The sequence below is a fragment of the Uloborus diversus genome, chromosome 2, assembly GCF_026930045.1.
Source record: "Uloborus diversus isolate 005 chromosome 2, Udiv.v.3.1, whole genome shotgun sequence".
Classification (NCBI taxonomy): Eukaryota; Metazoa; Arthropoda; class Arachnida; order Araneae; family Uloboridae; genus Uloborus; species Uloborus diversus.
The window spans coordinates 68,551,261-68,623,349 of record NC_072732.1 but is presented as its reverse complement, the minus strand read 5'-3'; the positions used below and the strand labels follow the sequence as shown (position 1 = coordinate 68,623,349).

The following is a 72,089-nucleotide window of genomic DNA, read 5'->3' as shown; positions in this document are numbered from 1 at the left end:
TTCAATCTACTTATATCTACTTATGTTTATTATTCTATATCATTCTAATCCAAGTGTGCCACACACAAATGCACAAACTTCATATTTTGTTATGCTTCAGATCAATGGCTGGAAAAACTCCTTTTTTTTTTTTTTTTTTTTTTTTTTTTTTGTAGCGAACTACAATTACTTTGTTACAAATGTAGTTAACTACAAACTACTTTTGAAAAAAAAAAAAAGTAAATAAAGAGTTTACACACTAGGGTGTTCCACAAAAAGTAAAAATCGGTTTTTCAAGTCGCATAGCTTCTTATAATTTTCCTCTTATGTCAAAACAATTGTGAAAAAGGTTTCATCTAATTTGAACTACGGCAACCCGTGCCGACTTGCGTCTGAAAGTATGAACCAGTACTTGTATGTTAGGCCAAAACGAAAAAAAAAAACTTTTTTTAGAAACTCGAAATTTCTGTTGATAAAACGTTATCCCTATACATCCCACACTCCACATATACCACAAAAGCATTTGTTTAAATTATATAAATAATCAAGGGTACCCATATGGGGGTGCAAGTGGGGGATAAAGCCCTCCCCCCCCCCCGCCGCCCCTTAGAATTTAAAACTTCTTTGCTTTTAATACTTTTTTCTTTGCAAAAATGCAAAAACGTTTCTTCTTCAGTCGTTAATGAACAAGTTTTAAAAATTTTAATAACTCTAATCTGCACTGAAATCAGTTTCCATGGAGAAAATATCCTGCTAAACCAAGGAGAAAATATCTGACCCTCCCCCCCCCCTTACAATTTTGCATATGGGCTTCCTTATAAATAATTAGATATCCCACACGGCATAAAATTTAAAATTTTCTTCAAAAAATTGAATTTTTTTGTTTATTTTTTAAAAAATTACATATAAATTTAAATAAAATACCAAGTTTGAAAAATATTAGCGAACACATTTTCAGATCAACATTTGCAAACGACTAATAAAAAAATAATGTATTTAAAATGAAAAATTTAACTTGACTTTGAAAAGATCCATATCTTTGAGTACTATGTGAGACTTAAATGTTGCAGGAGAGCAAAAATTTCGGTTTAACGCTAATTAAGGTAAACGCACCTGTAGTGGCCAGTGCTTAATAGTGCTTCAGCAGTGGCCAAGATTTAAATTTGAAACAATAGGACATCAGGTTTCCCAATGGATTCAAACGTGCACTAGGTACCTCCTTGGTAATATCTCCTGCACGTTTGATGCACTTTTGAATCCATTGGGAGATCTGGAATCTTATTTTTTCAAACTTAAACCTTGAAGTGGCTACTACTGAAGCATTGGCCACTACTAGTGTATTCACCTTACTTTCTTTACTGTTTTATCTTTCAATTTGATAGTTTCGTAAAATTTACCTTACATTTTTAAAAATATGTATCGAAAAAAAATCAATTTTCTGAAGAAAATTATAAATTTTATGCCAAGTGGGGGATACCTAAATATTTTTTAATTTGAATAAATGTTTTTGTGGTGCATGTGGGGTATAGGGGCAACGTTTTATCAACAAAAATTTTGAGTTTCCCAAAAAAGTTTTTTTTTTTTTTTTTTATTTTGTCTAGCATTACAAGTGATGGTTCACTTTCAGACGGAAGTCGGCACTCGTTACCGTTGCTCAAATTACATATATGAAACTTTTTTTACAATTGTTTTAACGTAAAAGGAAAATTATAAGAGGGTGTGCGACTTGAAAAATCAATTTTCGATTTCTTTGGGACACCCTAATGCACACATACACCGTAGGAGAATTGAAAGAAAAAAGGTTTAGATTGATAAATTAGCTCATCTGTAACTGAAATATTACTAAGAATTTTCTGTTTTCTTCTTTCTTTTCTTTTTTCCCAAAAATATCCGTTATCACTCTTTTATAACACTGTAATGATCTTATTTACTGTACGTCGGCTGGGGCAGTTCAATATCATCCTCTTCTATAACATTTAAACCAAAAAATAATTTCAGGGAGGGTTTTGAAAACTTTCAAGCGGAGCTTTGCGCTATTTGTGCTAATGTTCAAGTCGTCGGGTTATCTGATATGAAAGCGTTTTATGCAACTAATATACATATGCAAGACATTTGAGTTCTGGAACAATAATTTTTGGAAATGTTTTAAATATAAACGAACACTTAAATGTCAAACCGAACTTTTCGGGGGAGATTGAACCAAGAATCCCCCCGTCCTTGTATACGGCCCTGATTTACAGTACCTTCTTTATGTGGCGAATACTGTAAAAGCATGCGAGACTTTAATTTTCGTGATTTTCTAGTGCCCGTCGTAATAACAAAAATTTAAGCCTCACAAAATATTTTGTTTTTCAGCTTTCAGTCTTCATATAAAATTCACGAAATTTTCAACTCACGGAATCACCGATATCTTCCTTTTCACGAAATTAAGTGCTTTTACAGTGTTGGAATAATAATCTTTTTGAAATCTAAAAGGTTCATACACGGGACATTCTCGGCAGTCAGAAAAAACAAGGAGTTGATAAATTGACGGTTATCGCTTTTTCATACATTTTCTTTTTAGTCAAGCTCTAGTCGATACAAATGTTGACGAAACAAGAAAATTACGATGGCAAACAAACTAATGGCGTCAATCAGGTAGAACGTATGGCTTCAAAATGATGTGCCCGAAGTCAGCTCGTATTTTTATGAGTCTTATCTTTTAGTGCATTCGCTGATGTACTTGTGTGAAATTCGTTTGAACCTTGACTTTTTTTTTTCAGTTTATTTAAAAGTAGTTTCCAGAAATCGCTACAAACTACTTTTTTTTTTGTATCGAACTACTTACTGCACTACTTTTTTTTAAAAGTACTGCGCTGTACTACAAAATACTAAAAAATGTAGTTGCTACATAGCGTCGCTACTTGTAGCACGCTATTTCCAACCACTGCTTCAGATGTATGCAAATATTTATGTATAAATACGTATACGTATCATAACTCACTATAGAAGTCGGAGAACTACACAAATTTTATTATTAACCACAGCCGCCTTTCTTGCCTAACGTAGGAAACTACTGCTACAACTTTTCTTTAAAGGCCGTGATTTTAAATTACTTTCGAAAAGTAGTCCCTGCTTATCTACATTTGGGGGACGACATTTCTGCTCACGTTTATATGAATCTCATTCATTATTCTAAACTAGTTTTATATATATGTATATTTTTTCAATCTTCAACTTTTTATGCTTTTCTTGACAGCGAATATTCAATGCAGAAAATGATAGAAAACTGTTAAATATTTATGATTTTTTTTAAAGTATTTAAAGCTCTTTAATGTTCTCAAAAGAAGTAAATTAGATTAAGAGAAACAAAGCAAAATTTGTTTTCATCTCCATTGAAGTAACAAGCACATACCCTTTTAAATTTGATAATTAGACCTACCAAAAACATTCTGTAAAAAACTAGCCAAGTCTCGATGGAGCTGCTTGTTTATCTCTAAAAAGTAGTGAAATCTAGACAAAGTCATGACAAGTCTAAGGCTCCTTACTGCGATTTCTTTATTATTATAGTTAATGTTGTGTGACTTGGCCGTTAGACATTCTTTATACCTTAGTGGGTACAGGTCACTTTTGTTTACACGTATTCCAAGTGGCAATTTTCCATCGTCAATGGGTAGTGGTTCTGGCGAAAGATTGGTGCAATGGTGTCATGGAGCACCTGGTTTTGTACCCTTGTGTACCCTTTGACGGCCAAGTCACACATTATTAACTATAATAATAAAGAAATCGCAGTAAGGAACCTTAGACTTGTCATGACTTTGTATAGATTTCACTACTTTTTAGAGATAAACAAGCAGCTCCATCGAGACTTGGCTAGTTTTTTACAGAATGTTTTTGGTGGGATTTCACTTCTTTTTGTAGAAACATTTAATTTGTGTAATGTTCGAGTAGACTAAAGTTAGGCTAGATTAAGTTAGAAGATGGTGTCCCACTACGCTGGACTTTTGCAATGACAGTCGATTTTTTTATGTACCAATAGTAAAAGGGGGCATTACCATATCTCTAAAACACTTGAGGGTTCTTCATTAGATACTTCAGCTTTCGATTTTTGACATCAAATGAAGCGGCCCGCCAAGTTGAACATTTTTTGTTAAGGTTGTATGTCGATCTCTAATAGTTTGGTTGGGCTCTTGTGTTTTCTAATCAGGGTCACTCCAGATCTTCAATTAGCCTAGTTTTTATAGTTTTCCCTTTATGTTGTCATCAAACACTAATTCTGTACCAAATTTCACCTCTCTGAGTTTATGGGAAGTACTAGTTCTATTTTGATGATCATGAGTGAGTGAGTGAGTGTCCTAAATGCGAAACTTTGCTTTCGCTTAACTTCGGAACTAAATGACCTACAGACTTGAAATTTCGGATTTTAAGTATGTGATTATAGCTTACTGGATGACGAAAATTTCTGCGTTCTAGTCTCATCAGAAGGTTCTCAAATAGGGGCCTGAAAATGCGGCGAAATGGTTCCAGTAAAGTATGGTACGGCAGTGTTTGCTTCGCGCTCGACTTGGCGGGGGCACTGCCGTGCCCCCAAATAACAGTTTTTATTCATTTATGATATGAAAGAAGTTAAAAACATAACTAAGAGTGAAAATAACTCGGTAATATTTTAGTAGCAACTGTAGTAAATCGGTGAGATGAAATAAAGAGCACTTTCAACACTACCAATAAATAGCAGATAGTACTTAACAATGAAAAAGTTTTAGACTATCTTATTTAAAATTGTCCTATTAAAAAAACCTTATTACTAATCGGAGTATAACGTCAAACATTTTGACAAAATTAGTTAGATGTCGTTTTTAGCCTCATTTCGCATAAAGTTAAAGAAAGAAGAAACAAGACGAAAGAAGGCTTAGCGCATCTTTAAATTACCTGCTAGTAAATAATAAATAAAATAATTTTTAAACTTTCGAAAAATTAAAAAATGGAAAGTAGGGTTTTGAAATGCTGAAAATGTCTGTCTGTCTGTTACCCCTCCCCCCTCCCAAATGACTTTTGAGTGAATCATTCTATTCCAGAAAACTTCTTTTTGTTTGAGTAGTCTCAGCGAAGATACCTTATCCCCTTATTTCCCTTTTTGAATTAAACAAAGTTTTTTTCAGTTTTGAACAGTTCAAAAATACTGAACAATAGCGCCTACAGTGGTTCCCAAAAGTGTTGTATACCTTGAAATTTTGTATTAAAATCAAAATAACGCAAAACTGAATTCGAATATGAAGTCCATTTTTTTTCACAGCATTCCTATGCCATTCCAAATAAAAGCCAGTAGTTTTTTTTTTTTTTTTTTTTTTTTTTCAAAATATTGCCAGATTTTATTTTTGAAAGTTTTCAAAAAACGAAGAGACGAAAAATACGCCACAAAAGTCATCGTACACTGAAATATTTTCGAATACATTCATGATTAAAGTTATCATATGTCGTTTTTTTTTTTTTTTCATTGTGATGACACTGTAAAGTCATTTGGCTTTAGTTTTTTGTTTATTTATTCCCTAATATTCTGCTTATTGTTTTTAAATGGCAGGTATGCGTAAAAAGCAACAAACACGGTTCGAAATTTGATTTTTTTCCCCTCACAGTAGCCGTAAATTGGTTTGAAATGTCTCTAAATTAGTTAACTTATATCATTCTATAGTGAAGTACTGGATAAAATGCTATAAAGACAAGAATTTGATCGAAAACAAGGTAAGAAAAGGTCAACTGGCAAAGTTATCAAAGCGTGATCGGAGATTTACAGTTAAAAAAATTATGAAAAATACACATTTGGGTGCTGAAAAAATTTCTGCAGAATTGAATGAAACATTTTACGTTTAATTTTCACCTAAAATTGTTCGCCAAGTTTTCTGATTAGATGGATTAAATGGGACCTCTTCCCGCAGAAATTTTCTTTTTCGTGCGAAAAACAGAAAGCTTAAGCTTTCCGTCGTAAAACCAATGACAAATAAGCTCAAAACATTTTGGAACAACGTCTTACATATAGATGAAAATAAATTCAACATTTTGGGTTAAATTTTTGCATAATCGTAAATAGAAGAAAGTTTGAGGAATTTAATCTGAAGAACTTAGTTGGATTAGTTAATCAGGACGGTGAAGATGTTCTTGTGTGAGGGTGTATATCAGCATCAGGACTTAATTTGGAATTTTTTGTAGAAATAAGGAATCATGCTGTTCATTTAAATATTTAAAAAAAGAATTTTTAACTATTAGCCCATAATTTGGTAATCGGAAACAACTTTGTTTTTTATCAAGATAACTATAAAAAGCAAACGTTTGTGTTTGGTGCCTGAAAAAATGGCTTTAAGCTTATAAATATCTCCTCAATCGCTAGATTCAAACTTAATGGAACATATTTGGAGATATCTGGTGGCTAGATTGCGGAAATACACCATTGAAACTAAAAGTGAACTAGAAACAGTAAGACTCGAAGTGCGGCTGAACACTTACTCAGAAATTGCACAAAAAAAGAAAGAAAAAACAATGAAATGTATTCCTAGACGTTTAAAAGCTGCTGTTGATACTGCATGATATTCTACTAAACAATAACTTAGTAAAAAGTGAGATTATTTACTAAATTTTTGACATTTTTCCAAAGTGTACGAAGACTTTTGTGATATCAAGTTTCTGGCACTTTTTGATTATTGATTTCTTAAAAATCAAGTTTTATTAAGTTATTAAAAATTTTCATGTAGTTTTGTTGAAAATAGATTATAGATCTTATAATTAAATACCCATTCCAAAATATTAGTATTAACTAATGCATAGTGGCGTATTTCATTGAAAATCTAAGTGTACGAACACTTTTGGGAGCTACTGTACTTGGAAATTTAAGGCAGATAAAAATCCCCAACTTAGAAGCACAGATTCAATTCAAGCAAACTTTGTTTTGAAAAATCTTTTGAGGACGATCATGTATAAAAAAATTTTTTTTTTAATTTGAACAACTGAAGGGCTTGGGGCAAGAATGTGATATACTACATAATGTGAATTTTTCAGCAGACCTATTTCGAACTTTTAAAAGATATTTTTGGAATTTTTCGAAGGTATTACACATTCTATATTCTGCAATACTAAAACCAGATAGGTTTTTCTCTAAATGACATAATCCATTTTCATGTTTATTTCAATTTTAGTTATGAAAAACAAAAATTTTGATCGAAAAGTCACTCCTTGTGGCTTGTTACATTTCTGCCCCGAGCCCTTCAATTTTTCGTTTCAGTTTTCATCAGTTCATAAAAACTGAACAATAGCGCCTACTTGGAAATTTAAGGCAAATATAGATCCTGAACTTATAAAAGCGGATTCGCTTCAAACTCGCTTCATGCTCTTGATGAAGAACATGTAAAGAAAAGTTGTTTTTTTTCTTTTATTTAGCAGTTTTAAGGGTATTTTTTTAACAATTCAAAGTTCGTTAACATTAACGAAAACATCTATCACAGAACCTTCTAATAATGAATTCAACGCCTTACGTAACAGACGACCTCGACCTCTAGGCAGACGAACAACACTGTGATTGTCACAAGAACAACAATTTCGGTTTGTAGACAATTTTCTTGCGCTCTCAGCAGTAAATATACTTTTGTACGTTTTTATGCAATTTTCACAATTAATGAAGGAACTAAAGAGGGGCTCACGAAACCATATTTAGCACGATTTGAAAAAAAAATTGACTTACGCCACTATCATTCTAATCCGTCCAGTTATTGATTCACTGCAATGTTTTATGACGCGAAAACACACAAAGCACGCCAAAATACACACGTACGCACACTCGTGATTTCGAAAAACATAAAGGGGAATTCAAAATGTCAAAAATTCATTTTTTTTTACCTATCTATTGACTAATAACGAGCTACATAGACTATTAAAAGAATATTACTAAAAGATAAATTTTATATTGTTATATTGTGAAAAACTCTTAAATGTAAATTTTGAGGGGAAAAAAGAAAAAAGAAGTATCAGTGAAACAGCAAAGAGAAGGGGAAAAAATCACTTACTATTTCCGAAATATACCCTGAGGAAAAATTTACCAACTATCGTGATGCAACTACTAATTTAATGGGATAAGCATATTCTTTCTCATTTTAAAAGTTCGAAACAACTCTGGTGGGAATTTTCGCTTCCTTTAAAAGTTAGAAATCACGGAATTTAATTCCCTTTGGATTTTATTTAAGTTATTACTCGGGTTTAGATTTCAAAAATATGGGCAATGTGGGTCTTTTAGTCACATTCAGAGCAATTTCGTAGATCTTCGATACATGTAGAATTTTACGACCGTAGGGATAAGATTTATTGATATTTTTCGAAGGTATCTCGTAAAATCCTACAATCCGTTCAGGATTTTCAATTTTAGTTATTTATGTACTTTCTTCTGGACTGGAAAATGTGCTGTCGTGATGAATATGTAGCATGACGTAACGGGAATTTACATTGAACATGGATATTGTTGATGCATCAGAAAATAGTTTTAAATGGGTATTTTTTCTTGTTCCGTAATGGCAAGGACGTTTTACTTCCGAAGAAAACGTTGTCAATTCAATGATATCCGAAAACAATCTACACACTTAAAAGTTCCAGTGCTTGTCACTTTCCAGCTCTAGTAGTTTTCTTTCTTTTCTTTTCTTTTTTTTTTCTCTTTTTTTTACTTTTCTTTTTGTTTTTATTTTTATTCATTTGTTTTTTGTTTTTTTAATTTTATTTATTTTATCTTTATTTTTATTTATTTATTTTTTTGTTTTGTTTTGTTACTTGTTTCACGGCGAAAGTTTTTTTTTAAAAAAAGATCCAGGTGATTGTCAGACTTATAGTTCGTACCAAGCTAATCCTCTTTTATCATAATACGTATTTTAAAACCTCCGTATGGAGATTGTTAAGGGGATATGTTCCCAATCACCATAAAGTACCCCCGTGTGGTCAAGGCCGCCGAGAGCCCAAGGCGGGCCCAGTGTCAGTTTGGTCACCGGACCGCCGCAACCATAAATCTTATAAAACTTGATACTTAGGCCCGGATCTGATTACCCGCTGACACCGTAATGAGAGGGGGGCACAGTACTAAGGGGTCCACGGTCTAAGAAATAAAATAAAAAAATATTTTAAAATATAAATAAGAATACCTCTACTCAAACTTTAAAAGTTATTTTTTTAATAAGAATTCGAAGAATCATAGAAATTAACACAAATTACTTACGATTAAGAACATCAGCGAATCTAAATTAAGACAAACTAGTAGTCTGAAATCTGAAAAGTAGTATATCGTACTTGAAGGTTTTCCAAAAAAATATTTTATATTTTCTCCCTGTTTTACAGACTTCTCTCATTGCTATTTCCTCTGCTGAGTCGGGGAAAAAGTCAACTAGCATATATAACTATCCAAAACAGCTCATTAAAACGATGGGAGTTTTTTTTCGTTTTTCTATCGCAATTTTTCGCGTTTTTCGCTCTTAGTTTTCCATGAAACATTTTCAGAAGTAAAAACAAATATTTCCATTTCTAAAATTAAGATATGTTATGCTTCTGAACATTTTAAAGTAAATCATACAATAAACATTTTACCCTCAGTTAAAAAATAAATAGCAAAGAACTTGAATTATTTTTTACTTTTTTTGCAAGCGTAAATATTATATTCACGTCAACTGCCTCCCCCCCCCCTCACCCTCGAGCAGCCCCAATAACTCTTAGATGGTTAAAATCTTAATCATTTTGAAATATTAACTAAAGTATGTCGTGACAAGAGCTGTGCAGGTGCTAAATCTAACCATCAATTTTTGCAGTGTAAATTCGAGTATCATTTTGTGGTCAAAATACCACAGTTTGCGTTGAGCATCTCTACCCTATCTCTTTGCGTTTCAATCCCATCCGATTCCGTTTTTTTTTTTGAAGGCGAATGTTTTCTGTTTACGTTTAGATGAAACTGAAGACGTTTGCTTTTATAGACTTGTATTTAGACAAATAATACAATTTTAAAGCGTATGAACATTTTTTCGTCTCCAAATTGAGGATTCTGTGAAAATTTCGTTTACAAATGAACCAAAAGACCAAAATCAAGTTCTAAAAAAGTTGCAGTGAGGTACACACCTACGTGGTCCTCAAATTTTGTGTTGGAATTTATGCCTCTAACTAGCCGTCAGGGCGTCTAGATTATTCCTATTCGTTGGCCGCCTCTACCTTGTCACCTAAGGCGGCTCGTGCAATCCGTCTTCGGCGGCGTACCTCGGGGGCTTCGACCCTTCTTAACGCCTGCTGCGGTACATTAATTAATGAACATGAAATTAACTTTCAAAACGTTTCAAAACGAACTAGAAATAGAACCATTCTATTGCTGGTCCGGCCGTGAGCTTCTTAACTCGAACCAGTCGAAGATCGAAACACTTCAGTTTTAAGCAGAAAAGAGTGAGAAATTTTAAGCCACAGGAAAACGAGGCCCTAATTTTGCGGAGAGGCAGCCTTGGAAAAGAAGATCTGAGGAGGGAAACTAGCACGATGCCAATAACCTACGGTAGAAACCTCCTTCAAAATTGACGTTTCAATTAATATCTCCGCTGATTAAAGTCATAGAAAAAAGAAAACTCCCTAAACATGGTGTGCGAAAAATTACAAATCTATCGATACCAAGTTCGATTCTCAATTCTCTGGCGTTCGGTAAAGTTAGAGTGACATACATAAATAGGCAGTTACAGAAAAACTCTCACGTTTTAATAAAAAAGATGATAGAAAAAGAAAATGAGCCAAAATAGCTAAAAATGTAAAACATGGCAAAAAATCGGGAAAAAAACAATAAAAAAAATCCCCAAATGTGTTTTTGTTCCGGCATTAAATCCTAATTATTGAAATTGTGCAATTCTAAAGGAGTAGTGAAATGTCAGCAATAGCGTACCGAGGGGGTCTGTCGCCCCTGGCGAACTTAAGAAATTGCCCCCCCCCCCCTCCCCCAGCATCGTGTCATCCCGATGGGAAGTCACCAGAGGTCACTGTGACATCAAAAAAAAAAAAAAATTGGGAGAACATTTGACTAATTGATTCGTCATTGTTTTCAATGATGCCCAATTTTCCTTCGCAGTGGATGTTATATATGTATATGTGTGCATGCTCGAATTTTATCATTCGGTAAAATTGGGATTTTATGCGGCAAATTGAGAATTTTCCCCTTCCCAAAATGTTTAGTTCTCTCCACACCTTTTCACATAAATTCAATAAAACCAATAATACAATAATATTTGCAATTCGTAAATAAATATAAATAATTTACGTTCTTGAACCAAATGAGAATAAACATATTTCAGTTCTGTTTATTGCAATGTTTTTTTTTTTTTTTTTGTTACCAGCTTCAACTTTTAATACAATTTGTTTCAAACCACTATGAGATTGTACAATAAACATAAATTACACATTTACTAAAAGAAAGAAAGAAACCTTAAAAAAATTTAAATAAAAATCAGAGCATTTAAAAAAATTATTTATTTTAATTAGGAAAGCAAAGCTAGTACAAAAAACATTGCTTATCTGAAATAGACAAAGAAACACGACCGTTAACGTACAGGCAAAATAAAAGTATTATACATTCGCTAATTAAGCCATCCCAATATTTTGTTCGAATAAGACTTTTTATGCTTACGTTATTTATTATAATGAGAACAAATACTTAGCCTAAGAAAAACTATACACCTCAAGCTATACACGACACATTGTCACCCCCTCCATGAAAAAAATGGAATCATACGATTTAGAACGCCCTCCACCATCGTTTCCTGGTATACAAATTATTAGTACAAGTCTTAAACTAACTCAATGAATCTGAATAAAATTTTACCCCACGGTTAATAACGTCCCCCTCCCCACACACACATACTTTTTTTTTTTTTGAGAATTAAGGAATGGTTTATTTTACCTTCTAACTCTTATCTTGCGAAACCTTCTTTTATTTTAATTTATAAAAGCATTTTCTACTTATATGATCATTTTTTTAAATAAAAAAAACTTCTTTTAAAAAAAACAGTCTAAATGCCGCCCCCCCCCCCCCTCAACTGCTGCACCCCTGGAGAGAGCCACTCCTGTCAACCCCTTGGTACGCTACTGAATTTCAGCAACATTCTGTGTCTTATGAGGCCAACCAATAGAGTTTAAGGCGTGGTTTGAACATTCAATAATTGGCCAAAAAGCCAATAGAACCAACCAACATGACTCATTTATGTGATAAGAATATTCAATTTTATAGGTCAAAAAAAGCAACTCTGCCAAAATAAGTTTTAAACTGTTACTTTATAGCTGAAGAAACTTGCTTTTATCTTCCTCTGTTTGCGTTAAAAAAAGTTTGTTTTGATTATACAGTACCCTCGTTATATCGCGCTTGACAGAGACGATAAAAGAAGCGTAATATGCAGTCAATTCGCGATAACTCGAATCTAAAGTGATCGACGGAAAACTTCGACTTACTAGAAGTTTAACTAATCGCAAGTTTTGGTTTTCGACATTTTAATGTTAAAAACCATCGAATATTTAAATATGTTCATATAACAAATAAAATTACAGAACTTAAAAGTTTTTAAGTACAATATGCACATTTTAATCTCTTTTTTTAATATTGAAAGAAAAAAAATCAAAAGCATGGTTTTGATTTCGATACTGCTGGAACCAATTGAATAGAGCTGATTCTTCTTCAGGAAAGGTACACATCTTCATTCGTTTCAAATTCGGATTCAGAGATTCTAACGCTTTAGATGTTTCTCTTTTTCTTTTAATATCATTGACAGAGTACTTGCTTAGATATATCTTTAATAGTAAAGGAAACTCACTCTGTCTCTCAGAAACTTATCAGCAAATGATCGAACTAAAGAATGAAGGGGAAGGCATCTTAACTTAAGTGAGCCTTTGAATAAAGGTACAGTCAGTTGACTTGATAACTTGACAGATTAAAAGCAAATTCGTAAACCAGCAACATGTCAAAGTGTAAACAGTACAGTACAATAAAAGAAAACAAGCTAACTAATATTCGAGCTATCGGACTTTGAGTTATGGCGAATTGACTGTCTCAGAAAACGCGACATAACCCAGTCCGTTAAAAGTACGGATTGAACTATAACATTCAAGGATTCAAGAAACTGAAATGTGCATCTACAATAAATATAACTTACTTTTATATTAGGAACGACCTTTTGAATACAAGCAACAAAGGAAAATTTTCTGAACGTTTGCCTTTTTTAATAGTATAAAAGTATAAAAAACAATTTGAAATATTCCAATGGTTTTGAGGTGAAATAAGAATTTAAACCATTTTAAGTAAAGATGTAGCGAAGTCAGAAGAATGAAATACATCCCTGTTTTATTAATGAGCTAAAAAGGGAAGTAAAGAATTTTCCTGAAAAATGCAATGTTTATACTGTTACAAATTCTGTAAATAGTAATTATTGTAGTAACGTAACCTGTAAATAGTTTCCCGTAATGAATATACAGCCCCTATACATTCGGCTGAAGTATACGATCCTCTATTTTTCATTGATAAAATTTGCGAAGGAAGAGAAATAAAATTACGGTCTACGATTTTCGAGAAGCATTTCGAATCTTGTGGAATATTTGAGAGCTCTCTTTTCGGTGTGTATATAAGCCGTTGGGTTGGATAAAAAGTTAGTTTCGATTGAGAATTTGTACTGAGAGTGTATTGGCTCTAATTATTGCTAGGCATTTCGCTGTGTTGTTTTTCGTATTTGGAAGTAAATACTTGTGTAACCGTTGAGTTTACGGTGTAGCGTGATATTTGCTTAATTGCTGATGATTAATTTAGCAGTTGTTGACGATCTTTCCTGTACATAGTGTAAATAAATTTCCTGTGCTTTTAATCAAGAACTGTGTCGTCCTTTCAAGAAAGTTGGAAGTCTCGCAGGATCCGTTACAATTGGCGCCCAACGTGGGGCCTCTTTAAGACTTACTTGGAGTAAGTGTGACTTTGGACATTTTTTCATAAAGATTTTTTGAATTTTTACTTTATTTTTATGGTGATTACTCGCGCAATGGATGATCAATTAAAACAACTTCTGGAAGCAATTAATGCTGTGAAAAGTGACTTGACAGACAGTTTGGCGGCTAATCAAGACCAATTAAAAAGGGATTTGACTGCAAGTTTTACGGCAACTCAAGACCAATTAAAAAGTGAATTGACTGCAAATCAAGTACAATTGAAAAATGAATTGGCGGATAATCAAGAACAATTGAAAAGTGATTTAACGGTGCTGAAAAATGACCTAGCTTCTAACCAAGAGGAAATGAAAAACGATCTTAATTCGGTAAAGACTGTGATGGAAAATAAATTTAATGAGATAAAGCATCGAGTTGATGCTATTGAAGGAAAGTTTGAGGCAGTTGAAGGCCGATTCATCACAGTAGAAAATAAAATCGAAGAGAAATTTGAAGAAAAATTGAATACCGTTGAAGGCCGATGCAATGCTGTAGAAAATAAATTGGAAAAAGAAGATAGAAAATTTCATCAACTTAACGAAGACATCTTTAAAGACCTGGAAAGGAGTTGACGACCGCGAAAAGCAGCTCTGTACAGTTTGGCGCTCCCACATCGGTTGCTCGACCGTCCATTAAACTTGCCACATTTGATGGGAAAACTTCGTGGCAGGTTTACAAAACTCAATTCATGATAGTGGCGGAAGCGAACGGATGGGACTCTGCTACCAAGATCTGCCATCTTGCAGCATCCCTGAGAGGTGACGCAGCGGACATTCTTCAGACCCACCCTTTCGGACGGCCAGCGGCTGGATTTCGTTGCCCTCACATCTGCGTTGGAGCTTCGCTTCGGTGAGAAGTGCCATAAAGATTTCTGCCGACTCCAGTTGAAGTCCCGTTTCCAGAAAACCGGGGAAACCCTGCAAGAGCTTGCGGCGGACATCGAGAGACTGTCTCATCTTGCTTTTTGCTACTGTCCTGCGGATGTTCGAGACAACCTGGCACTCAACTACTACATCGACGGGGTTCGAGATCCGGAAATCCAGAAAGCTCTGCGGATGGCGGATGTCAAAGACCTGAATTCTGCTGTTGTGTATGCGATGAAGTTGGAGGCTGCCCAGCGAGCAACCCGTGTGGATCACCATCCCATTCGGACTCTGGAAGCTGATGAGTCTGATTCCAGGTCGTCCCATCTCGCTGAACTTGAGACAACTCGGTGACTTGGCAAGACATCTGAACAGCATAACAGCCCAAAAGAAACAAGAGCAGAAGTGCTGGAAATGCGGTAGTGAAGGGCACCTGCGAAGGAGTTGTCCGGCTCGCCAAGCTACGCGAGGGAAAGAAATCACCTCCACCAGAGCTCTGCAGATTTCCTCTACTAGTAGTGGCAGTGATGGACTTTTCATTTACGCCCATGTAAATGGGAATCCTTGCAAACTGATTGTCGACACTGGAGCCAATGTGACAATCGTTAGGACAGATGTGGCTCGTGAATTTGGATTAAAACTGTTGTGGACATCGCCACGCGTAAGTCTCCAGTCTGTGACAGGTGACAAAATTGAGATTGAGGGTAAAGTGGACTTCGAAATAGTGTTTGGGAATGCCACCTACCATCATACGGCATTCGTTGCTGATATCACGGACCCCTTCATTCTCGGATTGGACTTTTTAAAGAAATACAACTTCACCCTTGACTTCAAGACTAATGAACTGCACTTGATGAGAGAAGACATAGCAATCTTCAACGCTTAAAATGATGTAAAACCACTCATCAAATAATAGCCCAAACAGATTTATCGATTCCCTCGAGGTCAGAATCATTAATACCTGGCTCCATTGAAGAAAGCAATAGTTTTCGATTTGGACTCATTGAATACCCTAACCTCAGCAATAACCTAAAATTAGTGCTGGTAGCATCTACGCTCGTGGACCTTTCTAAGGATGTAATTCCTGCGAGAGTCGCCAACGTGAGTGAAAGGCCAAGGAATATCCGGAAAGGTGAAGTGCTAGCAACTTGTACTCCAGTAAACTGCATCATTAGAAGAATCAATTCCCCCGAGACTGTGTCTTCTGAGTCCTTGACATCGAACTTAATTGGGAGTGCGCCATTATCGAAAGATCAAAGAACTGCTGCGGAACAATTGGTGGACGACTTCAAGCATCTGTTTTCATTTACATCGGAGGATGTTGGCCGTACGAATTTAACGCAGCATAGGATTTACACTGGAGAACACCCCCTTATTAAACAGCATCCAAGACGACTACCGTTCGCCAAGAAGGAAGAGGTTGAGACCCTCCTGAAAGAGATGAAGGAGAATGATGTAATCGAACCTTCATCCAGCCCTTGGGCCTCTCCCATCGTCTTGGTCCGAAAGAAAGATGGCTCCACCAGATTTTGTGTCGATTACCGGCGGCTGAATGAAATCGCCAAGAAAGACAGTTACCCTCTTCCACGGATAGACGACACCTTGGACACTCTTTCCGGACACAAGTGGTTTTCGACCCTGGACTTGAAGAGCGGCTACTGGCAGGTTGAGGTACACCCGGATAACCGAGAGCAGACAGCGTTTACAACTGGACAAGGCTTATGGCAGTTTAAAGTGACGCCCCTCGTCCTCTGCAATGCACCAGCTACGTTCGAGCGTCTTATGGAGACAGTATTAAGAGGACTTTCCTACGAATCCTGTCTGGTCTACTTAGACGATATCATCATCGTGGGACGCAGTTTCGATGAACATCTGGCTAATCTTAGGAAAGTGCTGCAAAAGCTTAAGGAAGCCAATCTGAAGTTAAGCCCGTCCAAATGTAATTTGTTCCGCCGGAAAGTGAGCTACCTTGGTCACATCATCTCTTCTGAGGGTGTACAAACCGATCCAGAAAAGGTATCTGCGGTCAAGAGTTGGAGTCGTCCCGAAAACATCCCTCAGCTGCGAAGTTTCCTGGGGCTCTGCACGTACTACAGGAAGTTTGTAAAGGGTTTTTCCAACATTGCACGTCCTTTGCATAAGCTGACGGAGAGCAAGCAAAAGTTTGAATGGTCCAAAAAATGCGAAAATGCATTTCTACGACTGAAGGACCTTTTAACATCAACTTCTATTCTCTCATATCCTCAGCCTGGAAAATCCTTCATCGTCGACACTGATGCGAGCCACGAGGGCATCGGAGCTGTTTTATCCCAAGAAATTGACGGCAATGAACATGTCGTCGCTTACTGGAGCAAATGCTTATCAAAGTCGGAGCGAAATTACTGCGTCACCAAAAAGGAGTTACTGGCCATAGTGAAAGCTGTAGAACACTTCCATCATTACCTCTACGGCCGAAAATTTCTGCTTCGGACAGATCATGCCTCGTTAACTTGGCTTTTGAATTTCAAAAATCCGGAAGGCCAGATAGCCAGATGGATACAGTGACCCCAGGAATATGACATGGAGATCAAGCACCGAAAAGGGTTGTCTCACGGTAATGCAGACGCTTTATCAAGGAGACCCTGTCCTGAGAACAGCAATTATTGTTCCCGAATCGAGAAACAGTATGGAACGACTAGCTCTACTGTCTATCAGGTGACAGTGACTCCAACATCATCAGAACCTGATCCATGGAGTGACGACCAAGTTCGAAAAGATCAACTTGAAGACCCCGACATAAAACCAATTTTGGAGTTCATGGAGAGTGACAGTCGGCGAACTAGCTGGCAGGACGTTTCCATCTTCAGTCCTGCAACAAAAAGATACTGGGCTTTATGAAACTCCCTCCATTTACGGAACGGCGTGCTACACCGAAAATGAGAATCTGACGACGGCAAAACATCTAGGTTGCAGTTACTACTTCCCCGATCAAGGATTTCAGATGTTCTGAAAGAAATACATAGTAGTGCGACTGGAGGACATTTTGGTGTCTTGAAAACCCTCAATAAAGTTCGGGAACGCTTCTTCTGGAGCAAGGCGAAGGATGACGTGGAGAAGTGGTGCCATTCTTGTAACGCCTGTGCTGCTCGTAAAGGACCAAAGAAAAGAAGCAGAGGGAAGCTACATCTGTACAACGTTGGAGCTCCTTTCGAACGAATTGGGATCGACATCCTGGGTCCTCTACCAAGAACTGCTGATGGGAACAAATACATTCATGTTTCCATCGACTACTTCACCAAATGGCCGGAAGCATATCCCATCCCAGATCAAGAAGCTACCACCGTAGCAGAGACTCTAGTCCAACATTGGATCTCAAGATATGGAACACCTTTGCAGATTCAGTCCGATCAAGGGAGGAATTTCATCTCTGCTGTGTTTAAGGGCCCATGTCAAAATTTCGGAATTGAGAAAACTAGTACAACGCCACTACACCCACAATCGGACGGCATGGTGAAGCGATTTAACCGCACAATCCTGAATAATCTCTCGCTTATGGTCTCCAGAAATCAACAGGATTGGGACAAGAAGTTACCTTTGTTCCTGCTGGCCTACCGCAGTGCTGTCCACGAGACTACCGGATATGCCCCATCTGAGATGCTCTTCGGACGAGAACTTCGGTTACCTTGTGATCTCGTCTTCGGTCGTCCTCCGGATGCGCCTTCATCGCCTGAGGAGTACATCCAGGATCTCCAATCCCGGTTGGAAGACGTTCATAACTTTGCACGAGAGCGAATCAACATCGCGGCGGAGAAGATGAAGACCCGATACGACACAAGGTCTACTGGACATGAATTCAACGAAGGCGACAAGGTTTGGTTATGGAATCCCATCCGACGGAAATATCTTTCACCCAAATTGCAGTCGCATTGGGATGGACCCTATAAAGTCCTTAACCGACTGAATGACGTCGTAGTGAGGATCCAAAAATCACCTAATGCACAACCTAGGGTTGTACATTATGATCGGTTAGCCCCATACTATGGCCATAGTTCATGAGTATTACGTAAACAACCATGGTTGATAACATAAAAGTTGTAGATAATTTTTTTTGCTTTTAATGTTTAGTAATATTTTTTGTTATTATTGTGTTTCCTATGCATTATTGGTTATTATTTAATGTGTGTATTTGTGAACTTGTGATAGATGTTTGGCACCCTTTCTGGGGATTATACTGCCCGGGACGTGCAGTCCTTAGGAAAGGGGCAATGTTACAAATTCTGTAAATAGTAATTATTGTAGTAACGTAACCTGTAAATAGTTTCCCGTAATGAATATACAGCCCCTATACATTCGGCTGAAGTATACGACCCCTATTTTTCATTGATAAAATTTGCGAAGGAAGATAAATAAAATAACGGTCTACGATTTTCGAGAAGCATTTCGAATCTTGTGGAATATTTGAGAGCTCTCTTTTCGGTGTGTATATAAGCCGTTACGCTGGATAAAAAATTAGTTTCGATTGAGATTTTGTACTGAGAGTGTATTGGCTCCGTTTATTGCGATGCATTTCGCTGTGTTGTTTTTCGTATTTGGAAGTAAATACGTGTGTAACCGTTGAGTTTACGGTGTTGTGTGATATTTGCTTAATTGCTGATGATAAATTTAGCAGTTGTTGACGATCTTTCCTGTACATAGTGTAAATAAATTTCCTGTGCTTTTAATCAAGAACTGTGTCGTCCTTTCAAGAAAGTTGGAAGTCTCGTCGGATCCGTTACAATACTACTCAAGTGATCTCAAACTTAAAACGAAATTCGATTGACAGAGTAAAAGCGCGATAAATCCGAATGTGCGATATAATGAGGCGCAATGTAACCAGGGTTGGCCGGATTGGACCCAAATGGGTTGGACTCAAAGGTTTTTTTTTTTAAAAACCCATTTAAAAAACTAGCCCACTTTTGGGTTTTTTAAAATTTTCTGAGAATTTTTTTTATAAATTAATTAATTTATATACTTTCACATTTAAAACTTCTTTTTTATTTGTTCTTCACCACAGACAATGGACATTAAAAATGAATTTTGAACTTTAATAGTATTTCTTAACTCATAACGGTATTAAAAAATACCTCAAACATTTTAAATAAATATATTTAACTTTTTTCTTTAACTGGTCAATAAATAACTCAAATTATCTTGACTAAGTCCTGTCACGCCTGATTTTCTCAATATTTGTTGATTGTACAGAGGAAACTACTCTAGCTAAAATGCTTTCATTTTAATTACTTTCTGCAAACCAACACGTCACAACTCTCGAATAAACAAGGTATATTTTTAAGAAATTAACAGGTTTGAAAAACGGTCGGACAGAAAACAGAATAGGATGTACAGTATTTTCATTATCTTACGAAAAGGTTTAGTATTTCTTACTCTGTACACAGAAATAGAAAAACAGGCAACATATAATTCAAAGCAACGTCTTGATTAAGCTGCAATTCAGTAAAAAGGGATTTAAACTTTTTGAAGTTCTACAGTAGTTTTACTTAACAAAATGAAATACAATAAAGTAAAATGCAAAAATAAATAAATAAATAAATAAAATAAAAAATGTAGTAATTAAAAACGAACAATAGATTTTATCACTTGAGAAGCAACTTTGCCTTAACTGTTGGTAATCACGGAAACTAAACTCTGAAACTTCACCATTCTTGGGTTTCGTCGTCTTTTATACTTTTCTGCAGAAAACGCTGAATTTTCCAGCTTTTTTTACCCCAAGACAATTTTTTTGCTTTTTCCATATACTTACACTACAATAGGCTACAAGTACCCCTCATTTTCCCTAAAAAAAGACAATAAAAACCACATTTCTTTTAAAAAACCCAGCTTTAGTTGGGTTTTTTTTTTTTTTTTTTGGTTTTATTTTAAAAAACCCAAAAAACCCTGAGTCCATGGGCTTTTTTAAAAAACCTGGGTTTTTGCCAACCCTGGATGTAACGCAAGGTTACTGTATTCCTGTATTTCATAGCCATTGATTCTCTCAACGGCTGTGATGTATCTTTCACGACAGCTCTTCTATCAAATACATAAGCAGATGAATGCATATTTTTGTAGTGCTGATTAATTATTGTGGTCATTTAGCATGGGCGGAGTTAGACTTTTCTCTCTAGGGGGGCTAAGCCCCAGGGCCTTCATTTGGGGAATCAGTGGGAGCTAATTATCCCCCCTCTCCCCGGATTTCATGAACATACTGAACATTCATTTGTATTTTGTTGCTTTCTCCCTATAATATGAATGATATTATGTACCATTACCCTCCCCCCCCCCCCCGCTCCTAGAAAAAAAAGTCCTGAAATGACAGGCCTGCTAAGCACCCAGCCAAGAAATAGGGCTTTAATTAAAAGGTGAAACGAATGTGTGTGGGGCAAGTTCGGTAAGTCGAATAAAACTTATAAACATTGAAACTGCTGCCGTTCCCTCAAGTTTTATATCAACGTTTTAAACTTACATCAAAGTAAACCATAAAGTAGGTCCAATGTCGGCAGTTGATGATATTAATTTAAAAATACTGTTGAATTTGCAAGAACGAATAGAAATAGTAACACTTTTTCTTGGCATTGTGCAGATGATGTTGGATTAATTACTGAGGATAAAGGAATAATGGTTCTTATCCTTAGCCAACTTTACATAGACTCAGTCATTTAGTGTTTCAAATTTCTTTTTCAACTTATCGTTTTGTCTAATACCCAAAAATTCATCTTATTCACCTGTATTACGTTCAATAATCACACCTTTATATGTAAAAGCAAAATATATACTCGTACTTATAGGCTTTCGTTAAATTTCACACATGAAATTGTTTTGTTTTTTGTTTTAAAATTTTTCGTGATACAGATTGTAAATATCTCATAAATAGACGCATTTACAAAAAATAATTCACACTAAAAATTTAATGTAAGACCCCCTTAATCCCTTTTTTTAGATATGCTTCATTTAAATTTAAATTTAAATAAAAGGAGGGTGACCCACTTACCCCTTACTATGAGATAAGTGGAACATCAGTCCGATTTTTTACAAAATATATTCGTTAAGAATAGTTAAAGCATTATTTTAGAAAATAGTGATGAACTTTTGTTTATTAATGATGTCCAAGATAAAATAAGACAATAAGTTTCACATTTTTTTTGTTTCAAAACTTTTGTTTAAAATTTCAAAAACGAAATACATTTTCAAAAAGGGTTCCACTTACCCCAACCAACCCTACATAGTATATATTTCACTGGAAAGGAATCTTTCTGAAGTGAGTTTTATGTTTATAAATAATTATTCGTTTCTTCTTTCTTGTGTTGCATTCATGAGGTTGAATAATATTATAATTTGAAAAAAAAAAGAAAAAAAAACAATCTTACTTTCATGTTAAACTTGTACTTATGAAACAAAGTCAATGTTAACGTGGTATAGATTTTAATTTTGTTAATGTTGTTATCTCAGGTATATTTTTTATTCTCGGATAAAAGTAATTTACGAGTGAAATTCTCAGATTCAAAACACTGATCTTAAAAATGTAGTACTACTTTCCTTTCCACATAAATAACCCTTGATTATATGCTGAAGCTTTCCGATCGCAGGTCACGTAAACCACTGTGATCGCCAAAAAAATCCTTATTCAACAAATTTTGTCTGATGGGGGAATTTGGAAACCGAATTGCGAAAAAAACTTTTAAATACCCAAGTCATTTTTCATTAGATGCAGTTTTGTGTACATACCCGCATTTTATCATTGAGAAAAAATTTGGAGTTTCATTCAGCGTATTGAGAATTTCCGCACTCCCAAAAATTTTCATTCGGGATGGCCAGGATTACAAAATTAGTGTTAATGCCAGTATTAATTAGTTCAGTTAACGTTTATTTAATTGATAAATTTTATGTTTTAATATCAACTCAAAAGCCAACAATGTGTTGTTTAGTTACCCTTTTTTTTCCTGGATTTACTAGAAAAGTCTACTAGAAAGGAAAGTGGCGCCCCGATTTTGTACAGCTGGGACATGAGGTCAAGTTTTTTGAACAGGCTGGACATAAGGTCTGGATTTTTAAATTTAACCTTTCTCTCCAACTAATTTTGTTAAATGTTAAATTGATTTCAAATTGATTTAGGGACGACAGTCAATTTTCCCCAAACTGTGTGCCTACCCGGATAGCCATAATTTATCTACAGGGGCGCCGCACAGTGGTTCAAAACGACAAAAAAGCGGAAAAAATTCAATAACTTTGAATATTCTCAAAAAAATGCTTTGGAAAATTGTTAAAATTGTTGCATGGTAATATTTATCTTCATGCTTGTTATCGTATTCACTGCGAAACCCCGATTTTACGTCCCTCGAATCTGCGTTTTCTCCACATTTTACGTTTTTTATCATCAGGTCCCAGTTTTTCCGTGCACTAATAATATTAATTTAACCCGGATGAAAAGTTTTTTACGTATGAATTTCCCGCATTTTACGTTTTCCCTTGGCAGTTAAAAAAAAAAAGAAAAAATTTTTTAAAATTAAGAAAAGTGTTTCCCTCTGTGCATTTTTAAACATAATCCACTCTGTTGAAAGTTAATCCATGAAAACAGAAACGCTTCTGCTCCATCCGTAGCTGACCTTATGGACTTTTCGGCCGTCAATGAAGATGAACGAGAAGAAGAGGAAACATAACTCGTCTCTTCGTTCTGCATTTAAGAGCTTAATAATAGTGAAAGACTATTTTCTTTATCATAAAGACCACGAAAAAACTTTGCAAAGTGTTCCAATCCTGGAAGATGCTGTATTTACTTTGGATTCAATAACTCATTATTACTGACTATTTTCAACCTAAACGCCCGAATTCGTTACTTAATGTGTTAGAATGATCTAAACTGGTGTCTACAATAATGTTCTTTTCGTAAAATATCGCATTTTTACATTTTATAAGCGTCATCGTAGCAACCTTTATTACTATTTTTGTTTCCTTATCTGATTTTTTCTTTTTATACATTTCCCGTATTTTACTTTTTACCATATTTTATGTTTTTTGATTTGAATTGACGTTTTCCCATATTTTATGTATTTTATGTTTGATTCTAGCCTCTGAGAAACGTGAAATCGGGGATTCTCTGTAGTTCAAATTCATTTCTGTTTTTAGTGAAAAATATAAATTAAATCAGTCGTATGACATACGCAAGGTTTATTTATTGCAATTGATACCCTCGAACAATATTTTCTGGCAATGTTGACAAACTGAGAACAACTTTATACTAGAATGATTTCGAAAAGGAAATCAGAAATTTCAAACGTTTAATGATTTTCTAATTTCACTGTTTTATGAACAGAATGGTTATTTAACTTTTTATATAGAATTCTGTATGAGTTTTAAAAATTTCTTTCTCATATGTATCTGCTTTCAAGCCAAACGGGTCTGAAAATTGTTATTTTCAGGTTACTACTGCATTGCATGTAGAATGATGCTCCGCATTAAGCCATATCAACGTAAATCTGTTTTTAAAAAATCCTCTATATTTATTGATGAATGTTTCAGAAGCCCCAACTTTCGGAAACTGTAAACAAACGTTTTTAGGCTCTCCTGCAAAGTAGTGAAACTGTGACATACGTTAGTCTGGAGCATGTCAAATTTGATGACCAATTTCTTTGATAAAAAAGCAATTTACCCCCGTCATACCGTTACGAGTTATTTTCTAACTTACTATATTGGTATTCGTAAATAGCGAAGATCAAACAAAAACATCTGCTACGACTGCAGTCGCAGGTGGTCGCAGCTAAAATGTTGTTTATTTACAGGAAGGATTAAACTATTGATATATGTAAATTTTAGCTCAACGGAAGCCGCCGATAAAAGTATATTCCACAATACTTCTCATTATATTTTTAAGAAAATAATGTTTTTCTGTGTCAGGTAGATTTCAATTTTGATGAATTTTTAATTTTTAATTACGATGTAGTATGCATCCTATAAGTGTGAAAAACCAATCAGAAATGATTTTTATTAAATTTTACTCCTCCTTATTGAACGAATGAATTAAAACTGAAGTACACTGCAAAAAATAATTGCTGTTTTCATAGTAGTATACTGTTTTTTCTAACAGTTTAATACTGTTCTACTAAATAACAGAGAAAAACTGTAAAAATGTTTTAGATTGCGCAAAACGATGCGCAAAAGGTGTTTCCTTTCATACGGGAAGATAAACTAATGAATTCAAGGTATCGACAGCCATTTTTGTTTATATTTCGGCTGTGCTGAGGCAGGACTGCTCATTTGTAATCCAAGTTAAAGGTAAGTGCTAGTTATATTATTCATTCCCTTTTCCTCAAAATGTAGTTTTCTTTATCATCGAGAATGTATGTAAAATAAACAGCGTTTATTTAGAAATCGTAATTCGTATCCCAATATTCGTTGATGTTGACTTTGCAATTTCTTTTAGTTGTTAAGTTGTAGCGATTGCTTTATAGCAAAATTCTGAGTAGTTGTGATTCTGCATATTTTACTGCACGTATGATAGTTTTTAAACATTTTCTGAAACTCAGATTTGATTTAAAAAGACATCAACTCCCTCCTTGATCGTATTTAAAGTTATTAGAACATTTGACTTTGTTTACGATTATATTTTGTGTTATATAGGATGTGAGTACTTAAAATTTAAATTCTTATGTTTTCTAGTAAATTTTTATCGTATCGCAATTGACTTCTTTCTTCTGTTTTTTTTTTCTTTTTTATATTCTGTTTTAAATTCTTTAACAGTTTGCATTTAACCATTTTATTGATAAACTTTACATTATAGCGTCAGTAACTCTTATAACCTGTACATAATTCGATGAATAAAATGTAAATAAATAAAATAACAACGTGACCGAGAGATATGTAAACAGTATCAAGTTTACTGATTCTTTTTCTGAAGAATTTGCCACTCTGGAAATACAATACTCTGATGTCTGAACGACTCAAAATTCTCTGAAATCTGGAGCCAGCTTTCATACTTATCGATCAAAACTAAAATAATAATAATTAAAAAAAATGAAGCACTCAAAAAAAAAAAACTAATAAAAATTAAGCATCTTTAGATACAAACACGAAACCTTTGTGTTTTAGAAGTTTTACATTTGCGTCGGCAGAAAATTAAAATTTTACTTCAGGAAAAATGCACTAGTACCATTGAAACTTGTGAACATAAAAATAATTTAAAAACTATATCCAAAAACACTCGATGGGAGGTCACGGGAAGTCTCTATGACCTCCCCAAAATTGCCATATTGGAAAAATTTTATCTCAAGATTCGGCAAATTTGCGGACATAATTGTAATGTTGCAATTTTTGAATTCTCGAATGTCCAAATTTCGTTAGATATTGTACTTAATTGTGCATACTTAACGTGTGTATGCACCAGTATTTTATTAATCTGCAAATATGTAAGTTCCATTCGACAAATTGAGATTATACGCCTTCCCAACATATTTAATTATGTTCAGGTCGTGCCTGGCTATAATCTTAAAATTTTCAGCTTTTCATTTCTGATCTGGCAGTGTTGCGTTCTCGTCTAAATTACTGCTTTTTAATTTAAAGTAGAATATTTACATTATTATGCATTGTTTGTCATATTTTATTCGCCTTGAAGGACATGCTCATTTCAAAAAGTAGATGAATCGAGAACTACCAAAGAATTTGAGACTCTTGTAACATTGAACTCATCAGTTTCCTTACATTTTAACTTTTAGAACCCTTTGAGTCTTAAAGTTTGGCATCAACGTGTTTATGATGAAGGCAAAACTATATCATAAATACCGAAAAGTATGATTCTGTACTTCACTGTCTTTCACTGCATATAAAAAGTAAAAATATGTCAGATTGTTATTCGTGTAAAGTGAAAAAAATCGGAGAATTTTGTTTAAACCTGTAACGGAGATTCAAGCCAAAGCCGGGTAAAATCTTTTGCATTTAAATGCGTTGGGTTCCTTAGCAGTTAAGTTCTTTGGGGGAGGGGGGGTCATTTTCACAATAATAGACGATTTTTCAAGAAAGTCTTCGGTTTATTTCTTAAAGAAGAAAAGTGAGGTTTTCGAATTCTTTGTCAGGTTTTAAAAGAGAACAGAGATATTTGCGGAAAAGATCCGATAGCAGAAAAGAATTTCTGAACCCCCGGGTTTGAAATTTACCTTAGCGACCAAAGCATAAGAATCGAAAAAACGAACAAATCCTCCAGTTGACAAAGTAGCGTCATAGAACACCATAACTCAACATTAATGAATGGAATTAGGACACTTTTAAATGAATAGGGGTTTGCCTCAGCAGTTTTGAGCCGAAGCAGCTATGTGTTTCCACTACTTACGGACTAGAGCGGTTTTAAAAGTAAAAATCAAAACCTTTTTTGAGCTATTTTGGGGAAGAAAGCCATCTATTAAAAACTCACTTGTTTTTTTTTTATCTGTATTTCTTATAATGGACTTCCAAATCAGAAAATAAACAAATTGGATATGAGAGCTAAACAGGGAGTAATGATAGGATATGCGTTTCATACGAAAGGTTATAGAATTTGGGATTCCGAAAATCGCGAAGTGACAGAAACGCTGAATGTTAAATTAGATGAAAATAAATTCTAGGTGGGAGGGGGGGGGGACAGGAACGGGAAACAAAGGAATACAATTTTATTTCACTACTGAGTAAATCTAAAGTAGAAGAAGAATATCCTGAAAATCATAAAATAGCATGTTGAGAATTAAATTGGTTAAAGAAATACTAAGGCAAAATAGAGAATGCAGGGATATGTATTATTCTATTGACACGACGGTTCTAAAGTCCGAATCGCGAAGCCGAGGTTTATTGTTCTGAAAATAACATTGAATGTGACCAAAAATAGTTCGATTTCACTTGTGATGATAATTCACGAAAAGTATCAGATTCTGATGAAGATAAGGGGGGGGGGGTAGTTCAAGTAAGCTAGAAGCTAGCATTTCCGAAGATGTAATTCCTTCGAATTTGAAACAAAGTTTGAGAACGCCAGAAAGTGAAGATTGGCAAAACACAGCAGAACAGATAAGCAGAACGAAATAATGCGCTTCAAGGCCAGACTGGTTACTTTAGGTAACCACCAGGTATGGGGGGGGATACTTTTCGCAAATGTTCTCTCCAGCAATTTCCTTTTTTTTTTTTTATGCTTTCTTTTCAATTTTTGTGTATGAACTACATTGGGTCCATTTGCAAACTAATGTTTGCAATGCGTATCTATATGCGGGTATAAAAAAGGAGTTTTGTGAGACAAGCTGAAGGGTTTGTCGATCCATGAAATCTAAATTTTGTCTGTAAATTGAATAAATTATTGTCATTTTGATATTGATTAAGCCTCGAATCACGACGACCGGATTTCAATGGCGGAGGGAGGGAGAGGGGGTCTAGTGTTTTTGTATAGGTTCAAATAATATGGTGTACATTCAAGCAAAAATGCGTAGCACTGTCAACGATGGAAGCGGAGTATATTTCAATTAGTGAACAATTGAAGGAAGTTATATGGATCAAAAGAATTTTAAATGAATTGGCCACGAAAAGAGTTCAGAATTTTAGATTGTCACAGTACAGAGTACTATTAATCATTCTAGTTGCGATCGATTTTTTTAGGTTTGCAATAGAAAATTCCAGAACTAAGCAGAATGATGTGTGGGTACCATTTCCTAAGGAATTCGATTGATAAAAATGAATTTGGAATAAAATCTGTTGAAACTAAAATATAATTTAGCTGATTGTTTCACAAAACTTTTTTTTTAGGGAAAATTTACGTAAAGCTTGAATAGCTTTGACTTCAGAATTGCAATGACATATTTTTTACATTTTCTTTTTTTAATGTTTCAATTATTCCATTATGTCTAAGTTATAATTTGCGCACACAAACGGATAGCCTGTAATATATTTTTTATTCATGTATTAAAGTATTTCTTTTTTTCCCGTGTGCTGCCGTGCCAAGAAGGGGGGAATTTGATAGCGAATATTTTGTTCCTTTCCCTCCAGCGCACGGAGAAAATAAAATTGTAGTTGATTTCATTTTGAATTTGTGCCCGGTAATATGGTTGCGGTTTGGTATTTCAAAAAAAAAAATTTAAACTACAAATTTCATTCTAGCCGCCTGAATTTTTCATTTCAATTTATTCACTAATGCAATATTATTTTTTTGAGTTTAGTGGTATGCAAATGTGAAGAACTTCCTTAACTTGTGACCAGAACTGAATGGAATAATGGTTTGTCATTTTATCAAGATGGCAGTTCGCGGTTGTGTTCCGGTCCGCTTGGAATTTCAAGGAAGACTCTAGTCTGAACGATGCTGCGATGATTCACTTAGTGACATGAATGCCGGCAATGGAAGTTTGTAAGTACCTTTTTAATTTATATTTTTGTGTTTTCGGATGCAATTTGTAATCACAAATGCTTTCGAGTTTTAGAGCGTTCTTAGCCACTGAAGTCTATCCTACGGTCTGCGTGCCATATTGGGTCCCTTGAAGTTTTATTTTGTGAACCTTTGTCAGGTTCTATGTTACAATCAAGAACTATGGATTGGAACAAGATAAACTGAATTTTATTTTGTTTTGATTGGAATGTGATCGGGCATACTATTCATTTAAGTCTGAGTTTTTTAAATTTGTAGTTCAATATTAGTTTTTACGGGTAGTTGAATATTATCACTTCAAGAATCACCGGAATACAGAAATTTCTGTTGCTAGAGCGAAATTAGACGTACATTTCTTTATTTTTTTTTAAATTTTCCAGTAAATTTTGGAACACTGATTCTTTGTTTTTGCATGTTATTAAAATCGAAGGAACCAAAACAGAATGTTAAGTACTTTATTATTTATTGTACGTATTTTTGTAAAAATTACAGAAACAAAATTAAAAGCCAACTTCATGATGAGAGCAACAATAAAGATTAAAGTTTAAAGTACGATATATTACAGCGTATTTCTTCGCATATTCAGACTTGTGTGACACTTATCAAACAAAATTATTGATTATTTTTGCTGCAATGTGAATAAAAATCAGTTATTTTGCAAATAGAGTATGTTTAAATCTACAGTTAAAAAGTGGTGTGGTCTTCTGGCGAAGCATTTTCAAGAAGGGTAGCATTGTTTACAACAAGGACGGCTGGCCAAATGTGGACTTACAATTTCTTAATGATTGGAACTGGCACTACCAGATTTACTCAATTTTTTTTATATGTTCGACGATTTATTCTTTTGTTAAAAACTTTCAACTTTTCTGACCGATTTTCATTTTTTACTGAATTGACTTGAACTAAGCCATCTTGATTTTGGGAATATAGAATTGTTTCTTCCAGATTTCAGGAAAATTCTGAAAAACTTTAAGATAAATTGTGTAAATCCTCTCAAAAGAAGTGCCACTTAAAAAAAAAAAAAAGTCGCTGATGGTTTAAATGGGAACATCAATAGCTGTTCAAATTGGGGGAGGGGGGAGAGGGCGTCCCCATTTTGAAAGACACAGAATATAAATGAAACATCTTATATTTGCTTAAACATTAAGACATAAGATAGAATGTTCTTACGGTATTATTTTATTTCAACTCAAATGACTCTTTTATGTGATTCCTTAGTACTTAAGAAAAAAGCACAAAAAAAATAAATTTTAACAATATAATAACACATTTGTGGAATAAAATATATGAAAAAAAATATTTTGAAAAATTATAAGTATGTAAAATATTTCATATTAAGTACATACAGAGTTTTAAGTAATTAAACGTAAAATTACTTTACGTCACACTTTGTTTTATATTCAGATTTCTAACGATGGGAAGCTGTTAAAGAAAAAGATGAAGCTGGTATCAGTTGAACATAGTTTGAGCTGTTTAACAAGTGTTGGAAAGGAATAGGGGTTACCAAAAAAAAAAAAAAGGAAAGAAAAACCATCTATATGCGACCTTCAGTGCTACTATAGCAACTCGGAGGGGGGGGGGGGTACTAAAAGAGGCCAGATAGAGTATTCATTGTTTTAAATAGAATGCCCCAATTTTTCCCAATTGGTTGTTGTAAACATCGACCTTGCTCCATTTCCTAAAAAATATTTCGCTACCTCATCCTTATTATTGTTTTGAAGTAAACATATTGTAATCCGATAATCTGAAGCCTATTATAAGAAGAAACTAGATACAAGTTTTATCATTTTTAAAACATTTTTATTTTTTTCTTTAGGCCAAGATGTTAGCTTTCCCATTTTGGACAACTTGGAATTCTTGACTTATAGAAGGAGTTATTCTCCCGATCACTTCAGTTATCCGATCGAAAAAAATAAACATTATTCTTAATCAACAGTCTCATATGTATTACGAAATCCTTCAAAAATACCGAAAATTACAAGGATTTTTTTTTTTTTAATTGTACTTCAAAAACCAGTATAAGTGCATTTCTTTACATGGAAGATAAAATGTAAGATATTATTTTCTTTCTTTTTTTCTTTTTTGAGTTCTTATGTAAAGTATCCTGATTAGGTCTACTTTAACTAGACATTAATAACCACCGTTACAAATGCGTAGTTTGCAAATTGCTGCCAAACAGTTTTTTTTTTCTCTCCTTAAAACAACATATTTACGCTTAACTGGTTCCTGAAATAAACGGTTCAATTACAATTTAGGTAAATGTTAAGCAGTTTCAAAATAAAAACAACTCTCAAGGCAACCTTAATTTCAGATCATTTTATAGTCATAATTTTAATCATTTTAGGGCGTATTTTTATACCTACGTAATTTGATTTTTTCATGTATGTTTTTTTTGTGTCCACAAGTTTTATGAGATTCTAACAATTTTTATTTGATAGATGCTTTCATAATATAAGGCCTAATGATGGCTCCAAAGTCGGCAAAGATGTCACAAAGAAGAATCAAGTTCGTGATGCAAAAATGTTGACCTTGAAAGCATTTGCATTCGATTTTAAATTAATTTCTGCAATTTCACTGTAATAATCTGTATTTATAGGTAATGTATAAGAAATAAAATAAGTTGGCGGTTTTTAATGATGTGAATGTTTCGTTTTTTCTCATGAAAACAGTATAACAGAATATAAACTTAAACTTTATATAAGCCTGACAGATTTTACTATACCGAGTGAAAAATTGTTTCTGTTTAGTAGCTCTGGAATTCTGAACTGTCACATATTTATTGTTTTCATCTATTTAAACTTAAAAAGGTTAATAATATCAAGTATTATCTAATCTATAATACTATTCAGTTTACAATAAAAACCATTCTGTGCAATCTAAATGCTGAATACTGCACATATGGTGTGAAATAACGTTTGTTAGTAGTATTTCTCAAATCAAGTAGGTACAAGTGCAACTTATAACATTAAAAAAAGAAGAAAACCATGAAAATAATCTTTTTCCAGAAAAGGAAAATAAATACAAGGAATTGTATGTATGAAGTTAAAAATGAACTTAAAGGTATAATGGATTGCATACTGTAAAACATTTCCCACGTTATTCTGCTCATTTTAGCATTACAATAATGCTGAAAGTGAAAAAAGTACTTTCAGAGAAGATACGATGTAGTGTTTTCAGTTATATATATAAAAAAACTTCTCATTTTTACTACCTTCATGGGTCAAAAAGTTTTGTTTTATGAAAAGGCTATAATTGTTCTTAAAATAAAGCTTCAGACCATATCTTACAATTTCCTTCTATTTGTAAATGTTTAAGTTGGCAATAAAAGCTAAAAGTTTTTTGTAGAAATGAAAAAGCACCATTTTTCCTCCTTTAACAGGTGTTTATAAAATATTGAGATGTGGCATTGATTTATTTTGTGTACAATGAAATTAATATCAATAAAACATATATTTAGCAGCAGTTATCTATTTTTATGTAAAAGTGTTTTATATTTCTTTATTTGCCGCTTTTCATAGTCTAAAACATTTTTGTTGTTGAAAAACTTTAGAAAAGGAACAGATTTCGTATGTAGACTAAATTCTACAACGTACATACAGAATCAATTGCTTTACTTTTCTATATTGTTCTTCAGCTGTAAAAGCAGTGATTTCGGCTATGAAAAGAGACAACAATAGGGGAGAAAACTTTTACATAAAAATTTATAACTATTTAATTTATGGTTTACTGCTGTGTTAATTTTACTATACAAATCATTTATAAAACCGTATACTACTGCTTTTACGGAATAGTGCAGCTGATTTCGCAGCATATTACTGCTTACTTTACAGTTTATTACTGTTAATTTTGCAGGGCAATTTCATTAAAAAGCAGTATATTATTGTTAATTTTACATACTATCTCTGTTCAATTTACAGGCCAATTCATTCCTAAAACAGTATATTACTGCTAATTTTACAGTTTGATACTGTAAGTTTTACAGGGCAGTTTCATTAAAAAACAGTATATTACTGCTAATTTTACAGTAAGTCATTATTAATTTCACAGGGCATTTCCATTAAAAGACAGTATATTGCTGCTAATTTTACAGTTTATCGCTGTAAATTTCACAGTAAAAGTCTGTTATAAGACAGTATATTACTGCAAATTTTACAGTTTAGAACTGTAAATTTTACAGTTTTTCTTTGGAATGTGAGCTGCCAGTATTATACTGTAAAAACAACAGTTTATTTTTTGCAGTAGGCGTACGTCCGAAAAATGTAAAAACATAATTGTTCAACAATCTCGGCTTATTTTTGTAAAAACGAATTTTTTTTTCACAAAACTCTTATGGAGTAAGTTACTACACCTCAAGGGCTAAGTAATTACGGCATGAAATATTTTTTATCTTAAAACTTAAAAATGGCTATTTTTCCGCCCTTGAACCACTGTGCGCCGTTGGGATATTGCAATTGCGTAGCAAGTAATTATTATTTACGATGTTTTAAATAATGATACATTTTTGGCGGTCCAGTTTTTGAACTTCTGCATGTCGTCGGAATTGGATCGCGCACAGTTCTCCCCTCCCCCCCCCTTACTGAATATATATTTTTTTTTTGAAAAATATTCCATATCATTAAAGAGAAGAAATGAATGCCCCTCAAGAAAACGCAGTAATTTTAATTGAAAAAAAAATATTGATTGTTGTGAAAAAATCGTAATTTATTTTGAAAACAACCTCAGAAATAAATTTTTCGACGAATACAGATTATTGCTCAGTTAATCACGTCTCACATCTCATATTTCTTTCATTCCCACCTCTCCTTTTTTCTTTTTTCTTTTTCCTAGACGATCCAAAAATAAGAAAAGTCTTAAAATGCTACGCTTCGTAAGCGTCCTCTCTCAAGCTAAAATCATTAAAGTGCATCTCAAATATCATTTCAAGGGGTTCAATTCTGAAACATTTCCAAAGGAAGAACTACCAAACATCTCGTCTTCAAAACAACATCAAAAATCGTTTGACTTTTTTTTTTTTTTTTTTTGAGCTACGACAATTTTGAAAAATTGCAGAGCCCCTAACGTTACTAAATATGGTGTACAGTCGCGTTTTTAAGACTTCCCTTTCTGAAAATTTCCGGAAAAAAGCCTCGCGCCCCAAACCCTTCTTTCTAATATCATCCAAATCGTCTAAAAATAGATTTTTCAAAACGACAATTTATTGAGTTGCTTAGCAAGCAGTCCTCTTTAAATACAGTGAGACGATGCTCTTCTTCTTTTTTTTTTAACCGTGGGGAGGGGCGGCACTCTGGAAATTTGTCCGGAGCGGCAAAACTGCTAGAGCCGGCCCTGCAACAACCAGCCATGGAAACGAATCACCAGATACGAGAAGAAGTTGTGAGATAAATCTGACAAAGAAAGCTTTGAAGATGATAATTATAATTGTCTGATACATAGTGAACCGTTTTCAGACTCACGACGATGACGAATGTACACAGTATGCTGGATTCAAAACATAATCACAAGTAAGATGTGCTATAGGAATTGTATTTTCCGTATGCATGAATTGTGAAAGTGATTCTTTAAAATATGATGACTAAACTAAGTTCAGTTAATCTTCAGAAACTCTTCAGTTTTATTTGATTGCTAATTTTTAGGCTCAAGAGTTAGACATATTTGATGTTTTAATGACAAGCAAAATTCATGTTTTATAAATTTTTATTATTTTTTTTGCTAAAGAATTAACGTTACTATGGTTACCTTCAAGTTTAGACGTTGTCTTTTTTAATCTTTTATGAAGAATAAAACCAACAAATGAAGTAAAATACAAAAGTTTTTGCGTGGTTTTATTTTATAGTTTTGGACTAGGTCAGAAGTTTTTTTTAAAAAAAATGCTTCAATGATGCATAAAACTGTTCTATAAAACTTATAATAAAAAAACATGGTTATTCAAATTAAGGAAAAAATTGGGATCGCTCTGAATAAAAAGTCTTCAGTTTTTTCTATCACAACTAGCCCACGATGGTATAACATATCCCAACCCCTGTCATGGGGCTAAAAGTGCAGTTCCTTTTCCAGATTTATTTTTCATGCTTCTTTAATAACTGGTACCTCATTTGATTTTTAAATCCAAAACTAGAAGAATTACTTAATAAAAAAAAAAACTATTTTTCCACAAAATAATCAAATATACAAAAAGTTGCGACGATTAGTTCAAAAAATATCACAAACAGCCCCAGTCTCAGCTTTTTTTCAAAATTAAAAGATGCAGTCCCCGCTCCAAACTTAATGTATTTAAACTGGGGGGAGGGGGTGAACTGTCAAAAATAGGACCCTATATCGACATTTCCATCAGTTAAAGTCCCTATTCACAATACACTTCAAATTGTAGAAACAAAGATAATACATGTTTTAGATCAAACATTACAAATCTACACAAGGTCCGATCAAACCAAGGTGTGATGCTCTTGTTAAAATTAAATGCACCTCTCACAAAAAAAAATCCACTCATTTTCAAAGAGTTTCCAAAAAAAAAAGGAAGGGGGAGAGAAGAAAGAATGAGTGACTCTAGTAGAACCAAGCGTTTGTCCAGAATTGAAGAGAAGAAACTTTAGATTTGAAAAGTCCCGTAGGGTGCGTTCGACGAGCACGACCGAGAGCGACCGGTTAGTTAATCACGTGACAGCTAATGATCACGTGCTCCAATCAACCAATCAACTGCTTAGAATGGTAACCGCTGTGGTAACCGGTTGATCATAGAACGCTTTGGTTAGTAACCAGTTACTTACCGGTCGACCGGTGAGTTTCGTCGAACGCAACCGTAGTTTCCTGCGCTTAAGCGTCTAATCTAACTGTAATATAAATGTAAACATGGCGGCTTCCATGCGTAAGCAAAAGGAACACGAGTTAAATTTACTATCACGTTTTTCTGAACTATTTCTCGCTCCAGAAGAATTTGCAGAGTATGTACTGATCTTTTTAAGCTACTTCTATTTATTTTATTGTTTCTTTTTTAAATACTTAGATGCATAAATGATCTAAAGTGCCGAAACTCTTGTCATGCTCTCATATGTAGAAATTTTGATTTTATGTTGCTGTAATTTATTGTTATTTTTCCTTTTCAGACCTCAAACATCAAAAGTTAATGAAGTAAAGCTTATCACAAAAGATTTGTATGATAATGCATATTTTTCAAAGTCGCTTAATGATTTTCAAACGAATTCATTGCCGAAATTGCTCATTGATGGATTTGATGACGAGCAGATTTGGCAACAAATTGATTTATTAAATAAATCAGCTGTTACGCAATTTTCTAAAGGGATATCTAATTTGGATGCAGAGAAAGTTTGTTTGAAAACTGAGAACAGCTCCACAGCTCCAAATGCGTTTAAACCACAAACGCATACAAATGAATTTGACGAATTGTCCAGTGCTAGCGATAATGAAGAGTATGCATTTGATGGTGATTCCGATTCATCAGTTGATGTTTCGCATCCTTCAAAGAGAGATGATTATGCGTATGATGATGATGATGATTCAGAGTCATCTAATGAATATAATAAAACAGATCTAAGAGAATCTGTTACATCTGAAGATGATTTTGAATTTGACACCAATGATAAAACTCAGGAGAAGAGTAACAAAGCTGTTAAGCCTTTAGTTTATAAGTCTGAAGTAGACGATCAGTTTTTTAAATTGGCAAATCTAGAGGAATTTTTGCGATTAGAAGACTTAAAAGAAGAGAAGGGATTTGAAGAATCATTTGACGAAGAAGATATTGATCTATTTCAAGATATTCCTTCAGATGATGTTGATGATTCTGATAGTGATGATGGTGACAATATAACAAAGCAGAAAAATGTGGTGAGTCTTTCCTTTTTTTTTTTTGAGCTTATTGCTTTCATTTGACTGTCCTTGACGTTACGGTTCCTTTTTGAGCTTGGACCAGGGCTGCAACACCACCGTCCACTGGCGGCGGCGCGGCTGGTCCTGAGCACTGTCCACCGGAATCCACTTTTGCTGGGCGGTGGCGTCCATGTCCTACACACGCATGGTCATATACACTTCCCTACGTGCGCATGCCTTTACACACATACACACGCCTACGTGCACACATGTAAGCCTACACACACAACTATACACACATAACCACCCAGGAGGAGAGACATGCTTGGGGGGGGGAGCCGTTTCTAGAAACAATAACTCTAATCAGTAGGGTCTTGTCGCAACTCGTGATTGCGAAAAAAATAATTTGAATTCAGAGTTTCGGAATTCAAATTAGAATTAATTGGGGGAAGTAGGTCACAGATTTTACTTTTTTTTTTTTAAATTTAATGAAAAATACATTCTTTGGATTTAATATAATTTCTTGTACTTTTCGGGAAGACCATGTTTTGAAATATATTTCTAATAATCAGTGCAATATTTACGTCTAGTTTAATTATGTTCCTGAGTGACTATCAAAAAAATTTTCAATACAAACTGAAATCATTTAATGAATTGGCGACCACTTGGTGATATCAGTCTATTTGCAACAAATTTGGTGAAAAATTGAGGTGTCAAATACTGTATCAATTTGATCAGGTTTCTATGGAACCCATTTTAAACATTGTCATTATCTCAAATTTTTTCTTTTGTGCATTAGATTGCAAAAACCTTAGGATTTTAAATAAGGCACTTTTATATTGCAATTTCGTACTTTTTATATGATCCATTTGGTTTTTATTTCTCAATTTCAGATTCATACTACAACAAAAACCTGTTTTTTTTTTTTTTTTTTTTTTTTTTTTGAAAAAATACTAATTTGAAATACTTGATAGATAAAGAAAAGTGTCGAAGAATTCATGAAAAAAACTAAAAATTGATTTCAAACACTGTATTCAAGAAGCATTACCATTTACTAACATAAGTCAACCTCTACTGTTTAGGAAGAAAATCAGGGGGGGAAATGAAAACCCGCATGTGGGCAGTTCTCAAAAGGTGGGAGCAAACACAGACCTCAACTTAATACTGTATGGAGACAAGAATGGGGTCGTTTCCAAAATTTTAAAAATATTTTTTTTTTCTGAAAGTGCATGCTTAAAAACATAGGATCTGACCATTTTTTAAATAATTTGTTTAAGTTTAATATTTAAAAAAAAATACTTAAATCGGCATGCTCTCAATGTTTATGCTTCTGTCCCATGACATCACAAATGATGAAATGCCATTCTGCGTTGCCATTCACAGAGCAAAATATTTAATTTGCATCTTTACTCACGTGTATTGGCAACGATATGCTTGATAGCAAGCGTAGAGCGCAATTTTAATTTGCTGCTTGATTGTCATAGCGTGGAAACGTAGTAGAAAGATGCGCCAAATTGCATCGTTTGTGATGTCATAAAGACCACGCCTTGTTTGAAAAATCGGACATTTTAAAAAATTAATCAAAAAATAACTGTTGGGAAAATAAAAGTATTTTCGGAACAAATCTGATATACCCCCCTCTTGGCGACTTTTTCCTGTTGGCGCCAAAAAAGCGTCGCCAAGAAAACTATGTATGACGTCATATGTCATACATCGTTCTTAGCGATGCTTTTTTAGCGCCAACAGGAAAAATTCAAATTATGTCATTAATTATTTAATGAAATTAATGCATTAATTTTTTTCCGTTGTTTCTCCGGGATACAAGCCCTCGGTCTCATAGTACTTTCGTAATGAGACCTCGGCTCGCTGCCGCTCGGTCCGTTATCCCTCCGACTTTTAATATACATCACAGTCGGATATAAGTCACAGATCTCCTCCGTTCAGTATACAATAAAGTCACAGATTTTATGTGAAATTAACACCATTTTTGTGCTACAAAAATGCCAACCAGACCAAAATACAAACTACCAGAAACACACTAAAAACACAATAATTCAAAATATGTTCACTTACCTTTTTTACTTTTCTTTTACTTCCTCACGTGAGGCAGTGCACATATGTTCCGCTCTTAGGGAAATTATCCCATTTTTTATTATCATTACTTTACAAAAATATTTAAATTATGTTTGTTTTGACAAAAAAAAATTCCAAAAAAAACAACCTTATTTTACTTGTATTTTGTACTCCACCCAATTAATTTCGCGAATTATTTCCAAAAACTTTACAAACATATCCTCATTTTTGTATTCACAATTTTTTTTGTATAAATAATAAGCTAAATAAAATTTAAAATCCCCTAATATATTATATGTTGGTAGAGTACTTTTAACGTGTCTCCATGTGGATTCAATTGTGTTAGTGTGACATTTAGTTTCTGGATCTACAAAATTAAGTTTATGGTTGACTGTTAAATGCTCATACCCCTCCTCCCCCAATGTATCATATGCCCTCCAACAATCGGAGTGCACCGTCGTGCCTGGTAGTATCCACTGCTTAATTGCCAAAAATAGAGTTTCCCTACCCCTATCCCCAACAGCAACCAAAAAAGTTTTCCCCGAACCCCGTTCAACCCCCCCAAAAACCCATTGTCCCTCAACTGCATGTCCCCGATTATATTTTCTTTTCCCAAATTTAGATTCATCGACTTCAATAACTTTCCCAACCCCCCCTATTTGTTCGGATTTTAATTCAATGTAATTTAATATTTCTTCATTAATATAATTTCGCCAATCGGCTAAAGTTTGTGATGAAAAAAAATATTGACTTTCAATATCAGCAGTTTTGGTCCCAATTAAAATCTCATATGTTATCAAAAAAATCTCCTCTATTTTCAACTTGCTAGAACTAAACCATGACCCACTCCTGATCGTTGCTTCTTTTCCACAAACAACACCCCCAATAACCTTTCTACAAAAAAAAATTAACCCATCTGAACATTTTTTAGTTTTTTTAATTTTCATAACAGAATTACATCTAGAACATAACATTTCATTCTTAAGTAAACCAATTTCCCTTAAAAATTCTAAAAAAACCTCTTTATTTTCAATTAGTTTAAATATAAAAAATCTATTTAGGACTCCGATACGTCCAAACGTTGGACGACCTGACGAAAAAGAAAAAGAAGATTCATTCAAAAATTTCAATTGATACATTTGGACAACATCACAAACCGAACTCATAATTAAAATAGAAAATTCAACTAAATTAACATTAAAAAACAACAAGAAAAAGAATACTCTAAAATAAAGTTTGAATTGAAGCTTTATTTTAGAGTATTCAACTTAAAATCTCCCTAAGAGCGGAACATATGAGCACCTACCTCCTACCACACAGACACGTGCAAAAAGACAGACTTCGAGAAACTACTTTCCAGCGTTCGAGTTGCAAAACCAGGGTTGCCAAGTTATCGCCTTATTGGCGATTTTCGTATCGAGCGAAAAATTAAAATCTCGCCAAGAGGGGGGCATATCAGAGGAGAGCCGTATTTTCTGAGTCGTAATTTTTTTTGCTCATTCTATTCATTTCAATGACTAAAAGTAGTACTTTTGACTGAAGGAAACAAATCCATTGACATAAATTATGGAAAAAATGCTCTTTCAATACCCTTACAAAAATATTTTCTCTGCTAAAAGGCATTTTTTTAGGCATTCAAAATACTAACTGAGCAAATAAACCATCAAAAAAATATTTTTTAAATTATTTCCATACGTTTCAAAAAAAAAAGGGTATGAATCTCAAACTGAATAATTTTTTCATAATATTTTTCAGACGCTACAAAAGTAAAGACATATTATTTATTTTGTAAACGATTTTAGAAAAAAGGAAGTTGGAAGTTTGATGTATGTCTAAAAGTTATGATCTGAACAATGCTATTATTTGAGAACTAAATATATGATTTATGTGTTTTAAAGGTATTTTTCAATCCTCAAAACTAGTGTTCCCGCTAGGGTGTAGTACCCTGCCCTTTTTCATATCGGCAGAATGCACCCTGCCCTTTTCAAAAATAAGGTATTGCTCCCTGTGTTTTTAAAAAGATATCACAAGCATCTTATCCGACCCCATGATATCCAGCAATTTCATTTGCCCAGCAATCGGTAAAAGGAGAAGCAAACACTTAGGCAAAGAGAGTAAATGAGATTCTCAGAATTCGGACCGGCTTATCAGTTGGGTACAAAAGCAAGTTCTTCCTTCTTCCCAGTGGGGCTTAAAAGGGTGTGGGAAGGGTCATCTGTGAAGGGGGGAGAGAGATTGTTTCATTGAAGTCCCATCTTTGATCTTCTGAGAATCAACAATGAGAGTAAACATTTCCTAGTTTTTTTGTGCTACGTAGGGTCAGGAGATGTCTGTTCCAGTAAAAGTAGAATGGGTACTTGGAAAAAGCCTGAGTGATAACGCAAAGGACACCTGCCTTCTGCTAAAAGGAAATTTAAAGGGTTGGAATAAAAGAATATAGATGCCAGCACAGAGATAAAATATGAAGATCAGTGATGTTTCAAGCTGTTTTTCTTCTGCAAAATAGAATAGAAGAAGGGTTGGTATGCTCTTGATAAAACTTGAAGTGGGCTTAGGAAAAAAGTTAATTTTTAAGTGATAGAAAAAGTTATGAAAGCTTATCTAGTTCTTGAATTCCTTAGGCATTCGTTGATTTTTATATATATATTTTATATTTTAACATTATACCCTTATATCCTGTATATATATATATATATATATATATATATATATATATATATATATATATATATATATATATATATATATTAACATCTCATCAATTCAATTTTCAATTTTCTTAACATGTGTTAATATGCTTAACACGTGCATCACAGAAAATCGTCCACCGCGCTTGAGATGTCAATCCTTATGCATCTTGTAAATATTTTAATATTTTTGACAGTCAGAGATTATTTTAACACATGCTGACTTATCTTAGTGTATTTTACGTTTTATTTTTTAAAAATACTTTATTTTTGAAACCATGCCCGCATTGAACTCTCGTTTCGCGGAAACTCGCTTCTCATCTTTGAGATTTCAAGCCTTTTGCATCTTGTAAATATTGTAATATACAGTAGGTGCCGCTAAATGTGATTACTTTGGGACAAATACAATTTGATAACAATAACCGACTGATAACAATAACCGAAAAGAATCCAGGAGACACAAAATAATTTTTTTTTTCCAATTAAGGTTCATTTATTTTGGCAACCTCAAATTAAGATCACAGTGACTAAACTGAATGCAGTTTCAAATTATAAATTATTAAATTAGCAGAATGGAAATATCTGAAGTATAAAAAGTTAAAATTAAATTATGCAATTTTTAATCACATACTAATAGGTGAAGTAAAATATGACCATTTTCCCTGACACTCGTAAACCAGTTTCAAAGCACATTCAGCTTTTCTATCTTTTCCAGCATGGTTTTGCTTGTTATTTAAATTTTAATTTAACTTCGCTTTGTTTTCAATCTCGACATAATTCTTTAATAGTTTACAAAGCAATGGCAACAATGGAGGTCCTACATCATAGCCATATCAGGTGACTGAATTTTTTTAGGTGCAAAAGAAAGTTTTCTTAGGGGGAGTCTGTGGTCACTGGGGGCGAACTTTCTGTAGCTTCATTCTTAGAAAAATTTTGAACTGCTATTGAAAACCACAAAATGCTACACAGAAAGTTAGTCTCTTCAGGGTTTGCCTATATATTTCTGTTAATTGAGGAACAATAACGGGGGAAAAATTGAAAGTTTATGAAAAATTGATAACAATAGACGAAGACGCTGATTACATTATCCGACTTTTTCAACGTGTGTTAACATACAAGTGTTCCGGGACTTCGTGATTCTGATAACATTAAGCGAATGATAACATTAAGTGGCGCCTACTGTATTTGACAATCAGAAGTTGTTTTGACATATGCAACCTGAGATTAGCTTATTTTATGTTTTATTTCAATAAGTCATAACACTATTTTTGGGATATTTCGCGAAAAATTACTTCCAGTGTTTGAGATTGCAATTCGTTGCATCTTGAAAGTATTTCAGTTTTTTTAACAATTGGAATGTATATTTTAACATGTGCGACTTTAATTAGCATATATTGTTTTTCATTTTAAATAGCAAAAAAAAATAACTGTTTTTGTTTTTAGTCTTGTCTATTAATTATTGAAAATAGGATTTTAATCATTATTTCCTCATTAATTATCACTATTGTTTTGCAAAAAATACTAAATTTAAACAAATGAGTTCATGGTATTTTAATTTAATGTTTGGCTTGAGATGCAATATTTTTTAAAAAGTTTAATTTATATTCATCATGATCTTGATGTCTACTAAAATATTTCGTGGTATAATGCAGATTACTAGCAAGTTTTCTTTTTATCTAGGAAGGAGGGATCCGTAATTAAATACTGTTCTCCTTACATTGCAATTCAAAGGATTTTGAAATGCCTAGAGTTACGGAATAAGTAGTCAAATTTATAACCCAAAATAACGTTGAAAAACACCCAAAAGCCAAATTTCAGCATTAGCTAAATGCTCTTTAGGGAGTGGAGAAATGTGCTTAGTTATTCAAGCAAGCCCTTTTGTAAAGACAATTGACTCTGGATAATATCACTATATTTAATTCTGAAGTCAGTGGTGGCTATCAAAGAACGTTGGGGGGGGGGGGGGGCTCATGGTGCAGGGGACTACACTGTTTGAATTTTTGCAAAGTGTTTAAAATTATTTCTCCTTTTTTTGGGGGGGGGGAGAGCTAAGTACTTTTTGAGTGGATGCTTCATTGCTCTTTAGTGGAGGGAGGGTGCACCGCGTTGAATAGTGCCCTTTTTATAATAACTGCCCCTTTCGAAGACCAGCACCCTGCCCTTTTTTCCTCTAGAGTGAACACTACTCAAAACCAATTTTTAATCATTTTAAAGTGTTTTCATATGTTTGTATTCAGTACTTTTGAAGCAAAATCATTTTTCTTAAACATGTGAGATGTCCAAATTGCATTACGATCTAGACGTTGATAATTCTGTCCATTTATTCAATATTGTGAATGATCTTCTATCTTGTAACCTTAATAAAAAAGACTATTATAATGTTTATTTCTTTAATCCTTTAGTATTTTGCACAATTAATACCTTATGCATTGATGATTACATAAATAACAGTAGAAACACAAGTTTTGATCGTAACGAACGCATTTAAGTAAACAAAAGGGCAGCAAAAATCGCCAAGAAAACCCTGATTGGGACAACTCACAGCGTACGATAAGCAAAGGGTTACCAGCCGGGAGTTCCGGTTTTCGCCAACAGCATCAGTTTTAGCGACTGTTAGACTGTTGCGCTGGCAAATTGGATGGAATTTTTTTTCGGATTCTACGAAACCATAACAAAATTTTATTATTTAAAGACCAGTATATAAAGTCATTCATGTACTTCATAAATCCTCTATTTTTCATTGCAGAATTTAAAAATAGATAAAATTTTCATTGGAAAAGTTCAAAAACTAAAACTTTCATTATGATGAGTCCAAAACCTGTTACCTACTGGACAACTGTGTGTCCAAAATCTGTTACCTACGACTGATCATTAAATTTGCTATTTATTAATTTTTATAAATACCTGCTGTCTTTTTATGTTTGTACATGAGGTTCTAAGTGTACATACTATGACAGGGCTGTCCAACTGCAAAAAGCCCACGGGCCAGAATTCCGGTCACTGATCACCTGGGGCACCGCAGTTTGAAAAAGTTGAACAATAACCTCTTACCTCTTATACAATAACAATTAATAGTAGTTAATTTTTAATTATCAAACAATGAAACAGAAGAATTATAAAACAGTTTGCTTACATTTTAATGGGAAAAGTGAGGCCGATCTGCCTTCTTTACAAAGGCAGGACTGTCAACATCAATGTATGTCAACATCGATGCAGGCCACACAATATGTGTTGGCGGGCCGCCAGTTGGACATCCCTGTACTATGAAATAAAACCAAAATTGATGTCAAATTTCGAAATTTTAAAAATTTGCTCAGATTTAACTTTGTTCCCACCTTTTGAGAACTACCCATGTACTAAGTCGAGCCTTACTTTCAGAAACAGTTGAGATTGTTTTACCACAATCTTTTAAAATAAATGTTTAAAGAATAATTAAAACAAAATATAATAAACCATCTTACGTTTAAAAATTAACGATTTTTTTTTTTTGTATCAAAACGATTTCTTTCAGCAGTCAGGATTTTTGTAAAGGGTTTGACTTTGCGGTTACAATTTTTGTTACTTGTTGCTTTTATTTTGTGTTAGTATCGATAAAACTTTGCTGTAACATTTTTTTTTAAACTTTTTTTTAATGGGCTTTTTTTTTAATGGCGAATTTTTTTTTAATTCACGACCATCAGGAAAATTAAACTAGGGCTATTGCTGCACTTTCCATGTAGTCGGTTCTCTTTCAGTAATTAGTCAGTCTTCACTTCACTGTCCGCAAATGTAAAATTATAGCAGAATGTGAGCATTTCCTTCTTTAGCACCTGTTTAAAAGGGTTGGACTGAAATCTGAAAAATGTTTAACATTTTTGAGTGTTTTTTCCTAAGCCTTGTTCAGGAAAATTTTTTGAAAATTCTGCCCTGCATCTAAGCCAAACCCTAAACTTTTAACTTCATTTCTAAATTCCTGGACTTATGCACTAGTATATATACAGTAATGTTAACATGTTACAAGTGTACAATACCCATGTCTGTTTCGTAATCAAAAAATATAGATAATTTAATTGCTGTTTTAGCAAGTCATGTGTAGTAGGGTGGATCGAAAAAAACAAAATTTCGAATCTTAATTTGGAATACCTGCCAAAAGCTGTGCATGTGTAAGTACGATAGAAGAAAGGGGGGTACATTTCAACATGGGGCACCTTTCAACAACTGCAATTTCTCACTCCTAATACTGAACAATGATAGGCCAATAGGCCACCCAATTAGCTTTTAGTATGCTTAACTGTTGACATTCAGTTTTCAGCCATTTCTTTTTACAACAGTTGTGTTATTCTGTGGAACAAGTTTTAGCATCCTAAAAGTGAAAAGGAAATTTTGATTTTAAAACAGTTTATCAAGAAGTAATCTTTTAGTCCGGTAAGTGATATTTATTCTCCAACTAGTTTATATAATTCTGCTTTTAAATATATTATAAATTAGTAACAATCCTTTTTTAAAGATTTTTAATAATACTTTAACCAAAATGTCAGTACCTGGGGCAGATTTCAACAGGGTATAGGGGGTACCTTTCAACAGTGTTGAAAGGTGCCCCCTCCATTTTTTTAAACTTAAGTACTTTAAAAAATTGGCTTCTAACTTTATAGACCAACAACTAGATCAAATTAAAATGTTTCAGACTAATTTATTAGTTAATGGCTACATGGAACATGATAAGCATAAGCCTATAACAGTCTCTAGTAAGCCTAATCAGAGTTTTACATTTAAAACACTCAACTTTGTTTTGAGTTATTATTCAAATTCTTAAATTGTTTTCAAATATTTATTTGTTAAATGAAACATGTTCATAATTATTTTTTCCAAAACTACATTCAGGGGTCTGTCCAGGATTTTTCACAGGGTCCGTTTTTTGTGAAAAATCAAATAATTTTGTGAAAAAAGAATTAATTTTGTGAAAAATCAAAAAATTTCGCAAAAAAAAAATGTTTAAAACGAAATTTTAGAATTTAGAGATGGCACAAACTGCATCAATTAAACTTAAAGTTGCGTGTTTTCCTCTTCTATGGCGAGAAAATCATTCTGGATTTTTTTTCTGATATTTGGCGGGGGGGGGGGGGGGGGGGGCATCGCTCTTTCAAGTATCAATATTTATCTACCATTCTGCATTATGTTAAATTTTATACTAGATATATTTCTGTACAATATTTAAAATAATTGTAACAAAAATATAAATAAACAAAACAAAATTCAGAATAGGGTTCAGCATTCAACTTTTTGACCCAAGACACCTCTTAAAAAGCACAGAATTTTGTTTAAAACTTATAAATTCCGTGATTTTAACAAAAATAAAAAGATATTTCAATTGTTTACCTCTTAACAAAGCGTAATAATCATCAAAAATTCGAAAAATCGGATTCCCATAGCGGATGCAAAGAGATCGCAATTCTCAAAGTGAAGGCATCAAAAGTATAAAAACGGCTTGTAAAAGAAATATTTTTGATAAAATTATTTTAAAATTGCATTTTAAGAGTCCTATGATAACATATCATTAATATCTGTGGACACAGTTGACTCCCCCCCCCCCCAAAAAAAATAATAATAAAATAAAATAAACCATCTATTCAGCATTTTAATTTTTGACTCATAACAGAAAATGGAATTTTGCTTTAAAAACTTGAAATGAGAGTTCTAACAGAGATAAAGAGACTTTTCATTTATTTGAATCCTAATAAAGCGAAGTTAGCTTGAAAAAAGAACAAAATATGATTCTCATATCGGATGTTAAAAGATTGCATTTTTCAAAATGTAGACATCTAAACAAAAAAAACGGTAATTAAAAGAGTTTATTTAAAGTTAATCATCCTTGTTAGCATCGAAAAATCAAAATCCATATAATTTTCTCCCAAAATAACAATTAAACATCGCACCGCACCGTAAAAACGCAAATATTGACAAGCCGACAAAATGATCTAAGTGGTGATAGTTTTGAAGTTGGTAACCCTATCTGAAGCGATCATATTTTTTCCTTACCCTTACTATCCCTTTGCAGTTCTAAGTTCATTTCGCAGATATTATTATTGTCTATTAAATCATGAGCGGAGAAAAGTGCTTACCAATGACTTTTCAGAAAAGTTTACAAAAACACCGCTGCTAATTAGCTGTGATAAAACAAACAACCATTATATTTATTTGGCAGTAGCAATTATTTATCGCTTGCAGGAGCATCGCAAGAGTGCCTGCCGATTTTTTCTTTTCTTTTTTTTTTTTTTTTTTCAAAATTAGCCGATTTTGTATAAGTTGATCCCTCTAATTTAACTTAAAAAAAGGTTCCAAAAATGATTGGTTTATACACAGAAATATGCATTATTTTGCTTTCAAATTTTCTCTTTCAATAAACAATTTGTGACAGATCCGATCTTGTTTATCAGAATTTTGTGAAGGGTCCGTTTTGTTTGATCGGGATTTTGTGAAAGGTCCGTTTTGTTTGATAGGGTTTTTGTGAAAGGTCCGTTTTGGTTGATCGGATTTTTGTGAAGGGTCCGTTAACGGACCCAAATATCCTCTGGCCAGACCCCTGACATTGTTTTGCTAAAGCTTAGAATCAAAGCTCAATCAGTTTCATTATTGTTGTTTAAAATAAAATTCGTTAAAAGCATGGATGAAATCATTTCTCTTTAAATAATTTATTATTTGTTCTTGACATAAAATAAAATATAATTTTAGGAGAGATGAAGAATTTAAGATAATTATTTTCATAATATTTAATAATTAAAATACTTAGCCCTATTATTTTAACTTTTTAGGTTATGAAAATGGTGCGAACGTACAAAAAAAAGTGTACTAAACCAGAAGTAAATGAAGAGGAAATTGAGAAAGCTATGGAAGCAGTGCGAAATGGTACTTCTCTCAGAGCAGCAGCTAACTTATTTGGAATGGACTATTCAGCTTTATTTTATAGATTGAAAAAAAGCAAATCAATTAATTCTGTAGATGGTGAAACTGGAGCATGCAGAACTAACACAAAATGCTATAGTTCGAAGTATACAAGCCATCAAGTTTTTGATGCTGAGCAGGAAACCCTTCTTTGTGACTATATAATTAAATGTTCAGTTTTGAATTACGGTTTAACGTACAGACAAATTCGCCAACTCGCATTTGATTATGCAAAACGTCTGGACTCGAAAGTTCCTAGTAGCTGGGACAAGAATAAAATTTCTGGAATTGACTGGGTGAAAGGCTTTATGAAGCGTCATCCACAGCTTACCTTGAGAAAACCGGAAAACACCAGCTTTGCAAGAGCTACAGCTTTCAATAAAGCAAATGTTGCTGAATTTTTCGACAATTATGAGCGAGCCCTTAATTCTGGAGCTTTTACAGCTGAAAAAATCTACAACCTAGATGAAACTGGGGTTTTAACAGTTGTTCAAGCTCCGAATGTTGTAGCCAAATTAGGAGCTCGTCAAGTAGGACAGGAAGTTTCTGGTGAACGTGGAAGCATGATAACAATGTGCATGATAATTAATGCCTTAGGAAATACTGTCCCTCCTGTGTTCATTTTTCCGAGGGCAAAATTTCACGACTCAATGTTATTTGGGGCACCACTAGGAAGTTTAGGATTAGTGAATTGTCCCAAAAGTGGATATATAATTGGACCTTTGTTTCTGGAGGTTCTGAAGCATATTAAAAAGCATACTTGCTGTTCACCAGAAAATAAAATTCTTTTGGTGATGGACAATCACGAAAGTCACTGTACTCTTGATGCAGTGCTGTTTGCAAAGGAAAATGGTATAGTGATGGTAACACTTCCTCTACACTGCTCTCACCGCCTTCAGCCTTTGGATGTTGGGGTCTTAGGACCGTTTAAAGCCAAGTTGAGAATAGCTCAAAATGACTGGTTGGTATCAAACCCAGGCAAATCTATCAGTATACATAACTTGGCTGCGTTAGCAAATACTGCATATACCGCTTCATTTACAAGCAAGAATATTACTGCAGCCTTCGAAAAAACTGGAATCTAGCCTTTTTTTTGTCTGGTTTTTTCTGATGAAGACTTTGAACCTTCTTCTGTAATTATTAACTCTTTGCAGCCAGCACCTGCTAAACATATAGACATTCTTCCTGAAGATTCAGTTCGGAAAGAAAAGTGTGCAATAGAAAGTCTCCCAAGCACTAGTAAAGAAAATCCTACCTTTGGGACACCAACGCAGACAAAGAATGAGAAGAGACCAATAACACCCGTAGATGTGAGGCCTTATCCTAAAGCGATTGCACAAGCTAGAAAGGGTGGTAGAAAAAAAGGGAAGTCTAAGATATTAACAGAAAAACTTGAAAAGAATCGCATGAAGAAACACTTAAAAGGTTAGAAAAGAAAAGGAAAATAGTGTTGAATAGCACTAAACCTAGATCAAAACCCCCACCCAAAAAAATTGTCGATTCTTCTGACAGTGAGTGTGAGCATGTTTGTTTACATGATGAGTCAGAGTGTGAGGACTTTTTAACCTCTACGGAATATGAACAAGTGGATTTTGAAATGACTGAGGATTCAGTATTAAATGTTAATGACTTTGTTCTTGTTGAATTTTGTGGAAAGAAGAAAAAAATTCTCTTTGTAGGGAAAATTGAAGAAATAGAAGAAGACGGTTACAAGGTAAAGTTTATGAAGAAGAAGGATGATTCTTGGAAATTTTATTTTCCAGAAAAGGAGGATATAAGCAGCATAGAACGAAGTGACGTAAAAATGAAACTGCCTCAACCAAATTTAAGTGGAGGAACTGCTCGAGCTGTATTTTCGATGACATTTTCTGTTAATTTTAATTTAATTCCAGACAAGATAATGTAATCAGTCCCCAATGTCAATCTGGCTAATATACAGGTTTGTAAATAAAGCTTATTTTGTCAAATTGTATCATTTTTGTAGGTTTGTTTCTATTGTTGAAATGTACCCCACCTCCTGTTGATAACTGCCCCCTCGGAGGGGCAGATTTCAACAAAGTGCATGCTTCACTAAAGATGTAAAATTTAATATTTTGTCTTAGGCTAGAAACTAAGTAAAAAATTGAGAGGATACCTGAAATATGAATTCAGTAAATAGTACTTAGAACTTTACTTTTTAAAGCATTATTACTTCAGAAATAATGTTTTTGCAAAAAATGTTGAAAGGTGCCCCCCTCTCCCCTACACATGTAAAATATTATCAAGTTTGAACAACTCCTTGAGGGTCCTACCAAGGCTTGAATTTCTCCAAAAACAGGAAAAAAGGTCAGTTTAAGTTTTTTTGCACATTGTAATATTTCTCCATTAGAAGCCCAGTTATTATTTTTTTATAGTGACTGTGCACAATACAGTTTTAAATTTAAGTGAATTCTTACTTTATTACATTAACAGCCCGGCAGCCACTGCAAGGAGGTGACTGCATTTTGAGTTCCCCTCTGCCCTTTCATCTGCCCAGCCATACGTATTAAATTTAAATACATCATTCATTTTATATTAGAAATAAATTATCACTATAATTTATTAGCATTAATTAAGAAAAAACAAAGTGAAGAGCATTATGTACAAATAATGTATATTTACGCACACACAGTAGCTCCAATACATAAACAACACTATTTCACAAAATGGGGAATTTTGAAAGTTCCAATTAGTTGAAGCCACAAAAAATAGTCAGTTTGTCCCGTTCATTCATGAAACCACTTTGACATCTGTTTTTGGTGTGAACGATGACATGATGCTTCGAGATTTGGTTTTTACTTGCATGAAGCCTTGTCTTACCTATTGACCAATCACAGACAAAGAAGCTTCTGTAACCATCTTAACACGGCGTTCCACCGCCCGTGTGTGACAAGGGAACTGAACGAACTCTAAATCGACGTAGATAGTTTTAATCAATTGTTGAAGACTTTCATTAGATATGCTAGCTGAAAGAGGGAGTAGTTATTTTAACCATTCTTGCCAGTTAATAACATTCGAGTGGTCTAATGCATTAAAGGTTTACCTTTGGAATACGGAATTCTCTCATTTCTTCTGAATAGAAACCACTTCTTTGGCTTTCAACATTCTCCAAAAATCGAGCTCTTTGATGTGCCTTCGTTCACTAGTTATCATTGTTTAGAGAATATTTTCCACTGGTAAAAATTAACATTTTGTTGAATGACAGTATCAGTATTTTTTTTTTTTTTTTTCAGATTGTAACTTAGATAACGAGATGCTACAGTTTTCTTGAATACACGCCTCACTCCATTCAAGCAAGATGCGGTTTTCTTTAGTTGGAACCAAACCAGAGTGTAAACTTTCACTATATATTCGATCAGCATGTTCAAATTTAAAGAAAAACTGTCATTTGAAATGAAAATTCGTAACATTCAATTTGCTGCTGTAACCCATTTCCAGTGTGACAGTTTTCCTGGATTACGGCTATTAAAATTGAAGGAACATTGTCATTCAAAAGTGCCTGACGCATTTCATACATGCATTTCTGGTCCGTACTGAGATCATCATGGTCTATTTCTGGCAAGACACATGAAAATGCTTTAAACTAAGCAAGTGATAAATTTTTGCACATTTCCTGCAATTTACCTATTAGTACTGAAAATTTACTTGGACCAATAGTTTGACCACAAGGAGTGCAAACAGGTGACGCAAAGGCATGCAGTTGGCAGATAAACCATTGGAAAGGATGTCCAATTTTATTCTTTATGTCCGTATTGCACCGTTCTTTCTTCCGGTATTCGTGGCATCACAATCAACAGCTAAATTTTCCTTAAGACTTAAACCCCTTTTAATTCAAAAATTACACATTGCTGTCGCAACATGTTTCCCCGTTCCAGAAGTTGGCGTCACGTGATCGAAATAAAGAGAATTGGGTTCTTCAATCATGGATACACATTTATGTTCCTTGCTTATGGTTCTTCTATGGTATATGTCTCCAGTCATTTCTTTTGTCAGATTTTGTCTTTTCGGCTATAAAAAAATACTTTTAAAATCCCCTTCACTTCCAGTTAGTAGGTTTTGAAGAGAAGCACATGTTTTCTGTCCCTGCCTTCGAAGCTTATTTCTATCTACGACTTTAGAGCAATCATTATTTGACACAATATTCTGTAATGTTGTTGAAGTAATTGCTGCAACGCATTTGTCAAAAATGCCGCACTGATACACTCTTCTTAAAAGTTTTCAGAGAAGTCCTCATTTGTTCCACTTTTGAAATTACATCATCACCAAAAGATGTTGATAGCTCTGTTAGATGGAATATTGACGTTGCACATTTTTCTACTTCTGGAATTGAAACAAAGCTTCGATGATTCTCATCAGTGTTATCAGCTTATCAGAACTTATGCCATTGCACGCTAGTATATTAATGTTTGCACAATTATTGCACAAAATGATATCCATTAATGTTTTGATAATTCTAATTAAAGAAGAAAAATTACAATGCGCAAAAATGCTTTGAAAAAGTCAGTTTTAAGTTAATTTTGAGAAATTTTACGGCTCATGTACGAACTTAATACTGCAAAGAATGTAAATAATTTTGAAGATACATGAAAAGAGTGTTAAAAGGAAGAATCTTAATGGTATTAGAACAAAATTTTGCACATCAGTATTTTCATAAAAATTTTGGGAATTTTACCTTTTTTTCCTATTTTTGGAGAAATTTAAGCCTTGGTAGGACCCTCAAGGAGTTGTTCAAACTTGATAATATTTTATATGTGTATTGTACTTACACATGCAGCTTTTGGCGGGTATTCCAAATTAAGATTCGAAATTTCGTTTTTTTCGATCCACCCTAATGTGTAGTGATACATCAGATTTTTTCATTTGAATTTTTACTAATTCTTGTATATATCATTTTTGTTTTTATTTTACTTTATAATAAAATGCTCTTTGTTCTGTTTGTCTTAAAATAGAAGCCTAAAGATGTTATGTATGAAGATTTTTTTGATGCACCTGAATCTAATGATTTAAATGCTTATGAGGAGCATGCCAAAGAAAATGGTATTACAAATAAGAGGTAATAGTGTTTTTCTATTTTCTGTTTTAGTGAACTATTTTTAGACTTATCTAATTTCAACAAGAAAAAAAAATATGGTGAGTTTTACTAAAATTTAAAAATATTTTGTGAAATTTTAGACTTACTTTGACAAAATTCACTACAAACAAAATGCATGTAACCAAACAAAGTATAAAAATATAAGAATAAGCTTAAATTCACTAATACAAACACCAAAATGTTTAGAAAGTTTTAAAATTCTGAAAAAAGTCCAGAATTTAAAAATGCACAACATTTCCCCAACTTTTGTAAAATTTCAGTTTAAATTCCCTAGTTTTGAAATTCCATTGTCATCTAAAACTCCAAATCAATTTTTAGGAAGAAAAAAATTATTTTCTATATCAGGCTGTCCGAAGAGCTGATGGCACCCGGGGCGAAAGTTTCCTGCCCCCCCCCCTTCTATACACACAGTAAAATCAAGTTTGTTATAACATCAGTGCATCATACGTGTGGATGTGTCATACTTGCGTTTTTTAAAATATTAATGAACAAAACAATCAGTGGGCTTGGATAATTCAAATTAAAACGCAAGCAATGAATCTGTTTCTAATATTTGTTATACATACATAATAACTATAGATATATACCCCCCTTCCCCCCACACACACTAAAAGCATTATGAAGAATTTTAAAATTTCGCTTCCAGACCTCAATTTTAGTTCTCAAAATTTCCAAGGAAAAGCCCCCAAGTACTTAACAACATCAAAAATCTCTCAGAATTGCGTTTTTGAAGCTTTAATTTCAAAAATTTACTGCCCCTCATCTTTCAAAATTTGGCCATATCTATGACTGTGCATCTATGATTCACGAAAAGACAGACGCCCTGCAGCAGCCCCACATTTCATGGTGGTTGCCCCCCCCCACACACACACACACACCTGTTCGGACAGCCCTGACCTAGCTTGAAAACAACTCCAACACAACTGGATTTAAATTCTCGAGAGTAAGTGGCAAAATGACAAACATGCAAGTCTTCTGCTATGGAATATGAGTATAGTGCCTAGAAAGAGTAGTGTGCCGATCGACGGGGAAAAAGTGAGGTCAGATCTGAGGAAAAACCAGATGGCGCTGCGCTCGAGGTGTACGTTATGCTCCTCAATCAGACTCGTTTTAAATCAGCGATTGCATGCTCATTTCGCAGTTTAAAAGCCCCGTTTTTCGGATTGAACTTATTTCTGCGCAAAAGACAAATTCTGTAATAAGTGCTATTTGTTACATGGGTGTTCATTTATTTTTTGAAGCATATAAAATTACCTTATGCTAATTTATCTTCAATGAAAATAGTAGACTATAAGGGACCATTCATTAAGTATGTAAGGGTCCCGAGGGGGAGGGGGGGTTGGAAAAGCCTCTACGTACCTTTGGGGGGGGGGAGTCAAACTCATTCTTACGTAATATTTTCCAAGTCGGTATTTCACATTAGAAATTGCGCGGTCAACAAGTGATTTGGCAGAGATTATGTTCCATTTGCGTATGGAAGGTAAGAAACGTGTTAGGATAAGATGTTTTTTTATTTGTTTTACAAAGAATGAATAGTGTAAAATATAATAAAAGAGTCGCATTATGTATGGCATGTTTTATTTTTAATTAATATTACATCAAAAAAAAATGTCGAAAAAACATTCAGTTTAGATTTTAACTTTTCAGTAACTATTTCTTTACGCAAAAAGTTAAATTTAATAACCGTTCCAGTGATGTAACGATTCCAAGATTTGTTATTTTATCATTTTGAAAAACGAACTGGAATCTTACGGAAGAATAGGGGAGGGGTGAAAAAACTTACGTACCCTTACATGGGGAGAGGGGGATCAAAAATTGCCAAAATCATCCTTACGTAATTAATGAATGGCCCCTAAGTATTCAATAACTGCGCGTCTCTTATTTCTCTACTAATAATAAAGCTACGTGGTTATTTCAGTTTCATCTGCGGAAAGATCAAGTTTTATTCTTTTCAAACAGGGAACATTTTTTTTAACTGCATAATTCCTGATGGACCTTTTCTTTGGTAATTTTTTAGTAAAGTATGTTGGCAGATTTGGGAAAATTGTCTGTATTGCCTCATGTTTCAAAAAAGGTTTTCCCCGAGGAATCAAAACTTCCTCACCATTTATAATATGCTTAAAATGCGTTTCAATAAAATGTTTTTCGAAATGCAGAGCACAAAATGAGCAATATTTATCAAAAACTTTATCTAACCTGGGAATTAACGAGTTCCACTTTAGTTTTTCTTCATCTGCTGGAGCTTTAAAAAGCGTAACTTTTTCCTTGCATGTTTTGTATCCACTTTTGCACCCTGGTACAAAACAAGATGAAGCTTTATTTCTTCCAACGTTCAACTTTTATGCCTCCATTAAAAGCCTTAAATGCTGTTTCATGAAATATTCACGAAATAAAGGTAAAAAAAGAGAAACGCGGAACTAAATTGTAACAAAATCCCGCGTCTACTAATGTAAACACCGCGAAATTGAACGTACATCTCGACCGCACTGCCATCTAGCGGTTTTCATACAATTTGTCTTCAAGAATCGTGGGGGAAAAAGCGCCGGTCGGCACACTACTCTTTCTAGGCACTATAAATATGAGCTAAGAAAAAGTAAAATAATGATAAGTGCAAAATTAGCTGTACACATTAGATAAACTCGTGCAGCAAACTGAAACAGAAAAGAATTGGATTTTGAAATGCATAAAATATTAGAACTGGCGAGTAAAGAGAACAAATAACGTTTGTAAAGCTAACTCTAAATCTGTAAAAGTTGGTAAGCATGCATGTTTTATCCCAATGCAGCAATGGTCATTTGCAGTTCAAAATGCATGCTAATTCCAAACGGTTTCTGTTAGATTGCTGTTGCTTCTTTTTGTTTGACAGTGAAACGTACTTTAGTTATTTCACAGATGCATGGGCTGAATGTGCTCTCATTTCAGATTAAATGATTCAGAAGATGACTCAAATGATGGATTGCTTAATCCTGAGAATGATTTTGAGATACCGGATGACCAAAGTGAAACTCAACCAAAAGAAGAAAGTAAAACTGCTCAGAAAACAGCATTTGAACTTGAACAAGAAAAGGTTCATATTATATTTCTTATTGATTTATTATTGTGTAATTGCAAGTTTGTTTGACTTAAAAACCAAATTGTATGGTATCTTCAAGAGTGTTTGTAACCTGAAAATACCGGGTTGCCATTTCGAAAAATTTTGGGCTGACAGCGCATTCTAACACTGAAAATTTATTTTTAAAAAACAGCTTTTAAAATGGTTTTTATTAATGATTTTTGTATGCATATTTGAAGAATGTTGACCGGGCGGGGAAGGGGAGCTTTCTCATAGTTTCCGAAAATTTTACTTGAGTCCACTATCACCTCTGGGCATCTTTCCTCCCCTAATGTCATGGAAAGAAACATGTGTTCATCGACTCTTCCCCAGCATTTTTTGATTTAACATTCCATTGATGCAATTTTAGGCTATCTATGATGACGTTAGGAGAGGTGGAGTTTAGTGATTCTCCCACAGAAATTTTTAGAAATAAGTTAATGATGTTGAGGGAGGCAGAAGAGGAAGAGAAGGTTTATATGCTTTATCTTTGAAATTTTTCAAAATTGAACCAACTTGGTTAATGTTCGACTTAGTTCTATATGTTAAGGTATTAAAAATATAAACAATGGAACATAAACATTATTTTTCGATTTGAACTAATTTTTTTATAACCAAGTTGTTGGTTATATTCAATATAATGTATACTGTTGTAACAAATACTATATGAGTTATAAAGAAAGGTGACTTTTCCCCCAACAAAATGGACTTTTTTTGTAAATCGACCCTGCCCCTATCAAAAAAAAAAGAAAGAAAAAAAGAAAGTGCACTTAGAACTAATACCGATGTATTTAATAATTTCTCATTTTATTAAACTTTTCTGCAGATTAAAAAGAAAATCCAGGAATGTGAAGAAAGTATGCTCCAACCTTTACCTTGGCATTTGACTGGTGAAGTAGCAGCAAGTAGTAGACCAATTGACAGTCTTATTGAAAAAGATACAGAATTTGATTGCAATGCAAAACAAGGTTGTATCATTTGTTAGTTAATAGTATTTCACTTTTTCAATTATTTATCTTTAAATTAATTAATAACAAAATGACATTTAATACTTCAAACATTATACACTACAATAAAATATGGTTGTGTACTTGGCATAATTACATTTATGTTTTCATGGTGTTCAGAAAGTTTTGTAATTCCCGGCACTGTCGGGAAAAACTACATTTTAAAATTTTGAGAAATCAGTGAATTTAGTCAAGAAGAATCATTGCCTAGGTAACAGATCTACAACAAGTCATAATTCAGTTGGCATTTTGCCAGCACTTTGATTGAAAGAGTTAGTATTCTTTTCATTCTTCAAGGCAGATAAACTGATTCAAGGAGTTACGAGATCAGACAGACAATTCAATTAGCAATTTTCTACACAAGGTGCTGTTTGTTTTGAGAGTTGCCGCTCTTTTGCTCAATGAAAGGATTCAATTCTTTTAAGCAACACGTGATCTGAGCACCTATCTAATATATAATACAGCCAAGGAGTGACAGGTTTATATTTTTGGTAGTGATGTTAAGAAACTATATAAAGCGTTCAGATCAAAAAGGAAAGCAAAGAATTAATACTTGCTGGCAGAAACTTTCTCAGTTAAGAGTGGTTTACTGAGTATAAAAAAATATCCTAATACCTCACTGTCTCTTGAAAATAATGCCTAATACTGTTTCATAGAAATTCTGATGTAGATTCTGTAAGATTATGTAAACAAATCAATGATTTGAAGGCAGAAAAATTCTAAAATCCACACTACCCAACCTGTTTTCCCTAAAAATGCAATTTCAAGAGTTCAAATAATATTTTTTCAACACCTTAATTCATCAAATAATTTTTCATTAATTGGTGCATGAGCATTTTCTGTAAAACACTTGATTGCCTTTGACCGATGCCATTTACCTTTCAGATCTTATTGTTGATAATGCTCTAACAGAAAAAATAGAAAACATAATCAAGATGGCTATTGCAAATAAGGTAATTTTTTGAATTTTCATACACTTATCTTCTTTTGAATGTTATTGAAAAAGATCTAGTTTTTCAAATTGAATTGTTCTCAAACTGTTTGTTTGAGGTTGGTAATTCTGCATTAGGCTTAAATTGTGCATTTATGCTCTTAATATGCATTTACGCTGTGGTCAATGTATGCCTTTTTTTTTGTTCTATTTTATTGAAATTGTTTTTTGTATTTGCCTTTTTGTTACTGGGACCTGCAGGAACCAGGTATAAATCCCAATAATGCACCAAGTAAGAAAATCTTATGATTTACCAAGAAACGTAAGGAAGAAATTCCCAAGTTGCAGAAAAAATAGGGTGCTTTATTTTGTTTTCCATTTTTGAGTGGGAAACCTGGGTTAATTTTGATCAACATTTCCAACAATATGTGATCTAAACTCATATCAGAATTCTAAACCATAATTATGCTGTTGCATTAAAATCAGAAAAGATAACTTTAATTTTAAGCATGATAAATCTCAGTACATTTCTTAAGTTCTTTTTTTTTCCTTGTAAGTGCTTTCTTAAATACTTCATAAAACTACAAAAATAAGGCAATTTTATTTTCTTTTTCATCTCCATGGGTAATAAGTAAACAAATAAATTGCTGTTTTGCGAAAAATTGCAGTTGAAAAAATAATATTTTTGAATTACCACAATCAAGCACAAATGCCTCGCATGAGTCAGCTAGTATAGATTATTTCTCAAGGTTTTTTTTTTTTTTTTTTTGATGATGATGATGAATTTTTGTCAATAGTTCATCAAGCTTCATATATAAGGCATCAGGCATCATTTTAAAGATTTTTTTCACTTTTGACGAAAATGAAGCAAAACTCACATTGTGGTGGTTTTTCAATGAAATTTCTTGATTAAGCATTTCTTTAATGCACAGTGCCCCACAAATAAGGCCATGTAGCACAGGTGGTCAGGGCATTGTGCTAGAAATACAAACATTGAGAACTCAATCCCACTGTTCATTTTATCTAATTTCAATCACTTTTTGTTCCTCGGGTTGATTTTGATCCAAATTTCCGAGAATATATAATCAAAACTCACTGCAGGATTCTGAACCACAATCCTACTGTTTCATTAAGATCAGAAATGTAAAATGTTTGTTTTAGCATGGTAAATTGTAGTATCATCGTGTATAATGTTTTATAAAAGTTTTTAAAACAAATATTTGTGCTTTTATGCTTCATAAAACTACAAAAGTAGGGCATCAGTTTTTACTCTTTTTCACTGCCATCGGCCAAAAATAAACAATTCCAATTGTGACTTTTTCGAATTGCCATAAAAAAAATCAGAATTTTTGAATTTTCGCTGTCAAGTGCGAATGTTTTGCTCGCACAATTCATCTAGTAACTATACCTATCATCTGAAATTATTCTTACTGTCATGTGTCAAATTTTTTATAATGCTATGAATTTTTGAAAATGAAATTGCACTAAAGTGTTCATTCACCGATCAGTCCATCCTACCCTAAGCAACCTTTTTTTTACAATTGATTATAGATTGAGTTTTTAATTATTTTTTCATGTATATTTAGGCATTCAGTGATGTTGAAAGAAAGGTTAAACCCACTGAAGAAGTTATTGCCTACAAAAAGGAAATAGTTCTTGACCAAAATAAGAGTAAAAAAGGTCTGGCAGAAATTTATGAAGAAGAGTATTTAAAAAAACAAACTGTAAGTACAAAATTTTTTCAATTATATCTATGCAGCTTTATTTGTAATTTTTTCTCACCAATGATGTGTTTTTAATTCATATTAGTCTTAACTTTTCAAATTTCACTTGAAAAGTTTTAATTCATGTTTTATTTATTTTTTTTTTTTTTTTTTGGCCATTTCACTGTATTTTGTCCAAATGTAGAGTCCCCAACATGGCACTTTTTTGCCATACCTATTCAATTTACTGTTTGATTAGTACAAAATTTTATTTTGAGTTAGTCCTACCAGTGCATAAACTCACAATAAAACAATGTGGTAATCAAACAGTAAATTAAAAAGCTATGGCAAAAAAAAAATGTCATTTTGGACAAAATACTGTGAAATGGCCCATTTATAATTTAGTTTTGATAATAGTAAACTATTTAATAGTGTGTTAAATGTTGTTTTTAATACGAATCTTTCATTTTTTGTCTTCAGAAAGAAGCTGAAGAAGAAAATCCAAAGCATAAAGAAATAAAAAAACTCATGGATGAACTTTTTCCTGAACTTCAAGCACTTTTTAGTCACATTCCAAAACCTGTAAGTGACATCTGCTTAATTTCCATTTATTGCAGTTGTTTTTTCCAAATTCAATCTCTTTCTCAATAAATAATTGAATAAACTTCATAAAATTGTATCTGTGTTCACAAAAAGATGTTGAATTACAAAAAATTAATTGCAGCAAAAAAAAAAAAAAAGAAAGAAAAAGAAAAGTGGTGAACAAGTCTCATAGCAATAAACAAAATGGTTTATATTCTAAAAGATTGGAATGTGTTACTTCAATTTTTAAATAGTGAACAGGTTATTAAACATTTGAATAAAATAATACTTTGGTTGTTACACAAACAATCAACCTTGACTGTTGACTAAGGAGGCTGAGTGCAATGTGCACCAAATTCGTACTGCAGGAAGCTTACAGCTTGAAATGGGATGTGCATAGCTGCCAACTTATAAGATTTAGCTTTACATAATGAGATTTTTAGAGGTATTGTAAGTTTGTAAGGTCTAATGTCATAATTGTAAGATAATTAGGTTTAAGATCTCTGGGGTATTGCTTTTTTTTTTAATGAGTTTCCTGTTATGTTTTTGCTTGTTATGTAGAGAAACTGCAGATGAAAAGCCTAAGATAAGCTCCAAAGTGAGTTTCGCTCTGTACAAATAGATAATTTGCCCGATATTGTGCTAAAAAGGGAGAGGATTGATAAAATATCGGCTGTTTTGAAAAAATTAGCTGATATCAATGATTCATTGAAGCATAAAAGACTCTCCTTTTCTATGCTTTCCATTCTAGCCATACCTCACAGCAATGCAGAGTGCAAAATAATATTCAGTAGTGTCAGAAAGGGGAGGACAGAGCTATGCAGTTCTCTGTCTGATAATAACCTGGATAACATTTTAATCATTAAGAACTTACAAAAAAAAAAAAACTTTTGTTTTGAATAAGTTATTGAAATTAAATTTTTGAATGTTGTTAAGTCAGCAACTTAAGAAAGCTTAAGTTCCAGTTAAAGTAGTTGAAGCAAAAGCAGTTGACTGCATTAATTTGCGAAAGAAAAAGTTTGATAATACAGTAAGTTATTAAGTTTCTTCCAAAAGAATATTTTTAAAGATCAATATTTAATGATGCATCTTATAGAAAAATATTAGACAATATTTTAAAAGTGCACACTTGACAATATTTCAAAAGTGCATTCTTAAATTTTTAAATGCACAAGCCTGCCTTTCTGAAACTAACTGCTTGTTGTAGTCCTGTGTTTCTCTTTTGTGAATCCAGTTTTTTTTTCTCTCTCTTTGTTGATTAATTACAAGTAAAGATTCGAAAATATAATGTTTTTAGTTTCAACATTATACATAGATTTTACGTTAATAATGGCAGGGGGAGGGGGGCTTTGAAATTGAATTTTTTCCTCTGGAAAAACTCCTATATAGATGAATTTAATAGCAAAACTTCATATTTCTACAAAATTTCCAGGTTACTGATTCCCATTATTTAAGATGGACAAGAAATAAAAATACCATAACAATATATGCTGTTAATACAATCTTTATTTTAAACATATGAGTGCAAATTGGCCATATTATCTATCTTTATTATTGCATACTACTTGCCGTTTTTTTTTTTTTTTTGATGGATATGCCTTGTATTACCTAATTTAGAAAACCACCAGTCATAATATGATGGATACGAATTTCTTCTTTAGTTCCAATCGTAAAAACAAAAAAGTCAACGAGTAGAATCCTATTGCAATTTGTGATAATTTAGATGAATGCCAGGGGCTGGCTGCTGAATGTTTTTAATTTATTTTTGAATTTTTATAAATTGTTTCTTATCTTGATCTACTCTTTTTGTTAAATGCTTTTTTTTCCCCTTCCTTTCCTTAAGGCTGTACCAGAAATAAAAATTGTAAGCAATTTGCCAGCTGTAACTGTAGAAGAAGTTGCTCCAACAAGTGTCAGTGATGCGGCCCTTTTGGCTCCTGAAGAAGTTAAAGTAAGTATAAGTATTGCAGTTGATTTAATATCTGGTCAAAATTAAAGGAGTGCATAAATTTTACTTTATTTCACTTATCCCTCAAGTAAAGCTATTGTAGATAGAAAGAATAAATTTGATATTATCTTGATACTAACAACTAGAAAAAATTTTAAAGAGACATATTTTGTGTTTAGAAATAAGTTTTAAATGCCAAAAACATGTATTTAAAATAATAATATGCAGCTTTAGTCAATTGAGAGAAACACATATCTTGTACTAGTCTTTGATGCTGGTGTGCAGGAAAGGATGTTCATTTAGTTCTAGACAAAGCATCTTGTTTTAAATGTTATTGTTGTTATTTCTACCTCATGCTAATTTGTTTTGAGAGGATTCCTTAAATAAGGGAGAAGGGGTGAATCTCCCTCAATTCACTTACCATTCTATTCAGTGCAACTGTTTTGCCTAAATGTTTAGTTAAAGGGTTGTACCCTTGGAGCCATTCACCTAAATGACTCAAAACTTAACTTTTACTGCAGTTGAGTATTGTGCACAGTTAATGTCAAATGGTTCTAAACTTGCTGTCTGCCAATTTTTATTTAATTTTATTTATGCATGTTTTTAATTTAAAAAAACAAAAATAGAAGAACTCAATTTTAGGTCAAATTGAGTCACAAAAATCAGGCCGTTTTATATTTTAGTTTCTGATTATATTCAAATACACCTATATCTAGTGTCATACATTTATTGTTTTTTTTTATATTTTTCATCTTCACATGGAAAACAGTGTAATAATTTTGGTTTTGGTTCTTTTGCATTTCCTTTTTGTTGCCAATTTCCGTTACAGTTTACAAATTGTTAACGCTCCAAATCATGCTCAAAAGTGATTTTCTTTCTTTCTTTCTTTTCTTTTCTTTTTTTTTTTGTTCTTAAAGATTAAAAAATGTATTCTTTTTTTCACATATTTTGTCCCATATATAATTAAGCCTGACGATGTTGATCAAGTTCAGGTTCCATGTGTACATTAGGGTGGTCACAAAAAATAGATTTTCGAATTTCTTCCGCGGCACCCCCTAAAATGTGCCAATGGACTAGAAAACATGATTTGCAAAGTTTCAGCTTCATCCGATAATATTAACACGTGCCGCAAAGAGGCTGAAGTTACGAAGAACAGCGATTTTTAACAAAAAAAAAAAAATGTAGATTTTCCTTTTTAAAACCAAAACTTTTCATCCCAAAAACTTCGTTCTGGTCTCATTTTATAGGAAATTTTATCCTCGTGATGAAATACTTTATCCATTGTTTTTTAAATAAAAGTTACAGAAGGGTTCTTGGCATTATTGAGGTCAGGTCATGGAAGCTATCATTAATAAGGAATTTTCAAGCAAAGACCGAAAAGCATTACAATATTCAATTACATTTATTTGCTCTTTGTTAATTTTAATTTAGCCATTAAAAAGGCTTCATTTGGAGGTATTTTAAAAATTAAATGCAACAAATTGCTGATTTAAAATAAAGGAACTAAACTGTTTAGAAGCGAAGCAAAGAGTTTATAAATTACAAAAAAGAAAAAAAAATCTAATACATTTTATTACTTACACTGTTAAATGACATACACTGAAAAGACATATATCATTATGTTATTACTTTTCATTGACAAATGAAAGTGGTAATGGCTTTGTATGGTAGATTGTGATGAATGTGGAAAAATGTGCCTGCATTCAGACATAACTTGTAATAGAAACAAGTTAGTTAGAAATTAGTTTTACACCTCTTTCAGCTGTGACATTGACAACCCTTAAACTGTTATCTACCTTTTTAGTTTTAATATAATATTGGTTTCTACACTATTCATCAAGATCAGTATTTAAAAACATTGCATCGATTTCGAATCAGTTTAAAAAAAAATTGAATCTGTAAATAGTTGTAGGAGAAATAAAAAAATCTACTTCTTTGTCCAATAAACTAAGCTTCTTTCAGATTGAACTGTGCTTTTGCATCCCTATCACCACAATCATCTTCATTATCTCCTACTTCAGATTTTAATTTTGCAGCCTCCCTTGTTTGCATCTTTCTTCTTTTTTTTTTTTTTTAAAGTATCATCAAAAAAGGGAAATGCAACATTCTCTGAGTTCATGACCACAGATGGCTAATTATTTTATGTAGTTCTGTGCCTACATCATCTTCATAAATACTCCAGTATTGAACGAAGGATTTTACTAACTGTAGATCTTGGTTGGGGGCCAAAATTGAATCGCAGACATAAACCATACTTTTCTGTAAATATCGATTATAAACAACCAAATATCTTCAATACCTTTTATCTCTAAATTGATTAAGGAAAGCTGACCCATGAAAAGATATATTTTTAAAGAGAATATGAAGCAGTGAGAAGCAAAGGGATGTAATTGACTGAATTAAAATTTTAGAGATAATCATTGCAAATAATAAGGGAACCTCTACTCTGCTTAGGGGCAAGACATGGTACTAGCAAAGGCCATATAACTTAGCTCTGGTAGGGGCTGTTATATAGCATGATTTAGAAAAAAAGTTCAAATGAAAGCCTAGGATCTGAACTCTAAACGCATTTTATAAAGAATTTTAAAAAGTCCACTTACATCACTTTGCTTCTCACTACCTCATATGGCCTTTGTCATCTATCTGGTGCGATGAATAGCACCAGGTACTCAAAAAGTAATGTTATTTGGGGAAAGACTCCCTAAACAAGTTAGGGAAAGTTGAATGAATTGCTTGTTGTCATCCCTAAGCTGCTACTGATTTTATTTCTCAAAAAGAAAGCTTGAAATTTCACCAGAATTGCTTATTTTGTTTTTAATCTTCTATACTTGCTTTGGATTGCTTCTTATCTATACCATTCATCCTAAAATTCTTGAAAATATCTGGTTGAGAACTAGTGGACGTACCTATTTTGCAAATCAAATCTTCTTTTAAACCAATTTCTAAAATGTGGTAGAGATTTGCTAAATACAAAAACTTTTTCTGTAACAATTGTACTCACGAAACAGTTTTGCACTGCAGAAGCCCAAAAGAGTCCCCGTCTAAGAACACAGCCCACTTTCCGGGGAATCATAAATTTTCCTTTCTCTAGAGGGTCGAAAGCCCTTACAAGGCTGGGATTTTTAAGCTATTGCTTAGCTCAGACCACCAAAGAATAAAGCAACGTTCCGTATTTACGGCCTCTACAGCTAATTTCAAAATTTTTTACACAGTTGTTTGTTTTAGTTTTGAGTTTTAGAGACATAACTATTGTACAGTGAAATCCTGTTACAACGAACTTCGAATTACCAGAACTTTCAGTTGTAACGAGGTTTTAGTAGTAATGAAATTCAAGCAAGGTAATAGAAATCAAATCAGGGCTGAAAATTTTTCGTTAAATCGGATATTTCGTTGTATCGTTATTCGTTGTAACGGGGTTTTACTGTATACATTTCTGATAATATTTTCCTTTGATTACTTAGCATTGCAAGGGGGTTACAACCATTAACTAAAAGAACTAATACAATTAATTTTTAATGATTCATTCTTTTTAAGCGATTTTAAGGATATTAGCTACAACCTGACTTGGAAAAATTTTGAATAACGTTCTATCAATTTTATAAAAATTTAGATGAAATTACATTTAAAGAGAATAAAATTCCCTATAAAATGAATCCAGAACGAAGTTTCTAGTATGAATAGTTTGGGTTTTACTGATGAAAAACTACGATGTTTTGCTAAAAATTGCTATTTTTTGTAACTTTAGCCTCTTTGCGGCATGTGTTAATATCATCGAAATGCCTTGAAACTTTGCAAATCGCATTTTCCAATCTATTGGCACATTTTAAGGGGGTGCCGCAAAAGATTAGTTGAAAAAAGTTTTTCCCCATGTACCTTGTGACCACCCTAGTGTACATTGAGCTTCAGGACACAATTAAGGAAATGCACGACATGCTTAACTACGAAATGCAATGCATCAGGAGTGATGTTTTGCAAATGTTGTTTTATGTTCTTTTAGATCATTGAGGTTAGGGAGACCTCCACGATACGCATTAGATTTAAGTATCCCTGAAGTCAAAAACCCTATAATGTCAGATCAGAGGATCAAGGAGAACATGTTACAGGTCCTGTTATCTGCAACTCCTCAAAAAAAAAGAAAAAAAGAAAAGTACCAAACAGGAATAACTGCTTCTTCATTTTGCTTAAGATGAAAGACATTTGAACTGTCAGCTCCATTTTTTTTTACCACCACAGAGCCTATTGGTGATTGTAGGAACTTGTTGTTTAATAACTATTATTCCATTTTTCTTCCCCCTTCCTGGTTAGTAAGTGTACCAAATTCTGTTTGAATCGGATTGTTCCTTCAACTTACAGACAATTCCAGATAGAGATATATAACCACCAGGCATATTTACAATCGAACTTCTCTATGGTGAACTCGTGATGTAACGATCCCCCCGTTGTAGAGAACCTTTTTAATTGGTCCCAATTGAAGCCTTATCTTGTTAATATATTTCCAAAGGTTTGTAAGGATCACTAAATGCTGGAGAATCAATTGTTTGTTGCAGTCCAAAAATTTCAAGGACATTCATCTTTTCACAGCATTTGTCCCAGCAATGTTCTTTACTAGGTTTCCCATATGCAAACACCATCTTGTGAAATAGTTACCCTTATTTCACCAGAATACCACAGTCGTCCAAACCACATTACTCACTTATTGCTTCTCTCACAATATTGTGAATGTCGCACTACTGTACTGTAGTTAGGTTCAATTAGACCATCCAAAACTGTTTTCTGTGGAGGAAGAATTGTAGTTCATAGCTGTTAGTGTTTGAGCGAATTTTTTATGATAAAAGCTACGTAAACAAGTTGTAGATTTGTTTACAATAGGTGACAGAAAAATGAACTAAATGTTCTTTAAAATGCAAAAGCTTGCATACAAAAATAGCATCTTTCTTCCCACATTATAAATAAATTAAAAGATACCTTGTTATAGTTTGTTAATAGTTTGTTAATTATTGAGTACAAAAGGGAATGCCAATAATTTACTTAATTTTATCCTTATGACTTTCAAAAATATCATGTAATAAAGGCATTTATTATAGAAATATCTTAGCAAGCGGGAACTTTTTTCTTTTTTTTTTTTTTTTTGTAAAAAATCAAATGTAGCGAACCTTCAGTTATGGTCGTCTTTTATCTCTTAAACCAGACCACTGAGGGTTTGTTATAGCAATGTTCGACTATACATATATTTAAATTTTATTATTATTACTTTCAGAAAAAATCTGGTCTTGTAAAAGGAAAAACTGAACGCACTGATACAGATAGAAAAAGAGAACGCAGAAAGAAAAAATTGTTACAAAAGTTTAAGCAGAAAAAGAAAGATGCAAGGGAATCATTACAGAGTAAACCCACTTCTTCAAAAGCAAGGAAAATGGAAAAAGTTGAAATATTGAAAAAGTTAAAGCAACACAAGAACACAAAAATTGCCAGTGTAAGTTAAGAATAGACATACTTTACTAATAATTTTTAAAATATGTTAAATTAAGTAAATAGCCACATGTTCTTAACATGAAATATTAGTAGATGCAAATGTTCTTAGAATTTGTAAAGCTTTCTGTTGTGTTAATATGTGATGTGGATGTAAAAAATCGAAAAAAAAATTCATTTAGCAAAACAAAGAGCTGTTTGCCAGTTTAAAACTCTTAGGCTTGAAATTTATATGAACAACTCAATTTAAACCAGGGGTGTGTCCAAGTTTTCTTGTAAGTATAATGCATAGGGAATTTTTGAAAATGTATGAAAATTTCATGTTGTGGGCAAATTCCTCGCCCATAGCAAGGAAATTTTCAGAAGAATAATTTTGGCTGAAACCAGATCAACTCATTCCTCTTACTCCTTCTAACGAGTTGATTGATGTGCATGTGCTGCCAAGAGAAGACCGATAGCAATCTGATTGTGCAGGGTAAATCATCATCTTCATTTTTTAAGTTATAAATATAATTACTGTATCTACTGTACAGTACTATTATCATACCTGCCAACCCTTCCGGATTTCCCGGAAGTTTTACGGATTTTTATGTCCTTTTCCGTTTTTCCGGTTATGAGCAAAATCTTCCGGATTTTTCACGTTTTGTAGAAAAAATAATTATCTCGCCAATGTTGGCGCTAACGAGACTTTTGTGGAACGCGGCACCACGTTATAGTCCAAGTAGCCAAGGAAAGGTTGCCGTAAGAGAATGGCAGGAGAAGAAGCGAGGCAAGATTATGACGTCACTGAGTGATACAGCGCATGACTTCATCGGGATCCAATCAAAGCAAGCGCCGCGGCGGGCAACTAGGGGCACAATTTCGGTGCCAATTATCTTCTCATTCTCTCAATTCGAGCTGTTTTTGCTTCGTTCTTTTTTTAAGATGAGTAACAAATGTTATTTCCAAACTTTTAAAAAAAGCAATAAAAGTAATATTTACTAAACGAAAGTAAATTCAATTGATATAAAATTCATAACTAATATATTGTTAAATGTAAAGAAGGTAGGTGTCCTGTTTGATTTTATTTTGCGTTAAAATCTTGTGGATAAAAATAAAAAAATCTTCCGGATTTTTTTTCTCGGAGGTTGGCAGGTATGTATTATGGTGCTGCATTTTATTATTACTGCAAACTGTACGTCTTGTACTGTCTTTTGTTTTATGTCTCTGGCTCTCTCTCATTGATTTTGTGCATGGCAACTGCATTTTATGTTGAATAATGCAGCTTTTTTTAATTAAAATTCAGTTCTTTATGTAAAAAATGGTAATATATAGTTAAGACATAATTTAAAACAGTTAGGGGAGTTTTTACAAATGTCTTAAGATAATTAGGTATGTTTTTTAAAAAAAACCTTATACTAAACCTTTTCGGCAACGCAAAATTTTGACTTATGCGAGTGGTCTTGGAATATATCCCTCTCGTAAGTTGAGACTCAAATGTACACAAATAATGGATAATCTAAGGTCTGGAATGATTTTGAATTGTTTACTAGCATCCAGCATTACACAAAATTTCCATAAACTGCTGTGACGTATAAATATTAAGTTTTGTGACAAAAAAAAAGTTTTCAATGTGTTTCCCCTTATTTTCAAGCATTATTTTATCCCTAAATGAATACAAGTGATGCTTTCCCTCTGATGCACATCTGTTGTCTTGCTATGCTTTACAGTGTAAGGCATTTAAGGAATGAATAAATACCTTGTGCTGCGAAAAGTTTCAAAATATGATGGTTAGTTATTGGCTTTTTGAAGGGTTTTTTGAATAGTTTAAAAATTTTTGTCAAAGATCCTTTTCTGTTGAAGATAATAATGCAATGTCAAGATGCTCAAATTTACAGGATACTACAGACATGCTCTATGGGGTTACAGGGAACCCCCTTTTTTAATTCTTCATAAGAAGTGTGCTGTTATGTATTGTAAAATACATCTGGCAAACTACAAAAACCTTTCTACAAAAACCTTTTCATCCATAAGCTTTTTTTTTTTTTTTTGCATTAAAAGAAGATTCCTTGTAACCTTGAAAAATGCATCTGCAGTTTCTGTAAATTTTGCATTTAACCTTGTACAGTTGACACTCAATTTTATGAACACCTCACAATTTTAAACAGCATACCAGACACGAAAAATCTTTTCTTATAATAGTGACAAACAATTTTACAAAATCTCTATAATGTGAGAATTTTTGTAGTTCCCAAGAATTTGTAAGATTTAGATCAACCAGAGCCGACGACTGGCCATCTCAGCCTAGTCTAACACTATAGGCCCGGCCCTTGCAAGGGCTCCTCACCGAAACGGAGTCATATAAATTTCATAAGTTTTAAACGGGAGAGGGGCCTGCCTTGGCTCTTGCCGTCCCTGAGACCAACTATTTATTATCCATTAAAGTTGTTCAGAGTTTTGTGAAGTTTTAAGGAGTTTAGGGGCCAAAATTTGGTAAAAAAAGAATATAATTAGACTCAATTTCCTTTTAGGTGAACCCTTGTAAATGTCAAGGACCAATGTAAAATGACGACTCACCTGACTTACCTCATTTGTGTGATATTTTCAAACAGACCTTGTTTCTTTAGATGAAACAATAATCTCATGTAATTTTCAGTTTTTTCCTAAATTCCAATATAATTCATGAAAAGTATAATTTAAATGGAAAAGCTAATTTGGCATCAAAACAGTTATTTTCTAAAGTTTATGTGTATTTCAGAATTTTCTATTGTTTCTTTTCTGGGAAGGAATTTTAGATTTTGCTCAGATATGTGATATGTAATTAATTGTGTGAATGTATTATTTTGTATATTTATGTAACATATATTCTACTGATTATTAGTCATAAAATAATTTCTTTATTTTATTTTTTAAGGTTGATTATGGTGCTAAAATTAAATCTTCAAAAGACTTCTTTTCAAAATTACAAGACACAGTGCATTCAAAATCCAGCAAAAAGCAACCAGTGCAGTCTTCAAAAAGAAATAATAAACTTTGACACTTATGACAATTTTGAATTTATTGAATGTATATATATTGATTATTGTAAATATTCATTTTAAATACATGGTTATTCAAAATTGCCCTACTTTATTTAAACTTTAGCAGTTTGTAGTATGCACGTTTAAGGTTTCTTGTTGGCTTTTTTGTTTTCATCTTTGTTATTAATTTATTACTTAAAATTACAGTATCAGAGGTTCTCCCAATCTTGTAAATCAAAAATTTATCTGGTCAGAAAAGTCGAGACTTTTAAAGCTACATGAGTCAGGAATTTTTTTACTGTTTTTTTTCCCCGTAAATCAGGGAAGAGTGGATTGTGTTTATCTGCCCACACTAGTACTGCATTTTTTGATCAGCTACTGCATGGTAAACACTTAAGGAGCATCACTCTCAACTTGTTTCTGAACTGAATGGGATATGAAAGGTGTATTGTTGTATTTGGGCTAAAATGCCATCAAGTCTAGTTTAAGCCTCCCTATAGACTAAATGTACATTTTGGTATCTAAAAATTATCTTTTTCCAGTTGAATGGGGTCTAAACATTT

General features: G+C 33.3%; 1 protein-coding gene across 1 annotated transcript; it reads left to right on the top strand.

Moving 5' to 3' along the window:
- Positions 1-36,020: 36,020 nt before the first annotated feature.
- LOC129217100 (U3 small nucleolar ribonucleoprotein protein MPP10-like) lies at positions 36,021-71,602 on the top strand. The gene is made up of 11 exons (XM_054851349.1): positions 36,021-36,125; positions 36,288-37,026; positions 53,654-53,757; positions 56,719-56,863; positions 57,714-57,855; positions 58,780-58,847; positions 60,412-60,549; positions 61,009-61,110; positions 62,954-63,061; positions 68,316-68,531; positions 71,421-71,602. Exons 1-11 carry the CDS (start codon positions 36,034-36,036, stop codon positions 71,541-71,543), a joined length of 1,977 nt encoding a protein of 658 aa, XP_054707324.1. The 5' UTR covers positions 36,021-36,033; the 3' UTR covers positions 71,544-71,602.
- Positions 71,603-72,089: the final 487 nt, after the last annotated feature.

Coding starts and splice junctions, on each gene's coding strand:
- LOC129217100 (XM_054851349.1), top strand. CDS start 36,034: ATGGCGGCTTCCATGCGTAAGCAAAAGGAACACGAGTTAAATTTACTA. Junction 53,758..56,718: donor AATGGTATTACAAATAAGAG/GTAATAGTGTTT, acceptor CTCTCATTTCAG/ATTAAATGATTCAGAAGATG. Junction 63,062..68,315: donor TGGCTCCTGAAGAAGTTAAA/GTAAGTATAAGT, acceptor TATTACTTTCAG/AAAAAATCTGGTCTTGTAAA.